Source organism: Oryza glaberrima, chromosome 4 (genome assembly GCF_000147395.1).
Source record: "Oryza glaberrima chromosome 4, OglaRS2, whole genome shotgun sequence".
NCBI classification, from domain to species: domain Eukaryota; kingdom Viridiplantae; phylum Streptophyta; class Magnoliopsida; order Poales; family Poaceae; genus Oryza; species Oryza glaberrima.
This window is the reverse complement of record NC_068329.1, coordinates 7,024,492-7,096,580: the sequence shown is the minus strand read 5'-3', so window position 1 is coordinate 7,096,580 and position 72,089 is coordinate 7,024,492. Positions and strand designations below refer to the sequence as shown.

Here is a 72,089-nt window from a genome sequence, read left to right as displayed (position 1 = left end):
TCCGTATACGCGCAGGTATACCGTGTCGGCATACAACGTATATCCAAGGATAGACGGTATACCTTATCCGTAACCCTGACAGTAGCCCCCGACATCTACTTAAATGAACTCATGTAACCGATCGCGACTTCTGATGTCAGAATCGTTGTCGTTCTCATCTGGTCAATCTCGGTGTGGGAACCGTAGAGACGAAGAGTTATCGACGACACCATACGAAGCTCAACGGTCATGAGTAAATTTAAATTCAAGTCCGAAAAACCGTTGCGTGTAACGGACCCAGAATTTTCCGGCGGCAATCTCTCTCCTTTCCTTGGAATATGCACCGTCGGTGGTGCGCTTATTTAAGGGGATTTTGGGAATCCATTTTGAAGTCCGTTTGCCAAAGAACTCTCCAGCCTTCACACGCCCCTCGTCTTCTCCGCTCCCGCAGAAAAAACCCTAGCTTGCTCATCTCAATTTGTTCTCCGGCGATCTCCGGCGACGATGGATCTCGACAAGTCCACCTCCACCACCGCGTCCCTAAAGAAACTGCAGGACGACGGCACCCTCCCTAGTCACGGGACCATGGAGAGGGAAGCAGGAGGTACTGAACTCGAACCCATCTTGGGCCGCATGGTTGCGGTTGAGGATTACATTTCTTGCGGTTTTCTTCCTCCGCCCTCCGAATTTCTTCTTCTCGTCTTGAACTTATACGGCCTTTCCTTGCTTCACCTAAACACCAATTCCATCACATTCCTCAGTATCTTCTCTTATCTTTGTGAGGCCATTCCTTGGTCTCTTCCATTTTTACTACGAGTTATGCTGGATGGAATCCAATAGGATATCTAGGTGCGTCGGATTCCGACTTTGGGATGGCCTGAAGTCGTGCTACATCCCCTTCCAGTGCCCTTCCTCTCGCAGCAAATGGCGAGCGAGATGGTTCTATCTTCAGATAGAAAACTCGAATCTTGTCCTTGTTGTCCCTGACGAACAACCAGACAAGATTCCAGAGTGGACCGCCAAACCCGCCCTGACTCCCTCCCTCCAGTCTTTCATCGATATTGTGGATGACCTCCGAGTACGAGGGTTGTCGGGGTACGAAGTCGCTACCGATTTCATTGGTAGGCGGATCCAACCGCTCCAGGCCCGTGCCCACCCGGCCATTAACTACTCTGGGCCGGAGGACGCGACCCGGGTTTCTCCTCTGGGTATTTTTCTTGTATTCCAGATTTTGTTCTGGATGTGCCTGTTTCTCCTGGCTTATCGAGTTCATGTTCTCGATCTACTGGTTTAAACAATGACACCGTGGCACGCCGCGTCGGCCAGGTGATGACCAGCGGCCCCGTGACGGCGAGCGACTCTTTGCGAGAAGGGGCCGGCTGAACGCGAAGCCGCAATCAACGTGAGTGTACTCGACGACTCCTTTACTTCTGTCTTCTAGGGATTGCGTCGTGACTTCATGTACGCAGGCTCTCCCTCTAACGGATGTCATCGGGCTACTTGCAGACCATCAGGAGGCGGCGTCGTTGAAGGAGGGCATCACCAAGGAGGCGTCCGACGTTGCTGCTGCTGCTGCTACAACGAGCGGCAGCAATGTTCCGAAGAAGGGGAGGAAATTCTCCTCCATACTCGGGACCCGTCGGAAGGCGCCTAATCGATTGGTAAGCCTCTCTTGTCTTTTAACGCGTAGTTGGAATATTTTGACCTCACACCTTGCTATCTTGCTTAGGCCTCGGATGCATCTCCCCCGCCCCAACGAAGGCAGAGGCTGGTGACACTTGGCGAGAAGTAAGTAGATGTTTTTGAAGTCTTTTTATTCACAAAACCTTGATCGCCTGATTTTATGAAATCGCGGAAACTCTTCACAAGGCGGTGCGTGCAAAGACGGCGCAAGACGGGTCTGGTGCGTCCTCCAGTGCATCCCCTGCAGCGGCCTCGATAGATGTCATGGTCGTGACTAGGCACCAGGAGGTGACACCAAGCGGCCCCGCCGGTGACCTTGTGCCCGCTCGGGGCCCGCCTGCTGATGCCCTCACCTAGGGGAAGCTCCAGGCCGAGGTGGAGCACATCCTTCAGGCTGGTGCTCGCGGCATAGGCCGCGAGATCGAGGAGGCCAGGACGGCGGCGTCGTTGGCGAACCAGCGCACCGACAAACTAGCACACGACCTGGCGGAGGCCCGCGAGGACCTCCTGAAGATGAGGGAGCTGGTGGCCGGCAATGAAAGGCAGCGGCAAGGACTCGAGCACCCGATGTCGGAGCTCGAGAACAACTTGTCGGAGATCCGTGGCTCACTGCGGGTGTCATACACCGGCCTACATCAGCTCGCCGGGAAATGCGGCGTCACGACTACCATCCCAGCGAACCCTGATCAGTTCTCGCTGACGTCCTCGCTTGCGGAGATGGCTACGGTGATGGAGGAGATCCCCTCCAAGCATGCGGCCAGGATCGGCGAGGAGACGTCCAACGGGATCTACACTGGGGTGTGCCACGTCCTCACGTGCGTGAGGTTGGCGCACTGTGATCTTGACCTTAAAAAGGTTTTGGATCAGGGGGCACTGATAACGCGTCTCGGGGCGTAATGGAGGAGGTCGGTGACCTGGGGGAATCCGTGGTCCCCCTTTTTTAATTCCCTTAACCACCAATTATGCTGTAAAACTTTCATAGGTTCAAATTGCCCTTGTGTATGCAGTTGTTTCCTTTGTTTTCTTAGAATGTTGATTCCGAGTACTTTGTTGTCATTGTAGAGATGTCGATATTGAGGATGTCCAGCAGCGCAGGCAGCCTGAGACGCCGGTAATTGTTCCGGCACTTGCGTTTGAGCCATACGTGCCGCAGGATGACGTCGATCAAAGCCTGTCCGCGGAGACGAACATGGCAATAACGTCCTTAGGTTGGTACTTTGAGCTTCACTTCCTTTGCTCTTTTGTTTGGATTGACTTAATTTGGTTTGTTCTCGGGAGAGAAGGACAGCTTGACTCAGTCCTTTCCGTGTTGGGCAGACCTCGAGAGCGCGTTGGCCGACCGAGATCGTCGAATCCAGTACTGGAGGACGAAGTTCGAGGTGGCCAAACTCGAGAGGACCACGGTGGAAGTGAAGAAAGACCGAGCCGTGGAAGCCCTCCGAGGTCGCGAGGTGTGGTTCCACTCGTACCTCAGGAGCTGTTGTACAGCAATGGTTGGAGTCTGTAGGGAGCTCCAAGTACCTCGCAGGAATCCCGAGGAGTCAGCGGCCGGATATATCTCGTGGTTGAATAGGGCCTGCACCCAACTCGAAGGCATCGGCAAGCGTATCGACGAGGCCCTGAAGCAGGAGTGTCGTTGATCGAGCCGCTATGCCGGAGGGCATGTGCTGACTTGTATCCGAGATCACCGCCCGCAGCTGCACCTCGAGTTCCTCGATAAAGGGTTCTCACATTCTCGGAGGGCTCTCGCAGAGATAGACGATCTGGCGAAGTCGATGGCGGCACTCGCCGGAAGGTCTTTTAATCCATGGATTGGCGTTGGCCGTCCTGGTAGTCTTCGTATCCTATAGAAAATATCTCGGGGAGACATGTAATATATTTTGGGATAGTTACGAATTGTAAGAGGTACTTGTAAAATAGGAAAGGAATCTATCTAGCTAAGTTCTCTTACTCTGGATATGCTGTGTATGAGTGTTTTCTCACTTTGCGACTCCGATCAGTCACTTGAGTCATACACTCTCCCTAGCCCCCAGCCTTGTCGTCGGAGAATCGTTCTTGGAGGATAAGGCTCTTGGACCCTTGACCTGCCTTGGTTGAAAAAGCACTGACACTAGCCCCCAGCCGTGAAGTTAGAAAACTCAATTTCCGATTACACGGCTTGGTTAATACGCACAACGAGAACTCTTACATGACCAGATCTTACATGGTCGTTTGTCTCTACATGATCCGACATGGCCTTATCCGCTCTGGGCATCCCCAGCCGAAGTTCCCTTAGGTTCCTCAGAGGCCTTGTCAAGATGGCGTAAAGGGACATGAGGATAGGTTTCAACGCTAGGTGTCGTCGTGGTAAGGGATCGTCGGGAAGGAACTCTTTGATCGTAGTCTTTACCTGAAATCAACTTTATTGAAGTCGCAAGACTTGCGTGGTCGTGTATGGTCCTTCCCACTTGGGTGAGAGCTTGTTATGCCCTGCTTCGCTTTGAACCCGTCGGAGGACGTAATCGCCGCTCGAAAGCATGCGTGCTATGATGTGCTTCTTGTGGTATCGGCAAAGGGACTGTTGGTAGCTGGTTGCTCTGACGGCAACTCTTTCTCGATGTTCCTCGAGTAGATTCACATCGTTGCTTCGCTGCTCCTCTTGATCCTCGTCGGAGTACTTCTGTACTCGTGGGCTTTGATGTCGTAGCTCCGTGGGGAGCATGGCTTCTAAGCCATACACGAGGAAGAAGGGTGTCTCCTTGTTGGACGTTGTCGGTGTGGTACGCACGGCCCATAGGACAGAGGGGAGTTCTTCGACCCACTTCTTGTCGTGTGACATGAGTCTGTCGTAGACACGGGTCTTGATCCCTTATAGTACTATGTCGTTTGCCCTCTCGACTTGTCCATTGCTCTGAGGGTGAGAAACTGAGGTAAAGCATATCTTTACTCCCAATCTGATGCAGTAATCTTGGAAGCCGGCACTAATGAACTGGTAGCCGTTATCTGTTATGATGCGGTGAGGCAATCCATATCTGCAGAATATCCCTTTGATAAACTCAATGGCGTTGTCAGCCTTGATTTACCCGGTGGGCATCGCTTCAATCCACTTGGTGAACTTGTCGATCGCCACGAATAGGAACCTATAGCTGCCTTGTCCTCACGGGAATGGTCCGAGTATGTCGAGCCCCCAACACTAGAATGGGTAAGAGGGATAGTCTGGAGCGCTTGCGCTGGTAGCCTTGTGTGCTTGCTGTGGAATTGACAGGCTTCACACCGCTGAACCATGTCGCAAGCGTCTTTCAGCGCGGTCGGCCAGAAAAACCCTTGTCGGAAGGCTTTTTTGACTAATGTCCGACCGGCGGCGTGTGACCCGCAGATCCCTTCATTTATGTCGAGGAGGAGATGTTTGCTGTCATCGAATGAGATGCATTTGAGAAGTACCCCGTTTGGCGCCTTCTTGTATAGATCGTTGCCGATCATACAATAAATCTTGGCTTGTCGGGTTATTTTCTCGGCTTCTGCATCGTCCTCAGGCAACTCGTCACTTCTCAGGAACTTGATGAGTGGGGTCCGCTAGTCGTCTGTGGTCTCGATGTCGGCAACGGTGCATCCTGCCTCTGTAGCCCCCAAGCTGATGTCGGGGACGACTGTGCTATCTTCGTCATTTGCCTCTTTCACCGATAGTTTTGTCAGGACGTACAGGAAGGTGCCAGGTTCGAGTGGCTCTCATCTTGACGCCTGCCATGCTAGGTCGTCTGGTTTGATGTTGTCCTTGCGGTATACGTGTCGGACCTCGATAGCATCAAACCTTTTCTTCAGCTTCCTGACTTCTGCGAGGTACTTGGATAACTCAGGGCTAGAGCACTTGTAGTCTTTGTGCACCTTGTTTGCAACTAGTTCGGAATCCCCTTTCACGATTAGTCGCTTGACTACTAGTGCGGCTGCTTCTCTTATCCCAGCGAGTAGTCCTTCGTACTCGGCTGTGTTGTTGGTCGCCCTGAAGTTGAGGTGAATTGCATGCTTGAACTGATCTCCCGAAGGAGATGTCAAGATGAACCCTGCCCCTGCTCCTTGGCTATTGAGTGCACCGTCAAATGCCATTGTCCATGTCTCGTTATCGGTCTGATTGTCTGGCCTGTTGTCGGGCATAGTTCAGTCAGCTACAAAATCGGCGAGGACTTGGGACTCGATGGCTATTCGTGACACAAAATGAACATCAAATTGGCTTAGCTCGACTACCCATTTCGCAATGCGGCCGACAACGTCTTTATTTCTCACGACTTCACCTAGAGGGAAGGAGGAAACAACTGTGACTCTGTGGGCTTGGAAGTAGTGGCGTAGCTTTCTTGATGTCATGATTACTGCATAAAGCAGTTTTTGAATCTGTGGGTATCTTGTCTTTGCGTCGTGGAGAGGTTCGCTGACGTAATAATCTGGTCTTTGCACCTTCTCGCTCTCGACAACAATGACGGTACTCACAGAATATGGTGTGGCGGCAATATAGAGGAATAATTCTTCATTAGGTTGGGGGCAACAAGCACAGGGGGATTTGACAGGTAGTGTTTGAGTGCGATGAACACATCTTCGGCTTCTTGTGTTCACAGAAATTTGTCCTGTTTCTTCAGCAGAGCAAAGAAGGGTTGTCCTCGTTCTCCCATCCTAGCGACGAATCTGCTCAATGCCGCCATGCATCCAGTTAGCTTCTGGACTTCCTTGAGTCTTGTGGGCGACTTCATGTTCTCAATTGCCTTGATCTTCTTGGGATTTGCTTCGATCCCACTTCCAGAAACGAGGAATCCGAGTAGCTTGCCCAATGGTACTCCGAACGTGCACTTCTCTGGATTGAGCATGAGGCAATATCGTCGGAGGTTGTCGAACATTTCCCGAAGATCATCGATCAATGAGTCGCTTGTCTTGGTCTTGACAACAATGTCATCGATGTAGGCCTCGACATTGTTCCCAAGTTGATCGTTAAGTGCCCCTTGGACCGTGCGTTGGAAAGTATTTCCTACGGTTATTAGTCCAAACGGCTTCTTAACGTAGCAGAATACACCGAACGGCATGATGAATGCTGTCTTTTCCTCATCCTCTTTTGCCATACTGATCTGGTGGTAGCCGGAGTAGGCATCAAGAAAGCTTAACAACTCACAACCAGCTGTGGAGTCCACCAATTGGTCTATTCGAGGGAGAGGGAAGTGATCCTTGGGACACGCCTTGTTGAGGTCGATGAAGTCAACACACATCCTCCACTTCCCGTTGGCCTTGCACACCATGACTGGATTGGCTAGCCACTCTGGATGGAGAACCTCTCTGATGAAGCCAGCTTTAAGAAGTTTGTCGAGCTCTTCTCGTATGGCTTGTTTCCGGTCTGGTGTAAATCTCCGCAGTTTTTGTTTTACTGGCTTGGCATCGGGTCGCACCATGAGTTTGTCCTCAATCACCTCCCTGGGGACCCCCGGCATGTCGGATGGCTGCCAAGCGAACACGTCTGCATTGTCGCGGAGGAAGGTGATGAGCACGAGTTCCTATTTCACGTCCAGTGATGCCCTGATCTTGACGGTATTGTTGGGGTTGGCACTAGAGAGCGGAACGATCTTGATTGCGCCGTCTGGCTTCGGCGTCTTGTTCGTTTTGCTAACTTTCTTGAGTGGCTCAGCTGTGGCGGGTGGGTTGGGGGTGTGCTCGACCATGTCGAGGCTCCGCTTGTTGCACTGTACCGCCAGCTTCGCGTTCCCTTGAATAGTGATTGTTCCCTTCGGCCCAGGCATCTTGAACACTTGATAGGCGTAGTGAGATGTGGCCATGAACTTCGCGAGTGTAGTTCTCCCGCTGATGGCATTGTATGCTATGTCAAACTCAGCAACATCAAAGGTGATCTGCTCTGTTCGGAAGTTGTTTGCTTGGCCGAAAGTCACACGAAGCGTGATCTTGCCCAATGGCTTGGATGACGACTGAGAGGTAATTCCATGGAAGGGTTGGTCCGTGGGCGTCAACTCGCTTCGTGGGATCCCCATTGCGTCCAAGGTGCTGGCGAAGAGTAGGTTGATGGAGCTACCGCCGTCGATGAGAACCCGTGCAACTTTGATATTCCGAATAGTGGGCTCAACCACGATCGGATATCGCCCTGGGGTGACAGCATTCTTGGGGTGGTCTGCCTCTAAGAATTCGATCTTTTGCTCTGACCACTTCATTTTGGGTGCAGCCCCCTGCCATGTCGAATAGACTTCGCGCTCCACTTTCTTGTACTCTCACTTTGAGGAGTACGCCGTGGAACCTCCGAAAATGTGCGAGACATGGAGGTCGGAGTCTGGGTATGCTGAGTCTGAGTCCTGAGTAGCTGCTTCAGCGGCCTTCTCGACTACACGTACTCGCTTGCCCTTCTCCAATGCCAGTTGCTTTGCGAGTGCCTTTTTGAGAGTGCTTGTTCGACTTGTGTATAGGGCACCATATTTTCTTTGTGTCGTCGCCTTGTGGGTCTGGGTGTTTGGGCAGGTCCACATATTCTGCTACAAGGACCTCCGTTTGGGCTTTCCGTTTCCCACTCCTGTGACTCTTCTTCTTGCTTGACTCAGGTGCGTCCTTGGCTAGTTTTTTCTCTCCCCCTGTCTTCGGCTTGTCGTTCTTGCGTCTCAGGGCATCGTTCTCGTGAGCGCAACAATCGACAATCTCGAATAGCTTGCGAGCAGTCGTAATTCGTCTTGTCACCAACTCCTGGGTGGTGTAGCGATCTCGGACACCGGATTTGGAAGCACGGATCACAGAAGCATCGGTGATCTCGGGGATCGTATTTCTGTACTCATTAAAGCGCCGAATATAGTCCCTCAATGATTCGTCCGGATTCTACGTCAATGCGTGTAGGTCGTCCTTAATCGTGTGGCGCTTATATGTTCCTTGGAAGTTAGCGATGAATTGCTGCCACAGATCTGCCCATGAAGAAATCGACTAGGGCGGGAGGTGAACCAGCCATGAACGTGCAAATCCTTTCAACGCCGCCGGCAAATAGTTTGCCAATGCGTTGTCGTCTGCTCCGGCTGCGTAGAGTATTGTGGAATAGACCTGAAGGAACTCCTCAGGGTCGGTGCTTCCATCGTACTTCTCTATCACTCCCGGTCAAAATCTCTCAGGCCATCGGACATCTCGTAGGGCACGACTAAAAGCCCTACACACGCCGCCAGGGGCGGTGGGTTGTCGGCGATCATATGTCCTCCGTGGATGTCTGTCCGATGACGTAGATGATGAGGATGATGACGATGACGATGAGTCACTCGGTTCTAGTGTGCGATTACGAGGATGATGCCGGGTTCTTGAGAATCTTGTCGTCGCCCACCATTGTTGTCCCGGCACTAATCTCCGTCGTCGTCATCATTACGGCGGCACCCTCGCCCAGTATCGCCAGGCATCCGCTGTTCGCGATTATCGTGTTTGTGGCGGTTGTGGCGATTATCATGGTCTTGGTTCTCGCTCAAATGTCCTCCTTGCTCTTCGTTCTCGTGACGTCGCGAAGAGACGCGATGTCGGGAACGATTTTCATTGTCTCGCGTGCGTCGTGCTTCTCGGCGGCCATTCAGATGGTCACAGAGATCACTGGTGCCGCGAGGCGGAGGGGTGGCTTGACGAGGTGATGCCCGCTGCTCAGGTAGTTCGCCATTAGCACCGCCGGTTGGTGGTTGTTCTGGCGGTACCCTGGCAGCAGCCTCCTCGAACGTGTTGCTAAGGTTGGCCACTGATTCCCGTAGTCGTTCTGTTCACTGTTCGAGATCATCGTTCAGAACGGGATCATAAGGGGTTTCCCTCAGTATTGCGTTGATGGTCCTGATGTGCTATGCCGGTGTAACCTCTTGATCCTCCGTTTCCGTGTTGCCGCCCCTAGACGTGCTAGTCCCATCGATAGCATACACGTCATGTGGTGTACTTGTCGACGACGAGGCCTGGTCTTCGAGCAAATGTAGAACAGATGGTTCGTGGGGATCGACATCGATTACCCCAATGAATCGATCTGAGATGGCTGCCGCTCCTCGTTCCTTGTCCGCATCTCTAGGAGAGATTTGTGACTGCTGGACCTTAGGAGGTGGCATCCGCATGGCGCTGCGAAGAACCTTGCAACTTGAAAGATCGTGATTCCTTGTCTTGTGGATAGGACAATAGACATCATGGGTTGGAGAAGTACGGTGAATTCCGTGCTCTCTGCAGGCACGGATTTCGGCTTGTACGTCAAGAAAAACCCACCAAGCTTGCAAGGTGTGTTTTCTGGTTTTGTGGATAGGACACCAGGACCTTGTTGCCTCAGAAGTTGTCCTCGTCGGCTCATACTCCTTGTCGGAAGGACAAGATTGGGCCGTATTAGGATCCTTATCGGGCTCAGACGTTGTCGATGTTCCGTTTTCCGCTTCTGCGGGAGGATCCTTCAACATGGAGTCTGTTGGGGTCGTAGCCACATCGCTCTCGCTTCCGACCATTACTGGGCTTTTCGAGATCGGCATCGTGGTATAGACCGGGAAGACGATTTCGCCGACTTGGGTCCACACCAGCATCGTTGAGGTTGAAGTTCCTTGGTTGATGCCGGGGTCGACGCTGTCGTCGAGAAAGTTTGAAGTCATAGTAGTAGAACCTTGAGCACCAAGTCCCCCTACCTGGCGCGCCACTGCCGACGGGGGATGCCCGTAGACCGGATAGAGAGGGTATTGGGATACGCTGGTACGAGGATCTACATAATATGACATCAAGCAAATAGAAGACAAGGATTATACTGGTTCAAGCCTCTTGATAGGTAATAGCCCTAATCCAATTGGTATGGGATTATATGATGGAAGTCACAGATTACAAAGGGAATAATGGAACTTGATGATACCGACGAGATCGTAATCGAGTTGGTTCGACTAGATCACCCGGCGACTTGGCTCCTGTAGGCTCCGGCTTCATAGGCTGTGGTGGATGTGTTGGCGGTGAGATTCGATGCCTTAGGTCATGCCTGGGGGGTCCATTTTATATCGCGGATCAGTTGATCTTCAAGTGGGACTCGGAGATATCGGGCCTCTCACAAAATGGTAACGACCCAGTCTTTTCCAAATAGGACTCCGTCCATCTGTGGACTCCGTTTCTATCTCGTAATAGATTTCCTTAATGTATACAGGAAATATCCATATACGCACAGGTATACCGTGTTGGCATACAACATATATCCAAGGATAGAGGGTATACCTTATTCGTAACCTTGACAAAACCCATGATTAAACAATGGTTAGAATATCTTAAGATGGCAGGACCAATTGAATGCATATCCTTAATTTCTCGATTGCTTTTAAAGTCTGAATGGTCCCATCACCATCATAGACATTCCCCAACCTTGCTCCATTATGAACGAGGATTATCTTGTGCAAGGGTATACTTTAAAACATGGTCCAAATGCCTCTCTTGTGTTTTTCTTCCCGAATATACAAGGGAGATTCTGTTACCTAACCCAAAATTTCAGTAGTAATAATTGTCGGGAGCTAACCATTCCTCTTGTTGCACAAGAGGGGTTCGAAGGAGCAGCGTTTCTGGCAAGACAACTCGGAGAATGGCACGGAATGTGTCACACAGAGAAATTTAGCCCAACTTTTCAGAATATTTTGTGTATAAACCCCTATCCAGGAATCAAGCAGGGTACACAAAATGACAAATTAATATACAGATCCAGACGTTAATAAAGAGTAAATACTTATAGATGAGCACTTAGTCCTCACACCGAAAAGAAAGCAACATCAGTGGAAAAATGCGATCCTAGTGGGGCTTCAGCTCCAATCCACAGGCAAAAACTCAACTGGGGTAAAAGCCTTGGTCCTCTAACATCGTATTCAGCTCAGAAGCACAACACTTCTAAAAAGGGGAATAATAGTAAGGTTGAGTACAACCACCGTACTCAGCAAGCCACACCAACGATGCAATTGTGCAAGGCGAAACAAGTGAGGTTTGTGGCTATTTGCATAAAAGCGGTTGTAAAACATTTATAGTTTAAAATAGTAAAACAGTTGATTACTTGAATATCTACTAAATATTGCTACACCACAATGAATAGGCCCAACCATACCTTCTGAACTACACTAGTTCATTACATCCAGTTAATTAAGAGAGTGGGACTAATGACGGTGAATCTGATCGTTCGCCCATAACCGTTACATGTCTATTCAAATAGTTTTAATCTGGCTAGAGGTGAACAACTATACCCACAAGATTCAACCCACTGTCTTGTTTGTTCATGGTTAATAAAGGGAAATTAGCATTTCTTACACGTATAACAATAATAAATAATGTAGTTGTAGGACACCAAGGGGTCCGATTCCTTCCAAGAAAAGGATGCTTGTTCTGTTCGTATAATCATTCAACCACGCAAGCGTCTGACGTGACAGCGAAAGATGGTGCATCCTGATGGTTCCTGAGACTGCGGATGGGTTCCGCATGTGAAGTGACAGTGGATCTAACGGTGAATGATAAAATATGTAGTTTTGTGATAACGGATGCACTAAATCTATAGTTTTGTAATAGATTGGGTAAAATACCTGTAGTTCGGTGAAATTTACTCACAAAAAATTATATATACACATATACAAAATTCGTATACAATTAACCGTCCAAATAAAAGAAAAAGAAACCACCACGTGGCCCCCTTCCCGCCGCCGCCGCCCCCACCCCCACACAACCCCTCCCCATTATCCTTATCTCCGGCGGTAAATCCGTTTTGGACGGTTTCAGAATTTCTGGTATTTGGTTTCTACCTATTCCTAAATGGAAATCTCGAATTCAAGTCGGTTCGAGAAATCTGATAAATTGCGACTAGCGAGAAATCCTGCTCAGGTTCCAGTTCGCGCCTGATACACGATGATGGCGGCGGCGGCGGAAGGTGGTGATCTATTCTCCGGACTACCCGACGAAGTTCTCGTCAAAATCATCTCCTTCCTCTCCTTCACCGGCGCCGCCCGCACTGCATCGCTCTCGCGGCGTTGGCGGCCGCTCTGGCTCTGCTCGCCCACCCTCAACCTCAACCTCGTCTGTTCAGGGATATCGTACGGTCACTGACAGCGCGTCCCCGGTTGCCCTCTCGACGAGATGCTCTACCACGACGTCACGGCGTCACTCCGAGCGCCGGGGCGGCATCCCGTCACCATGCTGTCCGTGCTCGCGACGGGGAGCGAAGAACGACGCTGCCAGGAGGTCCTGGCCGGCGGCGACCGATACAGCCACCACGAGTTCTGCGTGATTGACGGCGTGCTCTTCGAACAGGCGATGCGCCGTACCGAGGAGCTGCGCGTGCAGATCGACTGCGGCAATGACGACAGGAGCTCCCTGACCTACGTATACCGTCTCCGCCTTATTAGCTCCATCCCCGGCGACACCATCCGCATCTTGGAGCTCGCGAGCTGCCGGATCAAGCTGCCGCCGCCGGACCACGCCGCGCCATTCCCCTTCCCACGCCTTGCTGTGCTGCGGCTGGAGAGGTGCTCGTCGCCAATGCGCGATCTGGCGACCCTGATCTCCGCCGCGCCGAACCTGGCCACCCTGCACATCGCCCGCCATAGCTTCTGCTGGTACCCCGAACGCGACTTCGACGACGGCCGCTTCGTCCTCCACTGCCCAAGTCTAACGTCCCTCACGCTGGACAACGACATAACCTGCATCGAAGGCATCAGAGGTCAGAGCCATCGACCTCTACGCGCCATGTATTGTCACCTTCAGATACACAGGAACACTCGTCGATCTCGCCATGAAATCCAAAGCAACTGACCTGACGCATGTTTATCTGAACCTCCAAATATGGTACTCTCCTGGTGAGTCAGACGCCATTGCCTCTACGTTCTGGAAATTTCTTGGCAGCCTTCGCAACACGAAGTCACTCAAATTGAATGTTCCAGCAATGGGAAGCATTCCATTACTCGATAATGGCACAATATTGTGTTTGAAAATCTGAAACATCTGGAGGTGGAATGTGACCCTGAGACAGATGGCTGGCACCACAGCAAGAAAGGTTCAGCCATGTCTGTTGCAACCTTGCTCCGTTGCTGCCCTGTAATCCATGAACTGAAACTCGCATTGGAGAGTACGAGTAGCAAGTTTATGTCCTTTAGAAGTCGCCGTGCCCGTGGAAGAAAGTCGCTACTATTTACGGAATTTAATACTTCCAGGGATCTCTTCAACAATAGAAGAACTATGCTTGACGACGATGATGAATCGTCTGAATTTGAAGAAGTTGCCGACCTGCCTGGTTTGACTGGCTGCGGGTTCGACTGCTTGCAGAATCATCTGAAACGTGTGGTTTTGCAGTTTCAGATGGAGGATGTGAATTGCTTTGGGGTTCGCTTCGCCAAGTTCTTCGCCGAAACTTGCAAGGTTCTGGATGTTCTGCAAGTTGATGATGGTGTCCACAATTTTAGAAGACATATCAACAACAATGTGGACAAATGGAGAGCTAATGAATCCGAAAAACAAAAAAGGTGAACAACCTTAACAAATTTGAGGGCAAAAATACAAAGTCTGTCCGTTTATAATATATTATTAAAAGATACTCACTCCGTATTTTAATGTATGACGCCGTTGACTTTTGAAACAACGTTTGATCATTCGTATATTCTAAAAATTTATGTAATTATCATTTATTTTAGTGTGACTTGATTTATCGTCAAATGATCTTTCAGTATGACAAAAATATTTTTATATTTGCACAAAAAAAATTTAAATAAGATGAATGATCAAACGGTGGTAAAAAAAGTCAACGGCGTCATACATTAAAATACGGAGTGAGTAATTATATCATTATTTGTATTAAGAATGGTGCAATTATATCATTATTTGTATTAAGAATGGTGCATTTATTCCTGGTGCACATTATATAATTTCATACTGCAAGTCCTAGAAAATTAAGTACTACTAGTAACTTGGTTCCTTTAAGTTTGACGTCAGAAAATTTACACCATCCAATTCAACTGTGATGAAAGAAACTGGAGTTAACTCTAACTACAATTTTTTTTGTCACAAACTAGAAACAAGTGAAAAGATGTCACGATGCAGATTCAGAAGTACAGAAATGCATGGAGTTTAACTGTTTCATAGAGTTGAACATGCAGAATATAAGTCGGCACCGGTGATCCAACGTATCAGAGTCTCTACAGAATTCGATGGACGGCACACATTTCTATTAAAGTAGTAATTTACATTACTATCCTCGATATCTTGTTTTTGTGCAACCCTATTGACAGAGGCTAGTCAAATTATTACCTAAGTTTGACAAAAGATGGATATCAAATAAACATGGCACAAGCAAGCAGATAGTTAGATTCTATTCTCATATAATTAGTGAAACATGCAATTTTATATGCAAAGAGTAAAACATTTATAAAACTAGAAAAAATGCCCGTACGTTGCAACGGGTGAAGTCTATTTTAATCTTATTATTGTTATATGGTTTAGTTAAGATGAAATTCACCGTGGGAGTTCGCTTGGACATATATTTTTTTAGAAAATCATGAGGTGCAGTTAGAAGTCCGATCGTCTCAAGTTAGCATGCAAGTTTTTTAAAACAAATTTCTTACATGATCCCTTCTGTATTACCAAAAGTGACGATCTTAAAAACTGACTCAAATACGGATATGCATTTTCAAAAGCAAACGAACTTAAAAACCAACTCATACACAAATGACGTACCAAAATACCGACGAAAACATCTTTAATTTTTACTAGCAAAGAAGCCCGTGCGTTGCAACAGATCAAACAACGAATAAGTTAAGAATATAGAGATAGTTATCAATACTTAGCACAGTTAGATGTTGGCATGGAAGACTTGATAGTTTCACATGCAAGCGGAGTTTACTCTCGTAATACAAAACAAAGCCTTAACTAAAATTTCAGGCCTTAATTATGAGTTACATGCAATATATTTGGAAACACAAAGGATTTGGTGTCTCAAATAAAAATGGGAGCAAAAAAATGGCACTGATATGAGATCATCAGTGCTGGTTAAATATATCGGCACCAATGTATTTAGTATACATTTGTCTGAATACATTGGTGCCGATTTATTTAAAACTAGGTTAATTGGATCGATGCCATTGCAAATATATCGTATTAAAAAAATAACACTACTATTAATGAAATCGGATGGATGCCACTACAATCTTCTAAAATTAGAACCATACCACTATGTCACATCGTCGTCTTCATCCCCGTCCCCATCCCCTCAATTGTTGCATCCATCATCATTGGCTGCAATCTCCTCCCTCGCTGACGACCAACTCCTCCTTCCCTGTCCTTCGCGCCTCCCTCCCACTACTCCCCGACTTCTGCCGCCGCACAACCTCCTCTGTTTCCATCCCTCGAGCATCCCTCTACTTGTTCCCCACCATCTATCGCCGCTGACTTGAGTGGATAGGGGGCCTCTGGGCTAAGGCGGATTCCGCGAGTTCCGCACGTCGAGGAAAGCCGCTGTCTGCGCTGACTTGAGTCCCTATGATGGAAGCCGGCGAACACGTACATGCTGGTGCTTGGGACGAGGCACTTCTTCTCACCCTTCTAACATTGGACCAACCGACCAAGTTATAGAAGCTGGACGCGTGTGCGCAGGTGCCCTACAGGTGCTACACATCGTCAAAACTAGCACATGTATTGCTTGATCCTAGCATGGAAGATGTCGTTGAAGCTGAAGTGGTTCGTGCCTTTATGGTGTACCAGCCCTCGTTAGTGTTTGCGTTGTCCACCGACTCACCGAAGACGCCTTTGCTAAGCTACACGCATATGTTGAATCACTGGTACCGGTACCACTCATAGCAGTTGCGTAGGATGTCGTTATTGATCAGCAGTGGCAGGGGCACTACTGGAGAGGGAGAGGTGTTGGGATACGCATAGGCTACGATAGCATAAATCAAAATTTCCTATCGTGTAAACCAGGAACCATGCAAGTATTAGACCATAGATCGTTACCACTCGACGCGCTGCGCAGCGGAAGAAGGCGCTAAGAAGTCGAAGGAATTCTCGCGAAGTAGCGCGCGTCAATGTAGAGGAAGTAGTCGATCGCACCGGCTCGACCTTCTCCTCCTCGTGCATTCTCCTTGCCGTATTCCCATGCTAATCAGCACCGCAAACCAGCGGCGCCTCTACCGGTATCCACACGTACAGGGACGGAACGCGCACGCGTAGATGTGCTAGCACCCGCGCGCGGCTAGGGTTTTGCTCAGGGAGGGGAGTGACGGCTAGGGTTTCTCACGTGATGCAATACCTCCGCCGGTCACACCCCTCACGAATATATCGGATCCATCACTCGGGCCTCCAAGGCCCGTAGGACTCCTATTAGGATCCCTATCCAAATTAAGCTCATATTGGATCTCCATCCAATCCCCTTATTCCGGCCCATTAAGCGTGCGACTCTGTAGGTTCATGTACACTCGGTTGTAATCCGAAAACTCCTTTTCGGTCCACGCATCAACAGCGGCCCCTAGCAGAACGTATTGACCCACCGGGCATACATAAAAATCATATCGACTGAACCTCTAGTGTATACTTGTATGAACCCCTTTGCCTCACGATATCGATTAAGCTCAAGGCTAGATATGTGCCATCCTCTAACAGCTCAATCATTCACTCGAACCTGTTGATAGATTATATAACTTGTGATTGACTCCTCAATCACCTTTGGCATGGCCATGCACTTCCATAATCTATAACATCGAGGGCGCCAGAGATATCTCTCCATAGGAGGGGCAAACTTCATCTTGATTATTCATATCCCACTACATGTTTCATAGCATACCCGAAAACTACTTTTATAACTACCCAATTACGGAGTAGCGTTTAGCAGTCCCTAAGTAAGCTACTACACATGCTGGGAACCATGATAATCTCAGGTCTAAGGATTCAACACCAACACTAAATGAGATCACTAATGACACAACACATATGACTCTTGCAGTGTCTCATGTTGAGTCTATCCAACAACATGTTCACTAACATGTGTCCACATTATTAATTTGGTATCTCTATACCATGATCCATGAGACATGATCATCAATTAATACATGTGCTGATCATCTAAATATATTTGTTCCTCATATGATATTTGATCAGGGATCCTTTAGAAATAGCAACACACAACATAAAGAGTCTCATGAAAGAATCACATATTCATTAACAAATAATGAGTTATCTATTTCAAGGAACAAAGTCGGATAAATATGTAAACATGGTATGTGATATAATCATCTCTATGATTGCCTATAGGACATATCACTAACAAGAGGCTCCCTAGTGCCTAAAACACTATGTAACGCTAGAAAAACACGCTGCAACACTACTTCCCCAGTGGCTCACCAGGTAAACTCCACCCGGGAGTGATTCAAAATTCCCGTGCATGCATGCGGTGTGTTCTAAATGCATACACTCTGGAACATCAGAAAAGTTTAAGAGCGCAACCAAAAACTCGGTAACAACACCACCGTGGCACTGTGCCATTGAACGGGACATGAGTTAACTGTAACTGGAAACGGCAAACGGTAGCGGAACGGAGAACGGCAAGAATTACGTAGTGGCAGTGAAACACCCAGCAAGAATTACGTAGTGGCAGTGTTGCCTATACCGTGTTTCTGCATGTAACACCCCGTAAACTTTTCTTGTTAGGGAGTGCTCTTCAAAGCCCCTTGAGCAGTAAAAGAACTCGGTAAATCTTATTGTTTCTGGTTGCTTCAGCATTTTGATACGCAGGGGGTAATTCAATACCATTTTGCAAATTTATTTATATTAGGTACAGCAGAACACAACGCACATATATAATCACACGTATAGAACACAAAAGAATGGATACCAGCCAGCGATCGTTGTTTCTCACCGCTTGTCGCGGTGCATCGGCGACTTGCAGGACGGTGAATAGTAAGTAAGCGTGCGACGGTGCCCTGTCCTCGCCGCCGGCAAGGGGCCCGGCGCTCGCGGCGACGGCGCTCCCCTCGCCGTCTCCGTCAATCTCCAACCGTTTCGCCTGCTTAGCTTCTCCTCCTTCCTCTTCTCCTTCTCCCTCTTCTCCTAGTCTCGTTTTTCCTGCCTCGCCTCTTTCTTTGTCTGCAGGGTTTGCATCTCCGACAAGCCTTCGGGTTTACGAGCGATGTCAGGTCGGGCGGCGCAAAAGCTTTCTTCGCAAAAGACGTTTGACTCTAGCACCTCATCAAGCATCCAAGGTAATGGAAAACAGCGATCGTTTGTTCTCGTCGGATGAATGCTTAGCTCAAGATGCATCTCCCCTATTCTCAATGAACGATGGTTTTGAGGCCTTTGCACTCGACCAGGAGGCTGTCAGTTTCGCTCCTGCTTCGCCAGGTGAACTGCAAGAGCCTACTAAATTCCTGGTGGAGGAGCTGATCTCTGATGAGAAAGTGAATGAGGACGATGCATGCCCTCTGCGATCGTCCAAAATTTCTGGTCGGACGTGGGCTTTCCGTCTGCAGCATCACGCTGGTGGGAGAGTGATGCTTCTCGGATGGAAACTGCGAGGTCAACGACCAAAACACTAGAACAGAATGTCACCGACGATCCTGTCTCTAGACCTCTGGAAAAACCGGTGAATCGACGCAAGGGATGGGCTGTCCGGCCGTGGAAAGGGCCACTGCCTCGTCCCCGGCGATCGCCGCCGGTGATTCTTGCTGACTTTTTGCCGCATGTAATTACAGTTGTGGGATCGAGTATCTCGCCAGATTTTCCTGAAACCGCTCGGTCGCGGGGATTGCGCGTGGATTCTGAACATCGCTCTGTCATTCCTCACCTGGGCCCGGTTGGTCAGCGAAAATTCGGTAGGTCGAAGGAAAGTCTTCGGCCAAATCGGTGGGACAACAAAAACAATTGTGTCTTTCCCAATTTATCCAACTCCCTCATCCACCCAGCCGCCGCAACCAAACCTTCGTATGCAGCCATGGCGGCGCGCCATCCAGACAATCTGGATGCCCGTCAAGCTGATCGCGAGGTCCCTGGCCAGCATCAGTCGCAGCGCCCGTTCACCGCGAATCACAATGCTGCTCCACCGAACCGCTTTCCACAGCGTCCGCAGCACCGGCCGCATCAGCTCTTCAACTGACCTCATCAGCATCCTCCGTTCCCTCGGCGGCCGGTCGGTGCTGTTGGGCAAGGATCGAATCAACAATTCCCTTTGAACAAAGGGGGGCCTCGTGGTAGAGACCGAGATCAGCCACGGCCAGGATCGATCAAGGCTGAGACGCAGTCTCAACTGAACCATCGCCCACACCAGGGCGCAGGGCATCAGCAGCCACATCAGAATCCGGTCATAGCAGTGCCTGCAAAAGCGAAGAAGCCTCGACCACCTCACTGTCACCGCTGCAAGGTTTCGGGTCACACAATGCTTGAATGCAAGGCGGACCTTGACTGTTTCGTGTGTAACAAGAAAAATTCACATCGAGCAGAGAGGTGCCCAGTTCTCAAGCTACCCAAGCCGACAGGAAATCTTTTTGGTTTTGGGAAGACCGAGACTGGTTTTCTCCAAATCCCTGATTTTGATTTCAAGTTTGACACACCATCACCTGTCCCAACAGCTCTTGTCTCCATTGGGGGTGGCCATCTATCGGCGGACAACGTACAGGGAGAACTTGCACGCCTTGTCCGCGCTGATTGGAAATGGGAGGCCATTCCACATGAGCAGAATTCCTACCTAGTGACATTCCCTTCCGCTGAAGAGCTTAAAAGAATGGATGACGTCGAGTTCCGCTTGAAAAATCATGGAGTGTCACTGTCTATTTCAGATTGGAAATCATCGACGGATGTTACCCCAGCATACCAATTGGATGAAGTGTGGGTTCATATCACTGGTGTCCCTCACAAATGGCGTCATTATTTGGCGTTCTGGGCACTAGGGTGTGTAGTTGGTGTAACACAAGAAGTAGACATGCTCACCTTCCGCCAAAAGGGAATTATTCGAGTAAGGGTAGCTTTGTTGAGCAGAGCCGACCTTCCAATTACCACAGACCTTCTTTTTGGTACAATGGGTTATCCGGTGACCTTTGCCCTTGAGGAGGAGGGTTTCGAACCGGCGATACCTTTGCATGACGACCCAATGGACCATGATGATGACGGAGTGGGGGACAAGGATGACACAAATAATGGAGGGGATGACCAGATTGCTAAATGTCCGAAGAAATCGGAGGCGTCTTCCTCCTCGCAGGGACAGCAACCTATATCCGATGTTTCCTCAATGCAACTGGCTTTAACTCCTTTTGGATCATGTAGGCCACCACCAAGCAAGCTTAGTGTTGTCGACAGAAAAAGTGATAGTATAAACTTTGGTACAGCTGGTTCAGTGGCACGTCCAGAGGCTATCCAAGCAAATCCAACAGCAGCAGTGCATGGAGCGGTTGGAGTGGACACACTCACGTCAAAAGGGGCTGTTAAGCCACTTACGGGTGATTCGGCGGGGGCAGCAAGGCCTGCCCTTTCGCGGGATCAGGTGGTGCGTCGTGATAAGTCGCCGGTCTTGGAGGCAATGATGGATAGAGTGGCAAATGTGAAACAACAGCCGGTGCAGTCCGCTGTCTTAATAGCAGCTTCGGCAACAACAAGAGGTGCCAAGCGGAGGGTTCACACAGCGGCTGCAGATGTGGACCAGCAGTCGGCTCAGCCTTCTGCCTTGGTGGCTGCCTCGGTGGCAATAGAAAGCATCAAGCAACCGGTACAAGCAGCGACAACAACAGTTCGTGTTGCACGACACCAACCGTCGACCGAGCAGCTGGGGGCGATAACAGCAGGGAACATACAGATGCTGAGCCGAGCGGCTGCACCACCACCAGAAGGAGCGCAACATGTCCAGGGAGCTATCTCGGCTGACTCAAAGCGTGACCAGCAGCCAGAGCGACGCTGGAGCCGTCGATCCAACAAGGAGACGGCTCTCGGTGTCGCCTCGGCCGATGTCGACTCCCTGACGAAAGCCATATCAAGAAAGGCCGAAAAAAATTTGGAAATCCCAACCACTGCACAAGGTACCTCTAAATCCCCCTCAATTTCATCTACTACTAATTTGTGTTCGATGTTTAATCAAGTGGGGATTTCTTTGGATACTACTGCTACTGCTTTTGATCTTTCTGTTAATAATTTGAGACACATGCATATTGATCGCTCTAAAGTATATCCTAAGAAACACAATTCTACCTTGTCAAAGGAAGATTTTTCACATGATGAGATGGATCTTTTTTTGACCAGTGATAACGAGGGTGATGATTATGACAACGCCCTACTCGCTCACTTAGTCAAGGACATTTCTGAGGTCGATTTGGATGAAGTAGACCAAAGCACAGAATTATGTGACTTGTTTGTTTCTTCTCGAAAATCGAAACCGTTAAATAAAAAGAAAGGGCCCAAAGCCAAATCCGTTAAATCCAAAAAATCCAACAAAGTTTCCTAATGAAAGGCATATTCTAGAATAGCAGAGGTCTTTCGGACTTGGCTAAACATCGGTATGTGGCTGATTGCATTAGGGAACACAAATTGGATTTTGTTGCGATTTCTGAAACTAGAAAAAAGGAAATATCTAAGACAAACCTAGATCGACTAGCGGGAGGTGCAGATTTTATCTGGCATTGTCTCCCTCCTCGTGGTCAGTCTGGTGGTATTTTGCTGGGGATAAACGCATTGAAGTTGGACTTATCTCTTATTGTGGAAGGAGATTTCTATCTCAAATTCCATTTAACTAATAAGGAAGACAACTTTCAATGGATTCTTATGGCAGTTTATGGGCCAGCACAAGATGACTTTAAGACGAGTTTCCTTGCTGAACTGGTTCATACATGTCAACAAAATCACCTACCAACTTTGTTGGGTGGTGATTTCAATATCCTCAGGAGGAGTACGGAAAAAAGCAATGACCGATATAGTAGCCGATGGTCTTTTCTTTTCAATGCTGTCATCGATAGTTTTGACTTAAGAGTTGACCTAACAGGCAGACAATTTACTTGGGTGAACTCCCTTTCAAGTCCTACTTTTGAGAAGTTGGATAGGGTACTCATGTCTACGGAATGGGAGTCCAAGTACCCTCTTGTGTTGGTTCATGCTTTGGATAGAGGTCTATCAGATCATACCCCTCTCCTACTTGACACTGGTGTACAGGCATTTACGGGGAATACAAAGTAGTTCAAGCTTGAACTGGGATGGTACCTTCGTGATGACTTCCATGATAGAGTGGTTGACATTTGGAATAAGCCGGTAAAAGGGAATAATGCAGTCCAACGTTGGAATAATAAGATGAGTGCTTTACGACGTCATCTTAGAGGATGGGCAGCGCACATCAGTGGCCATTATCGTAAAGAAAAAGCGAGCTTACAACATTCAATCGATTATCTTGACATCACCGCTGAAGGTCATGCTCTAATTGATCTGGAAAGATAGTGTCTTGCTCGGTCCAGAGATTGATTAGCACAACTTCTTCGGGAGGAAGAAATAAAATGGTATCAAAGGGCTAAAACTACCGATATTCTTCTTGGTGATAATAATACAAAATATTATCACTTGATTGCTAATGGCAAACATAGGAAGAAACGGATTATTAGTCTAGATCAGGACGATGGAAAGATCGAGGGGAATGAAGCTTTAAAAATCTAGATCACAGAATTTTACAAGAAACTTTTTGGTCCTCCAGAAGTGAACTCCCTTTCTTTTGATGAATCTAGAATTGATGACATCCCCCAAGTAACTGAGGCTGAAAACGATTTCGTCACTGCGCCTTTCTCTGAGGAGGAGGTAAGGGCAGTGGTGTTCGGTATGGAGTCCAATAAGGCGCCGAGTCCAGATGGCTTTCCGGCTGAGTTTTATCAAAAGTTTTGGGAAGTCATTAAATATGATTTATTGAATTTTTTCAATGAATTTTATACTGGTGATCTCCCCTTGTTTAGCCTCAACTTTGGGGTAATCACCTTGATACCCAAAGTAAAGGAGGCTAATCGCATTCAGCAATACAGACCGATTTGCCTTCTAAATGTCAGCTTTAAAATTTTCACTAAGAATGCCACTAACAGAATTAATTCAGTGGTTGACCGAATAGTGAGACCATCTCAGACAGCTTTTATGCGAGGTCGCAACATTTTGGATGGGTTGGTTGTCCTTCATGAGACGATTCACGAATTGCATCGCAAGAAGCACAGTGGGATCATTCTCAAGATTGATTTTGAGAAAGCCTATGACAAAGTCAAATGGCCTTTCTTACTACAAACCCTCCGAATGAAAGGTTTCTCACCGAAATGGATCTCTTGGATTGAGTCCATCATTTCGGGTGGAAGTGTAGCCATCAAAGTGAATGACGATGTTGGACGTTTCTTTCAAACAAAGAAAGGTCTTCGATAGGGAGATCCTCTCTCTCCCATTCTTTTTAACCTTATAGCTGACATGCTCGCCATTATGATACAGAGAGCACAATTAGCTGGTCAGATTGATGGAATAGTGCCACATCTCATAGATGGTGGTTTGTCAATTCTGCAATATGCCGATGATACTATTCTATTCGGGAACATGATTTAGAAAAGGCACGCAATTTGAAATCATTCCTCAACGCTTTCGAACAACTGTCGGGCCTCAAAATCAATTTCCATAAAAGTGAAATTTATTATCTTGGCGAGGCAAAAGTTTTTTTGGATGTGCCACTGGTAACTTTCCTTTTCGTTACCTAGGAATCCCTATACATTATAGGAAACTCCGTAACGCAGATTGGAAGGAGGTGCTAGAACGTTTTGAGAAACGACTAGCAAGTTGGAAAGGCAAACTTCTTTCTCTTGGGGGGAGACTGACGCTCATCAATTCGGTTCTCACAAGTTTGCCAATGTATATGATGTCCTTCTTTGCTATACCTAAAGGAGTAATCAAGAAATTGGATTACTTTAGATCTAGGTTTTATTGGCAAGGAGATGGACATAAAAGAAAGTATCGGCTAGCAAAATGGGACATTTTGTGCCGACCAAAAGATCAAGGGAGTTTGGGGATACAAGACTTGGAACTTAAAAATATAGCCCTTCTGAGCAAGTGGCTTTTTAAGTTACTATCAATTGATGTAATGTGGCAAGAGATACTGTGTAATAAATACCTCGGTTCACAATCTATCACAAGTCCAGTGGAAACCTGGGGATTCGCACTTTTGGGCTAGCCTTATGAGCGTCAAACCCGATTTTTTAAAGTTTGGCTCTTTCTTTATTAAGGATGGTTCTCAAGTTCGGTTTTGGGAAGATAAATGGTTAGGTAATGCAGCTTTACGAGAACAATATCCTTGTCTTTATAACATTGTAAGACACAAACAAGCGACAATATCATATTTTCTCCAAACAACCCCATTAAATTTCACTTGGTGTAGGGATATTATTGGCTCCGAATTAGTGGCGTGGAATCATCTATTCCCACGCATCGCTAATATAGTTTTGTCACATGAGCAAGATGAGTTTAAATGGAATCTAACACCAGATGGAAGATTCTCGGTTAAATCTCATTATCTTGCTTTGGCTCATACAGGAGCTCCCAATATTAACAAAACTATTTGGAAGTTAAAAATGCCTCTTAAAGTAAAGATCTTTTTGTGGTATCTACGTCGAGGAGTTGTGTTAACAAAAGATAACCTAGCTAAGCGGAAATGGAAAGGGAGTAAGATATGTTGTTTTTGCCACAAAGAAGAAACGATAAAACACTTATTTTTTGAATGTCGGCTAGCACGGTCGGTTTGGTCTCTAATCCAGATTGCTTCAAACATTTGTTCGCCTAGGAACGTGTCACATATTTTGGGCAATGGGTTTTACGACATACCAAAGAGTTTAGACCTCTAGTCTTACTAGGGGCGGCAACAACTTGCTGGGCAATTTGGCTCTCAAGGAATCATGTGGTTTTTGATAGGAAAACTGTTTCTTCTCCTTTGCAGGTTATTTTGTTGATTACACATTGGCTCCGATCATGGGTTATTCTCCAAAAACCCAATTTGCAGGACTTTGTCACTTCGGCTTGTCTACATTTGGAGCAAATGGTCAAGGAGTTTTTTACGCCGGCATATGGGTGGCGACCTAGTCTTTGGGTTGTAGGGCCTTGATCTTGCACGCTGTTTTTTTTTCTCTTATTTTGAGTGTGTTGGAGTTTGTTGGCTATGTGCACTGTCGTGGTGCAGAGGCCGGGAGTATTGACTGAGATCAATAAAGCTTCCATTATCTAGAAAACACAAAAGAATGGTTTTCTGAATGCATTTACCATCATGTTGAATTAATCAATTTGACAACAATGTAATCTAAAACTAGCAATACCAATCTCGGGAACAGCTACAACTGAGATGACACTACAACATGCTATTTATTCTGCGACAGAATCATTTTGTCGCAGATCGTTGAAAATCCGTTGCAATTCACCATCTGTGATGGTTTCAGATTTCGTTGTTGATTGAGCGTCATTGATTAAATCGACCGACGATTCTTCAAAACCGTTGCGGATTGAAGCGATCCGTGATGGTTTTTGACCGTTGCAAACAGTCCGAGGCCCAGTCAGCCCAGTCCAAAGCCCAGTTTTAGCGACGAAAATAAACGTCGCGGATTCCTGCTGACATGGATAGTGATGTGGCTGCCAACGTGGACGATGACGTGGCTGCCTACGTGCACGATGACGTGGCTGCTAACATGGGCCATTTATTAATGGGCCGATTTTACAAGTGTACCACTTTTGGCCCAAAATTTTGGCCCGTAAACATTTCAACCCACAATGATTCCTTCTCGAGTAATTTCAGCCCACAATAATTCCTACTCATAGTGATTTCAGCCCATAAACATTTCAGCCCACAATAATTTCAGCCCACAACAATTTCAGCCAAACTATTATCACAACAGAAGCAACCAGACCATTTCAAAGCAGCCCAATATCCATACAAAAGCAATACAAACAATCTCAAGTTTCATCTTTCCATTAGAAGCATGCAAATCATGAGTCTAAGAGACGCAGCTCATCTTGCAACACCAGGAGCACAAGCTCAACACAAGAACAATAAGTCTAAAGGACAAAGAACAATAAGATAGCTCAACCATGAGCATGTTGAATCAAAACAGCTCAACCAGGAGCATCTTGCATCAGAACATCAGCTCCAGGTTGGTGGTAGAAATTCTGGATGTAGTCCCACCAGTTCATGCCATCCTCTAGTTGCTTGCAAGATGAAAAACCAAGAATGTAAGGGAGTGAACTAGTAGTGCAAATAAGCCTCTAGCAGCGTGAATAAACGAAGAACAACAAACTCTAGCAGTGAACTAGCAATGCACATACCATTAATTCAATCAACTGGTCGATGTTGACCAAGCATAAGCTCAAGTTTCGCTTCCAAGTCAGCCTGCTTCTTCTGCATCTCCTCCATGTCCCTTAACCTTGCTTGTTCTGTTTCATAAGCTTTCCTTTCCAAATCATCCACTTTTGCACGAAGCTCAACATTTGCCATCTTCTCCACTTCAAGTTGTGCTTGGACATTTTGTACACTGGACCTCGGTCTCACAGTCTGGATCCCCACGTTCTGAAGGAACATATTCTTCTTGGTGCTGTCGTCTAGCACATCAGCTACAACTTCAGTCGCCGACTTGGGTTCTTTACCTTCTTCTGGTGGTGCAGCCAATTGTTGTTCCATTTGATTCTAGCATGAAAGCAGCAAAAGAATGTTCATGACCATGAAACCGTCTAACAAAGGGAAAGAACGTCATAAGAGCCGAATTTTTTTATCTAAACACATGCAAACCACTAATTATAAATGTGAGCACACAACAATTACATTTAATTATTTAGGCAAGATGCTTATATGCAGCGATATGTTTCCCTAAATCAGTAGCCTAACAAACTGGCCGCTGAACTGTTCACGTTAGCCTAACAACCCACCTCTAAAATTGGTTAGTTGCATCATTACGGGGAGTTTTCTCCATTGTTCAAATCTAATTCATACGGTAGTACATGAAAATCATAGGGTTTAATTAGGGTTGCATACGGCGAGTTTCTTTCATTGTTCAAATCCCAAAGAAAATACAAACAGCACGGTATTATACTACTAAATTTTCAATACTAGCGATTCATACACACACCATCTTCGTGTCGAGGCTACCGTCATGGCACTGAGCCAAAGCTAACAGGATAAGAAATGAGGAGCCCATATCATGGACAGTACAGCACCAGGTCAACCGGATTGGTGACGTGGGCAGGTTGTTTAGAAGTAGAATTCCAACTTTTGCGTGCTCACATTTGTAATTAGTGGTTTGCATGTTTTGTGATAAAAAAAATCAGCCATAAGAGAGTTGACTTACGATAGCCAATTGTACATTAGGCGTGTAGCCTTGTTTTTTCTTGCTGAAGTGGCACTTCTTGAACAAATCAAGCGCGTCAGGTTCCTTATCCTCAAACTCACCTCCCTAAGAACAATGTTTATATGGAGCAAGATTACTTGATTGGTCACGACACATTATAGCAAAAATTTAAAGAAACAACAAGTTCACATAAACAGCCAGTTCATTTAAGACCCAACAAGTTCACTTAAGAAACAACAAGTTCACATTTAACATCTATATTAACTACCAGAACAACAAGTTCACTTGAACAAAATTGAACAACAAGTTCACTTGAAAAAAATTGAACATTTATATTAACTACCAGAATAGACCTTGTACACCTATGAATGAAACTAGAAACATTTGTATTAACTACCAAAACAGAACAAAATTGATATGTAAGCAAGTGACATTTACTATTGACATGGCTAACTTACCAAATTTTCTACAAAAACTGGGTAGCTACATGAGCCAGTTGTAGCAGGGAACTTGACCTGGGCCCGGTTCACCTTGTTCTTTTGGCATGCCTCCTACATCATATACACAATACAAGTTATTACACAAGTGCCAAAGTATCATGTACATCGCAAGAGTTGGTTTTCATACCATTTTTTTGGGAGTCTTCCATGCTTCCACAAGTTTAAGCCAATCTTCATCACTTGTCGATTTCACAAGTGAAGTTTTGGTAACAAGATGCAGTGGAAAAGGATCAAAATAATCTTCCTTCAACCGGTGTCGTTGTTGGCGAATTGCACTCTTCATCATTTCAATACAACCATTGTGAACTGTAGGATCATCTGTGTTGATGTTGAACTTTGCCTATTCAGATGGAAAAACATATGTATAAGAAATAGAATATCTGAGATGGAAATTACAGTAGCACATGTTATAAAAGAGAGGAAACAAGCTGAGCAGCTGCTATGCTGCTAGAAATCAATGGAAATAACAAAAACTATACCTAGCTACACATGCAAAAATCAAGAGATGAACAACCTGAGAGAAGTTGTATGTACAAGTGCATTTGTTTATACTTCCACATAAAAGTAATAGACAAAAGCTGCAGATAAGTAATAGACAAAATGATTTCCATTTCAGCAACTTAACATAACAGTAAGCTTGAAGACATGTCTAGGCAAGGTTGCACTAGCCACACATAGTATGCGCAGTTCAATAATGCAAAAAAAATAGGCACAAATAGATTTGAAACTGGAGACACAAATGGGGGTAAGGCCTTGAGAATGTACTTACACGAAGGCATCCCAAAAATTTTTGAATAACCGCAGGTCTACTCTTGTAATCCTTCTAGTGTATGAACATAGGCACATGACCCCTTACTGCAATATTGCATTCAGTTGCAAACTTTGCAGCAATAATAGGTGTAAGAGGCCTGATATGCCCTTCAGGTATGATAATTGGCAGCTTCCCACGACGAGCTCTGTTTATCCTCTGGAGGCCACGTCCCATATTAGGTCCTCGGTTCCATGGCCCCTCTGCTCTTGGTTGTAAATGATCATTGAAATTGCAATTAGCATTCAGCAATAAAACTAGTCAGGTGATATGCAAATAATGAGCAAACAATCACCTTCATGGGTCATCTGGTAGTCACCGTCATCCATGGTAGTGTTGTCCTCATGCTGGTGAAAACCATCTAGAATGGCAGGAAGTAAGAATGCATTCATCATGCAACCACCAAAGTAGCAAAAAGTAACAGTGATACATAACACTCACCTTCATTGACCATATGGCTGTGACCATGACCATCAGACTGGGGATTGGCATCATCTCCATCATCTAAAAAGAAGCAGCATGTTAGATTGCATTCATCATGTAATCAAAGGTTATAGAATTACAACAAGAAATATGGTACTAGAAAGCTCCACCTTTGTTGGCCATATGGATGTGACCATTAGACTGGGCAATGGCATCACCTCCATTATCTAGAAAGAAGCAGCAAGTTAGATTGCAGCAATCATGTAATCAAATATTCTAGAATGACAGCAAGAAAAATGGTACTAGAACTCACCTTCAGCAGCAGGTTGTGTGTGCTCTGCAAAGTTGACAACAGTTTCAATTGTAGGTGGTGGGGGTGGCACAGGAATGTTGTCACTTGCTGGCAGACTTGCATCAGGTTGTGCAGTGCTTTTCTTTGACCTTGTACATCTAGTAGGTGGTTGATCTGCATAAACCCTCTTACGAGGCCGAAACTTGACTCCACAAGGAGCATCTGAAGCATTGTTGGTTTTGCTGCAACCCTTCCTCTTAGAGCCCTGCTAGAAATAGAAGCATGGATTACTGAATAGAGTATGCAAAGAATTATTCTGCATTAGTAAACACTTTATAATTGAAGCCCTGGGAATATGGAAGAACTATCACCGTTGCAGTGCCATCTGATATGTCTCCAGCAGTATCATCTTGTAAAGGATCATACTCAGATCCCGAGTCTTGATCTCTTGTTCTTTCATATCTCTTGTTCTTTTCTTGAGAAGTGGCAGATGTGTTTGGATACTCCGAAGGAGTAGAAAGCCCAAGCTGTTGCAGCCTTGCACTGTTCTGCATACACTGTTTAAGGCGCACCTGTTCATATGGATGAAGTGGAGGTGGAGTTTCTAAGTGAAAAGAGAAAACAATAACAGATTAGTTGACCTTATTAGCAAGGTATAACGTAACCAGAGATCACTAATGATTACACATCACATTCTCATGTACAGTAGAAGCACACATGCTAGCTGCAGTACATATACAGTAAAGTGGGCATCCACTACATCTAGTTAAGCACAACCAGTGAATGAATCTAAAAACAAAACCAAAGAATGTAATAGCAAAGACATGGTCAAGTGATTTGCACTCGTATTGGTTTAGTTCATATTTCAGGAAAGAAACAACAAGCCTACAGTGCTAGAACTTTCTACTGTTTGCCCCTAATGACATAGAACTTCTATTGAAAACTACCTACTGACAATCTAAGTACTCTGCAATCTAAATAGCACCTCACCCATGATACATGACCAACAATTAAACACAAACAACTACTGATATATCAAGAATCTGATGCACTAACAACTACTGGCATATCAAGAATCTCAAGCACTAACAACTACTGACATATTAAGCATATCAAGTACTCATCCAGATTAACAATCTCATGCACTAACAGACTGAACATGAGCATCTAATTAGATGAGTCCAGAGTGAACATGAGCACAAACCTGTCATCCGAGGCCCTTGAAGTGGCTTCTTTTGTCCATCCTTCGCTGGCATGGTCCTTGGCGGTGGAGGGGCCCTTGCAGTGGCGACGGGTGCGGTGGCGCTGGGATTCTTACGAGTCGACGACATGGTGGTGGTGGAGAAGGTGTCCTTGAAGCGACGATGGGCTTGCGAGTCTTCAAGCCGTCGCCGTCCGCGTTGCCGTCGTCCGCCTCGCCGCGGTGGATGACCGGCCACCGCGCCCTTGCCGTCCTTGAAGCGGGGCACTGCTGCCGGGGCTCCTCGCCGATGGCGGTGGCAGATCTGGAGGATATGGGGTGCGGCGGCGGAGGCAGCGGTGGCAGATGTGGAGGATTTGGTTGGAGAGAGTGGCTAGGGTTTGACTGGTTGCTGCTAGAAAATGACGAGGTGGAGGGGGAGCTAGTGGGGAAATTACTGGTGTACCCTTGAACTGATGACTGGTGGAAGTGGAAATCCATGGGTATTATAGTCAATTTAGGTGGGAATTTTTGGTCTGGCGCGATTCGTGATTTGGCCGATGGCGCCCGCGCGGTTGCGGATTTTGGGAAGCTTCTAGAAGGCCAATGATGCTGACGCGTGGGCCCAGCACCATTTTTTTGAAATGAAACTTGCATCCCTCAAATTTATACCTAAGCTACACGAGTCCAAAAATTCAAAAAAAATATGAAAAATTCATCATTTGACGTCTAGTATTTGAATAAAATAACATCAGTCGCAATTGTTTAACGAAAATTGAACTTACATCACAAGATGACGAATGTTGTATACATAAAAATGCATGAACTTCAGTGAATGTTGATGCAATGATGATCAATTATGCCCAAATGATGCTTATGATGCTCATATGTTCCATTCAAACTCATGTCTTGGAGATAGTTGAAAATTTTGAAAGTTTAATAGGGATAATTCAAACTTATATCTCAAAATTATGATATAATAATTCTAGTAACATCTTAGTATGGTCTAAACATTCTACAAATTGACATGGCAACATAATTTGGGACCCTAAACTTGTCATAAAAATTTCAAATGGTTTCGATAAAGGAATAATATACATTGTTTACAAATGGCTACATCTCTCACATAGTTTCATAGAATGTTATAGTTGAACATTGAAGTTTTTCATACTTTACAACAAGTTTGAACTCATATGCCTTTCAAATTTGAACATAACCTTGTTTTTACCTTAATATTACGAAATACGAAGTTTCATTACTAATGGTTATGGAAAACAAATATTTTTTTCTTTTTTTTTCATAGCAGCACTGCATTACTAATTGCTTGAATAAGATGTCTGAAATTCACTGCTGCTAATTGCTTGAACAAGATGTCGTCATCCCATCACATGTAGTCAAATAATATGTAATTGCTGCTTGCCTGTTGTATAGTTTTGCAATTTGAAAAGTATTTTTTTCGACGACTTTTTTCCTCAAGAATTTTGACGACTTTTTTTCCTCAGGAATTAAATCCTTCAAAATTCCTCTAGTTTTGTATGGCATGAACTAATCATCATCCGTTTTTTTACTTTCTCCTGCATTAGCAGCGGCATGCACATACTGATCACCTTTCACTTTCTTTGTACTGTTAGCATTTGTTATTGACAGTGCCATTATCCTGTTGCATATGCATGACAACAGTTACTAGATCATCTAGAAAACAGGACATGTGGTTGAGTAGTTCACTCATGCATAGCTAGCAAGTACTAGCAATCTATCATGCAAGTATGCTAGCCACCCAAGCCGGTCTCACAACAAGAACATGTCCACAAGCATGACAGGACATGTCTTACACAGTGATTGATCAACAAAAAAAAATGTATACACCAAGCATGATAGAGTATGACACAAAAACACAATGATACAAATTGGAGTTGTTATTCATCATCACTGTCGACGTCAATTTCAGCACCACCTTCATCATCGCTGTAGTACTCCAACAGTGTGTCATCCTCATCGTCTTCCCCGTCTTCGCCGTCACTGACTTGTGCTTGTTGTTTTCTTTCTTTCACGAGGCGAGCAATATCAGCAGCTTCAAACATAATGCCTTGTTCATCATCTCTATTTAGAGGCTTGTCATATGTAATGTTTGAAACTGCTTGTCTTCTACCATCCTTCTCACATGACTCATCCTCTTGATATGCAGGAGCATTGTAGTGTACATGCTCAATTTCCCTTACATTGTAAAGATGCCTATGGTCAAAAGTCTGGATAACTTGCCAATTTTCTCCCCACTTGGTGTCTGGCAAATAAAAAATCTTTCTAGCCTGAGTGGCCAAGATAAAACAATCATTCTTGTACCATAGGCTTCCAATATTGATGCTTTTGAAAAAGCCATCATCTTTTAGTCCATTCTTCTTCCCATCCAATTTAAACCAGTCACATTTAAACAAAACTGCCGACCTATCGTCCTCTAGATATTCTAAATGGACTATCTCTTTCAAGGTTCCAAAAAAATCAGTGGGCTGACCATTATGTGCCCCTTGTGCCCATTATGTGCCCCTTATGCCATTACTCCACTGTTTTGTGTCTTCCTATTCTTGTCATGATCAATAGTGTTGAACCGCACACCATTTACAATGCATGAGGAGTATTTCTTAACTCTGAAATCAGGACCACATGCCAAGGCAAAGAGATCATCATCCACCTCTTCTTGATCAAGATTCCTCAACCTCATGACCTGTCAATGTGCAACAGACATATATTAGAATCTATAGTAAAAATATGGCTAAAATAGTGTGAATGTGAACTTACATGGTTCCTGAACCAAGTCTGGAATCCTAGCCGGAGCAATTTTTCATTGTTAGATGCCCCTTCTCTCTCTAGTTCTTCTCTAAACATTCTGAAAAAAAAACATAAGTTAGCATATGCACAAAACATAAGTTAGGATATGCATTATAGAATTTCTGGAACTTACTCAATATATTTCTCAGCTTGACTACAATTGTTCAGCACATACCACACCATTTGATCAAAGCCACTTTCATCATAAACATATTGAGGCGCCGAAGTAAAATGTACTCCATGACCAAAGACGTCAACATTATAGGCCCCTTCATCGGAAAAACCTACATTTCTTGGTTCCCGATTAAATCTTGTTTCAACACCATCCATGTACTTAGAGCAAAATGTCAAGCATTCATCAGCAATATATGCCTCGGCAATGGAACCTTCAGGTCGTGCCCTGTTCCTCACATAGCGCTTCAAAGTATACAACCGCCTCTCAATTGGGTACATCCACCCATATTGCACAGGTCCTCTCAGCAAAGCTTCATCAGGTAAATGTACAGCAAGGTGCATCATCACATCAAAGAAGGCAGGAGGGAAAATTTTCTCAAGCTTCACCAAAATTACAGGGATCTCTTGCTTCAATTCAGCCAACACATCCTTGTGAAGGGTTTTGCTGCACAGTTCCCTAAAAAATCTCCCTAACTCTGCTATTACTTCATAGATATCCTTGTCCAAAATTCCTCTCATGGCAGCTGGTAAGATTCTTTGCAAAAGAATATGACAGTCATGAGTTCTTAGCCCTTGTACCTTGGTCCCATCAGTATTTAGACATCTTGAGATGTTGGAAGCAAATCCATCCGGAAATTTTAGCTCTCGTAGAAATTCACAAAAGTCCTTCTTTTGATCATTGGTCAAGGTATATCGCGCACGAGGCATCTCACATGAATCTCCATCCTCTCTAAATTGTAGCTCCTTTTTAATTCCCAAATCTTTGAGATCAAGCCTAGCTTTAGCTGTGTCCTTTGTCTTCCCAACTATATTGAGAATTGTGGCAATCAGGCTCTCGCATATGTTTTTCTCAATGTGCATGACATCGAGATTGTGTCTTAGCTTCAATTTATGCCAATATGGCAACTTCCATAAACTAACCATCCAGCTCCAAATTTTCACACGGCCACGTTCCAGTTCAGAACGCTTCCTCTTCCCTGGTCTAACATGTTTAACTTTCTCCAATTCAGCCAGCAGCTCTTCTGTAGAGAATTCACTTGGTGGATTATTGCTTTCATGAAGTCCAGCAAATTCATTGTTTCTCCGCAAGGGATTTCCCTCTGGAAGGAAACGGAAGTGTCCAAAGTACCCAATTTTGCTCCTCAGGCCGTAGGAAAGAGGGTGCTCGTCACAATGAGTACATGCAAAATACCCTCTTGTGGTACGCCCTGAAAGAGTGCTCAAAGCAGGATAATCATGGATGCACCACAAAATTGCAGCACGAAGCTTAAACATTCTGCGAGTAAGAGCATCATAAGCACGCACACCGGTCCAAAGCTCAAGCAAATCTTCCACAAGAGGCTCCAAAAATACATCAAAATCCTTCCCAGGGCATTTAGGACGTGGAATAAGCAAAGCCATCATGAAATTCGACTCCTCTATACATGCCCAAGGTGGGAGGTTGTATGGCACCACAAACACAGGCCACATGCTGTATTTTGTGTTCTTTTCTGAAAATGGATAGAACCCATCAGTAGCAAGGCCCAGCCTAAGGTTTCTTGCATCATCTGCAAAATCTGGAAATTCTCTGTCAAAATCTTGCCACGCCTCACCATCAGCTGGGTGGGTCATTTCCTTCTCACTAGGCTGCCGCTTCAACTTGTGCCATTGTGCTTGTTCTGATGCTTCTTTTGTCGCAAACATCCTCTTTAGCCTAGGTACCAATGGAAAATGCCGCAACACCTTCTGTGGAATCTTCTTTCTTTCTTCATCTTTCCATCTTGACAGACCACAAACGGGGCATTTGTCAAGGTGGGCATATCCCTTTCTGAACAACACGCAATTATTGTAGCACACATGTATTGATTCATATCCAAGACCTAATTCCTTTAAAAGATTTTTTGCTTCATTATATGATTTGGGGAGTGTATTGTGTTCTGGGAATGCTTCAGCCAATAGCTTTAGTATTGCAGAAAAGGTAGAATTGCTTATCCTATATAGTGACTTCATATGAAGAAGCTTTACCACAAAGGCGAACTTGGAAAACTTGGTACATCCAGGATAAAGCTGACGTTTTGCCTCTTTCATGACTATTTTGAAAAATGACTCTTTGTCATGAGGTTCTGCATCAGCATCCTCATTTTCTCCATCTCGTCTTGCTTCTTCTTCTGCTGCAGCATGTAGGTCCCCTAAAAACCCTTCCAAACGATCAGCATTGTCATCCTCTCTCACATTTTCCCCATGGCTGGAACCAACAAGATCAGTACTGCCATCCTCTCTCACATTTGCCCCATGGCTGGAACCAGCAAGATCAGCATTGTCATGGACATCAATAGGGTGCTTAACTACATCAAAATTGAAGCTCTCTCCATGATAAATCCACCGAGTATAACTACTGTCCATGCCATTCATCAAAATGTGCTTCTTCACAAGGGACTGACAAAGATACTTCTGATTCAGGCATCTAGCACACGGGCACAAAATTTCAACGTTCTCACTGAATTTTCCTTGAATGAAGCTCATAAACTCTTTGACACCATCAATGTGTTCAGTGGAAAACAATCTGCCATGAACCCAACTCTGATCCATCTAAGAAAGCATCATAGAAAAACACACAAATCAACAACTTTACACTAAATCAAATCTATACATACAACAAATTCCAAAAAATTTCGTACCCTTGAACGCCTAGGATGCTTCAGCCACTGCAGCCACCACCACTGGCACCAGTGACCCACCGCAGCGGCCAGCAGCAATGGCTCGTGCTAGAGCCTGTCGCTGGACGACGAGACGCTCGGCGTCACGCCACACCGGCGCCACGCTTGGCGGCAATGGCGGGCAAGCCTGTGATGCCGTTGATGTTGTGGCGGCGAGATGTGGTGGGCGGTGACAACAGTGTGGCGGGGACCATCGCCGGGATGGCGTGCTAATGGTGGCAACGGCGGCACGGGCACGGACAGTGGGGTAATAGTGCCAACGGCGAACGGCGGCGGCAATGGCGGGCAGCGCCGTCACGCACCGGAATAGATCTGAATCGGGGCAATGCCTGAATGTTGTTGTTTAACCAGCGAGATTTTCAAGTATATAAAACTTAAAATTCGGAGTACCAGCACAACCGTATTTGTAGCTCAGTGGTAACGCAGCCGCCTCTTAACATTCAGGTCGTGTGTTCGAGACCTGTCCGCCTTTTTTATTTTTGCGCGTCAGATTAAATCCCGGGCGCGGTTGACCAGCTGTTCACTGGGCGTGGCCGGGGAGCTGGCGCAGGTGACGTGGCCGGGGGAGCTGGGTTTATTTTTTTTCAGTAAATAAATGATTTACTATAAAATAATTTTTTTCACTACACACTACCACACCCTAACGCATTGTGTAGTGGTAGGTCACTTTATTGATGGAACTCAAGATCGGGGTTCAAACCCCCCATGTTGCAACTTTTTTTTTTGGGAACATGATAATTTTTAATTTATGTTCGTGACGGATTTGTGTAAACATTACAGTGTTTTGGGCCGAATCGTGACAGAATTGATAAAACGTTACGGTTTTTTGGGCTTAATATCCATGAAGCAAGTTGCTAACGTTTTCTGAAACCGTCGCTAAAATTCTGTCACGGAATAAATAGTATGTTGTAGTGTGAATCTGAACAATACTTCCTACATATGATTACATCCTTGGGCAACCAAGAGGCCATGCAACTAGAAAAATGTTGACAAATGGCGTCGTAGGTCATTTGACAGCACCTCGGATGATTACCAGTAGCCGGTTAATTTTGATACCCTGAGATTGCATAGAAGAGGTAAGAATTATTTAGGTAGGTTCTCACAAAGCCATTGAACAAGATAAATAAATGATCTCGGCAAATCGACAACAATAAGGTAATCTGAACTTGTGCATGATTTCTTCATTATTGCCTAGATTTGTTACAAAATTCATGTATAGCTACGATGATTAAAAAACTATGCCAAGAGGATGAAAAACACTAGCAGGACTCAGATACAACTCAATTGGATAATTGATCTGGCCAAAAGATCATTACTGATCTGCAGTACAGATGACACATTTAAATGCCTAAAATAACGGTGTCAATTTAATCATGTATGCAATGCTGAAGCATGAATACCTGGTCATTCTTTACAAGGGTGTTTGATACTAAAGAAAAAAATAGGCTCAGCAAAAGAAATGGACTCATTACTATGTATGATTCAGGTACCTATAAGTAAATGTAGGTGAAGTGAAACTAATTCTTACAAAGACTAGCACAACAATATTCATGCATAAGGGAGAAATTGGACATAGCCTCGGGTATATGAATTTACTAAGATAACCTTATATTCAACAATACAATAATCATTTGACAAGGGCTCCACAAATTTTCAAAAAACAAAAGCCGGTTGATAGGGAAATTTTATACATAAATGTTAATCTAACTACCTCTGTTCTGAACATGATACGGGAAGAGCTAAAAAGGTTGTATAAAGAGATGTATCTTACTGTTAGAATAGCATTGCTCAATCAGCATTTGTCAACGAGTGAAATAACAAAATTTAGGTATCAGCTAATGTTCAATCAGCACTTATGCAAAATCATAACCAAAACATAGTACTGACATGGAGAGTAGTCATACTAGGTACATTGCATAGAAGATGTGTATTAACTAGGTAGATTCTCACAAAGCAGTTGAGCAAGATATAATCTATGGAAGTCGAAAGCAATTTTCTCTTCATGATTGTCTAGGTTTGATACAAAATTCATATTAGCTACATTGATTAAATAACTACGCCAAGAGGATGAAAAACACTACTAGGACATTACTAATTGTACAGCACAGTTGGATAATTGACCATGCCAAGATCATAGTATTACTAATTAGATACTATGTGGTAGTAGTAGGTCAGTAGTTGAACTAAATGCTTTATTATTATGTTGTATGCAGTACATGACACATTTAAATGCATATAATAGGGGTGTCAATTTAATCATATACGCAGTACTGAAGCATGGATAGAGTCATTCTTTACAAGGGTTGTTTTTTTAGCAGCAAAAACAGGGTAGTAAAGTGAAGGTGGCTAGGCAAGTGCACATGATACAGGGGATAAGATAAGAGTCTGATACCGAGTAAAGAAAAAGAATGTTCAGCAAAAGAAAAGGAATTGATACTAACCATGAACCAGGTATATTTCCGTCATTGTAAGATCACTGTAGCACTCAAAAATAACATGCCACTATTTGCTACCAGCCATGGTGTTAAAACTTCTGCTTGGACCTTTAGCTGTACTCTGCTTCCTTATTTTCCATGGGATTGGGAAAATAGCTTAGCTAGCGAAGTAGAGCTTGAAGCCAACCATAAGAGGTAAATGATCTGTAGATTTGAAAAAAAAAATCAAAATCAAATGGAAAAAATATGCATCGATAGATACTTTGTTATGGTATTTAGAGAGTACTATATAGTGACAAACACTTAGTTCTGGTATGTATTTATAGCTGTTACCTATGCCATAAGCTAGAACTAAAGTAGTGTAGGTCAAATTAACTCTTGCGAAGACTAAACTGATAGTATTCATGCATAAGGGTGAAATTGGACATAGCGCTAGGAAATGAATATACAAAGGCAACCTTTATAACATATGTGCAGCGATGAAGAATGCATGGGACAAAAGTGATGCTAGCTAGCTTACTCCTGTGGCGACCGAGGAGCTCCATGGTATGAAGCAGCCGTGAAGCGTGGTGGTCGAATGCGTCCACGGCGCGTGGACACTCCTCATCGAGCGTCACATGCAACGGCGTCCCAACCCCCACCCTCAGGTCCTGGGGGGCTGGGGATCGAGCATGCTTCCGCCGCCACGACGGCTGGAGAAGAAAATAGCGGGTCTTGACTGGATCTGGCGGCCCTCTCCCTCTTGCCGCCTCCACTACGTCGCATTGGGGCTGGATCCGGTGGCACCGAGCACAAGGGCGCCGGATCTGTCCGTCTCGAGCTCAAGGGCACCGGATCTGGCCGTCACAAGCTTGCGCTGGCCTGGTCAAGGGAGAGAAGAGTGAGGTGGATGACGACAGGGTAGTGGCACTTGCCCGGCGAGAGGGAGGGGAAGGGGTGTGAGGAACAGAAGGATTGGATGAGAGGGAGGTGGAGGCGGTGCGCCGGTGCCTCGCTGGAGAAGGTGAAGGGGAAGGGGAAGAGAGGCTGTGAGGGGTGGCAGGGAAGGGGACTGCCGGACTGGACTAGAGATTGAGATGGAGTGTTGAATATACTAGACGCGGTTCGCGCAGCGTGACGCCGCGCGATTAGAAATGTCAATGAAAGATTATGCTATTTTTTTATATTTATTTATCGTACATACTTCCTCTATCCTTAAAAAAGACAAACCCTAAGTTTTCGTGTCCAATTTTAACTGTCTGTCTTACATGAAAATTTTTTATAATTCGTATTTTCATTGTTGTTAGATGAGAAAACATGATTAATATTTTATGCGTGACTTGTCTTTTTAATTTTTTTCATAATTTTTTCAAATAAGACGGACGGTCAAACGTTAGGCACGGAAATCAGGGTTTGTCTTTTTTTTTTTTTGACGGAGGGAGTATGCAATAGTTTGTTACTTCGTAGACTGAGACCAATACACCGTAATTTTTTTCTCCAAATATGGATGTGTATGTGTATTAATTTCCATCCATAATTTAAAACTAATCCACAGAACCATCTACATACACAGGAAGAAATTAATCGATAGTTGAATCACCATGAAGCTCTACGCGTGTGAGAATATGTATAGCTCAGAACAGAACAGATACACATGCATACATATCTACCGATTCTTTTAGGAATCCTAAGCTTAACCATATTATTATGAGAATAAGCATTCAAATAATTCAGACACTATCACCTTGCTACAACCACTTATCTTTTCATTTGATGAGCTCTGCCGTATTATTTTAAATCTTTCTTAAAAGGACATATAGTCTAGTGGTTGTAGTGACCTAAGTAGCACCCCAAGATCCTGAGTTCAAATCTTCATAGAAGCGAAGTGCTGATTAAGTTATTTGAAGACTAAGTTCCTAGTTTGATAGGCTAAGATTCTAATATAAAATGCTGCATATATCCAGTTGTATGTAGAGGCCGAGTAAAATATACCGTTCTCTAAAAAAAAAAAAGTATTATTTTAGTTCAAATGACGGAGAAAAGTTTTGCAGGGTTCTCTGTTTTCTTTAATAATGGTTTGCAGCGTTTCTTTTTGGAGCGCTAATCTTCGTTCGTTCGTTCCTTCGTTGGAGTCTTCCATTATTAAATAGGCTACTTGATCTTCTCTAGCTCGTACTCCATTAGGAAATACTCACTTGTCTCTATCCAGCCGAAATTAAACTGAATCAAAGCTAGTCAGACAAGTATATAGAACCGTGCAAACATTTGGCTAAGATACTTAAAGAAAGTTCTCCGAGAGGTTGCCACCAAAAAAACAAGAATACATGGCATGCTAAATCAATGGTCACTATCTCTACACAGAAAAGAAAGAGAGGAGATACTGCCGATGATATGGAAAGCTAGGTAGAAAATGCGGCATCGATGCTTGATCAGGGAGGGGGCGTACCTACGCGCCTTGCAAAGTTGGAATTCGGCGGTGTTGGCGGCATGGGAAGGCATCAGGGACTAAATGGAGGGTGGAATCCTCATCGTCGAGTACGTGTTTGGAGTGGGCGGGCTTGGCGCACCACCAATACTGCAAGCTTCGATCCCGATTGTGCGACCACATGCATGTGGAGCTTAGGTTCTATACTGCTGTGCCAGCGCCACACCTTTCTCCCAAGAGAGGACCCATGATCAGCCGTCACCGACCCGTCATCATGGAGGCCAAAGACGCGGCGGACGTCGACATCGATGCCGACGACTGCCACACATGCACCGATCGAGCGCCTCCGGTGCTACAACCGCGAGCTCATCGCCCGCGGCCATGACACCCATGCGTCGCGTCGTACTCCCGGCTCGCCAATGTCAACCTCCGCACCAACACGCTACCGTCCTCCTTGAGTTATCGACTTGTAGCAGCTCGCCACTACTCATCCTGCTATTCTACGTGTCGACGCTGCCAGTCTCAGACACGACACAGAATACACACCACAAAGCAAGAACTATGACGTCCATAGAAGAAGCTAGATCCAAAGCACATATAGCTAAATAACTACAGACTAAAGAAAGAATGGAAGTTTGATTTAAAGGAGGGACGATAAAACAACAAGAGAGTCTGGCTTAAATAGAGAAAGATAATGGAATTAAAGCGAGATCGAAATATAAGCACTAGGGTGTGTTCGGCAGCTAGGTTGCCAACACTAACTTTGCGCACGAAAAACGGAGCGGTCTATTAGCGCGTGATTAATTAAGTATTTGCTATTTTTTTAAAAATAGATTAATTGATTTTTTTAAGCAACTTTCGTATAAAAACATTTTGCAAAAAATACACCACCATTTAGTAGTTTGAAAAGCGTGCGCGTGAAAAAAGAGGAAGGGGTTAGGAAAATAGGGGGCCAAACACACCCAACCCAGAAGAAAAATACTAAGTATGAGAAACAGAAATATCGAGGGCAGCAACAAAACACATTGGTATATATTCAGTAACACCGTGTTTAGTTCCAAAGTTATTCTTCAAACTTCTAACTTCCCATTACATCACAACTTTCCTACACACAAACTTCCAACTTATCCGTCCAGTGGTGAAGCTAGAGCAAAATGGAGGGGGTTCGAGATTTTGCCACAAGTATATCAATATATATAACTTCAAGCTACATTTTCGATAGAACCATTGATTAATATTTTTTTACATCAACAGTAGAGACAGACATGCATCAATAAAATAAAAAAAGTGACAAACATTGTTTTTCAAAATTAAGAAATCCACTAATAACATTGATAATTGAGAATTGGTTACTAACCCATGAGCAAAAGATGATCTGCATATGCAAACATAAGCAAACACCGTTCTATTTCATTATCTCAACATCCTCGACGATGATTTGATAACCTAAAACAAGTTAACATCAAAATCAGTTCTCATTTTTCAAATAAAAAGTAGAATCCAGCGCACTTAGATACAATCATTACCTATCATCATCAAATCTGTGTCCTTGCATTTTCATGAAGCGACGAACAACGGCCTCATTGGTGACTTTCTTCATTTCTTCTTTCTCCACATAACAAATAAGGCTATCACTTAAGTACTCATCACCAATTTTATTGCGCAAATATGTTTTCACATTCTTCATAGCTGAAAAGCACCTCTCAACTGTGGCAGTAGCGACGGGCAATACAAGTACAAGTTTTAAAAGTTGATAAACCAATGGATAACAAAGATGTTTTCTTGTCTCCTCCATTATTTAAGAAAGCTCGGCAATAGTTTGTATGTTGAAGAATCTACCATCATCCCTCACATCAGCGATGTAGATACCAAGTTGGTGGCTAAGGTCCCTCAAATTTCCAGAATTAAAATCACTAGGATACAATTTTGCTAAACTCATGAAATTCTCTATATTGAAATCATGAAATGAGTCTCTTGGACTAAAAGCCGATGAGCAAATAAGCAATTGAGAGCTTGTCTCACTGAAGCGATTGTCAAGCTCTTGAAGTATCCAATCAATAACATCATTAAAACAATCCACTTGATAGTAATGCTTGTTTGTAATTCCAGATTTGTGCCTACGCTTCTTGGGATCAATATATGTATCTTCCATTTCTAATTTGACAATATCATACTTGTCACAAAAGTCAGAGACTTCATCTAGAACTTTCTCCCACTTTTCTCTTCTAAGCTCATCCAAATTGAGCCTAGTTGACTTTACACATTTCATAGCATTCACTATGTCTTGATCCTTCCGTTGCAATGCTAGTGACAAGCTGTTTGTGATTGTTAATATAGTCAACATGAGGTGCAAATAGAAGACAAAATCAAAATATTGGAAGTACTCCCAAAGATTCGATGCTTGATCTCTAATTTTCTAATCATTTTTGTCTTTTTCCACAATTTCTAGCAGTTTGACTATTGTAGCAAACATGCCAACTAAACTTTTGAGAGTTTTATAGTGCGAACTCCATCGAGTATCCCCAGGTCTCTGAAGACATTGCTCTTGATTCAACCCGGTTCCAGTTTAAAGTTGCCCACAACCCAATGCCTTACTCATTTCTTTAACATTAATATCTCTAATCAAATCCCTTCTCTTAGATGATCCACCCACCACATTCAGTAAGATGGAAATCTTAGTAAAAAAATCACTAACGCCTTTATGTTTTCTCACAATAGCCACAGGAACCAATTGGAGTTGGTGATCAAAACAGTGAACATAATAAGCTGAACTATTTTCCCTCATGATCAATGATTGCAAACCATTGAACTCACTTCGCATATTGCTAGCACCGTCATATCCTTGCCCTCTAACTTGCTTTAGAGTTAGCTTCAGTTCTGCAAATAGAGCATCAATAGAAGACTTGAGATAGGCAGAAGTTGTTTCAGTCACATGGACAAGACCAACAAATCTCTCTCACACAATTTCATATTTTTCAGCATATCTCAAGACCACTACCATTTGTTCTTTGCAAGAAACATCTCTTGATTCATCAACTAGCAAGCAAAAAACATCATGCCCAATTTCTTCTAGAATAGCATGTAGCACTTCCTTTGCAAAACATTTCACAATATCCCTCTGTATTTCAGGAGCAACCAAAAGACTGTTATCTGATTTTTTTTTTGTACCTATTGCCTTTCTTAAGGATGGATTTTGCTCCGCTGTGTAATCACGAAATTCCCTGAAGTTGCCTCTGTTGTTGGACTCCTTTGACTCATCGTGACCTCGGAAAGGCAATCCTAGCTTTACTAGCATCCTAGCAACATCAATGGATCCATTCAACCGAGTAAGATAGTCCCTCTTACCAGTTTCTCTCACACTATGAAAAGCTACATCAATGTGCTGTCTTTTTTTAATAAATCATCACACTTCTTCATTGCTTGATAGTGTGAACCACCGACATCACCTACATGCAATTTCAACCTTTCTTTTCTATGAAAACCATTCCAACCATTTTTAACAAATGCTTCATATCCAACATCCTTCTTTTCTCTAAACAAGAAACAGAAAAAACAATATGCTCGATTTTTGGACTCACTATATTCAAGCCAACTTCCAAACTCATCAAACCATTCCGGAACAAACCTTCTTGAACTTGTCATAGGAAAAGCAAATGTGCGAGGTTGACAAGGGCCATTCTCCAAGTATTTCCTTCTCACCCTCTCTCTGAGATTAGGATGGTACTCATCAATTTGTTTTCTTAATCCTGGATCATATTTAATCTCATCTTCCCAGTTTATATCATCCAAACATGAATTACATGCATTGTTAGCACTATTCGGCTCTGGCACTTTCCTTTTGTAAAATCGTTCCATCAATTAACCTATCATTAGATGATTCAGGAGGATGTAAATATATACTGATTTTATCATTCATTCAAGTACAGAAGTAGAATGAAAATTGATATGACTTACATCCAAATAGCACCTTCAACTCAATTCTCAAATTTTCCCCCAATCTGCAATTTTATTCCAATTATGAAGGATTCCAAATTGAACCCTACTGGCCTCCTAATTCTACAATGTAAAAAAAACAACCAATAAAAATTTTAGGCCTTTTGTATCTAATAAATCAAATTCATTAAAAAAGAAATAGATGAAGCATGCTTTCATACCTTGTCTCTACTAACGCACAATGTGGCTGATTGCAGAGCAGCGGCATGGAAGCCAAACAGACGTGAGGCGGAGTCGTCAAGATTGGCGGCGACGGGACGCGGCATACGAGAAGTCGAGAAGAGAAAAGATTGATCTGGATTCGACTCTCCTCATGGGCTTACAACGTTAATAACTGTTGTTTGGGCTGTGGGTGCACTATATTGGGCCGAGGGGGGTGCATATAGGGCCGAGATATGGGGGTAATAACTAAAATTTTTTTTTAAGAGGGGTTTATCTGCACCTACGGGTCTCTATTGGGCTTCGCCCCCGTTATCTGTCACATCGTTTCAATTTTAATCAAACTTTTTTAATTTTAGTGTGAACTAAGCACAGCCTTAAGTCACGTAAAAAAAACCTACAGAGAGACACGTGAGTGTGCGTGGGAGCACGTGGAATACGCATGCAGCCTTGAGGCAGCGCATGCCAGCACAAGGCAAGCATATAGCTGTGCACGCATGCTCACACGCTAGCTTGCTCACAAGTCACAACTGGGCACGCTTGCTCACAGCAGCGATCACAAAAAAAAAGGACGAACCAAAAACACAAACTACGAATCAGAAAACAACATGTGTAGATGGAACCGGCTGAGCAGAAAACAATACAAACAAACGAAAGAAATCACTGGCACGTACGCGGAGAGCGTCCATGAGGCATAATCACCGGATACGTCGCCTGAATTAAGAAACCAACCGGTCACCCAACAAAAATAAAATCTCAGAGATAATCAGCAGAACACGTGGCAAGCAGCAGAATGGTCAGAAAAAAAATTCAAAAAACTGGAAAAATCAGAACCTGATTGGTGACTACTAGGTAAGTATATCGTTCCAGTTACCAGATCTGAGCCATTTGATTTGGATCCAATGGAGCTAAGTATTACAGGTAGTTCTTTCACCATCTAGATTCATATTACAAACCCTTTTGTTTTACAACCATACTAAAAAAATGTTTTACATGATTAAATATTCAATTATACTCCATCACTAATAAAATGTTAAAAAATATATGTTGTTTCAGTTTTCTCCAAAGTTAAAAATTCTCAAATTTGACGAAATTTACAGGAAGTGCACCAATATCTACAACATCAAATCAAATTAGTTTCATTAACATCATTGAAGGAAAAAAATGTTTCGATAGTTTATTTATTTGGCATTATAGATGTTAATTATTTTTTATAAAGTTAGTCAAAGTAGGGGGACTTTGAATTAGGATAAAACTGAAACACAATGGTGTGACAACGTCGACAAGGTAAGCGTCAAGTTCAGGTGACAAGTGGCTTGAGTCATTTGTTCCATTTTGCATTTTTTTCTACTCTCTCCGTTTCACAATGTAAGTCATTCTATCATTTCTCATATTTATATTGATGCTAATAAATCTAGATATGAATCTAGACATGATTCATTAGCATCAATATGAATATAGAAAATGTTAGAATGATTTATATTGTGAAATGGAGGAAGTAGTATTTTATAACATTCTATATCCGATCATGACAATGGATTTTAATGCTTCTAGACCCGTGAACGAGATAACTAATGGAGTAACAATACTAGTTGGAACCGCCACAAGTATGGTTCGTAATAGGGGTAGTATCACCGAACGTCCTTGTTATGAATCACCGCTAGTATACTGTTAGTAATGATTCTGTGGTGGTTTGTGCCTATAACCAACAATGATATTCTTTATATTACATTATTAAGTTTTCTAATAAGTAATCGTGCAATTAGGAATTAAATAATTAAATAAAATAAGCAACAATTAAAAAGGTTGATAACAAGGTACGATTAAGTGCAAGAACTTACAAATTGAATTGAATATTCCAGTATAACAACTTGGCTAGCTAGTTGCATCCTAGTCCAAAAAGTTACCACATAAGAAAGTTTGGCATGACTACCTCCGAAAAATATTTGAAAATATACTTTATTTTTAGCGTTTTTACAGTTATATACATGCTTTTGAAAAATTTGCAAAAATATATGTGTCGTGCTGTTTGGCGCAAAGTGAATGTGTGGGACCATTAGCACATACAATCCCGCATTATGGACGAATCGTACCGCATCGTTCCCACGGCTTGGCCGTGCAGCACCGTGTGATATCGCATCGCCATCTCAGGGAATTGTGCGGCGCCGCACAACCAGCCTGTGGTCGTCGGTCCCACGTTTTTGCATCGCGCCAAACACTCAGTTCCGCGTTTTTGCTTTTCACCCTCACGATACGGGTATATTTTTGTATTTCTTTTGAAATCATGTATATAATTAGAAAAAGTTAGAAATAATGTATATTTTCAAAAAAAAAAATCGACAACCTCCCGCCTAGCTGGTGTGGAACTCTCGGCTAGCTAGGTGGACGGCTGATGTATCAAAATTTAATGGGTGGCAACATTTTAGACTACAAATGCACTCACCTATGTACCAATATGTGTTGAATTTTCAGGTTTCAGCCAAGTTCTTGGATCACTGTCCCAATTACTCTAATTAATTAATGCTAAAAATTGTACACTGTATGGAAACCCAATAATAAATATTCATATGGTCTCAGGGGTGGATCTACAGTATAATGACCGGTGTCAGACGACACCGAGGACTTTTGGCAAAACCTATAGCGAAACTATTTATCCATATATTATAACACTATGATCTAAGTATAATTAGCATACTATGACACTAATAGACACGTTATGACACCAACAAATCAATCTGGATCCGCCACAGTTGGTCTAATTAATTAATCCTAACTGATTTGTTGTTTGGGGAGTCTTATTTTTATTTTTTATGAAACAGTTTTTAAATTAACAGTTAGCATATATAAAGTTATACTTTGAAGCCTCGATTTTGGTTTTCAAAATTTAATGATTGTAAAATTTTCACGATTTTGGTTCTCAAAATTTAATGATTGTAAAATTTTCAAGGGAGGGAACCATGGACGGCTGGAACTGCGAATTTTGAGCTCAAGATTAACTAACTGGTGGGCCAACGACGTGTTGGTCAGTTAGGATTACCGGGTGTTACACGATATACAACACGGCAATCATAACGTGCCGTTACACCTTTCGCTATATTCCCGTTCCCGCCCCTGCTGAACCGTTCCCGCCTCCCACCAAATATTGTTCACGCCAACGAAATCAGTTTTTTGGACGGATGGCGCCTGAAATTCCGTAGCTTGATGGCAGAACACTCCGTAATCCTTTTATAATTGCGTAGTGTCCTACTGTGACAAATGAACGCCCGGTAACGTTTTCAGTTACCTGGTGTTCCTTTCATACACTACGTAACTTACCCAGTGCTAATTAAAACACCCAGTAAAGTTTTGGTGCACCCGGGAGAGACTCCCATCCTGGTAGTGAGGTCGTGGATGTACCCCTTGCAAGCTCCGCATCTACGGCGGCTTATGCTACGACCGTCATTTTGACATCGTATGCAGACGGATGCCTTCTAAGCTGCTAGGAAAAGGTAAGTGTTCTCGTCGTCGGATGAGTGGTTAGTGCGGCAAGCTGATCGGAGGCGCGTTGTTGAACTATCACGGAGACGGAGACGACGATGTGATGGAGATATCAGAAATAATGACGGAGTGCCATATCTATTATATACTAAAAGTCCATTAACCTTTCTAAAATCGCTCTCAAGCTGACATGTGGCATCCTAAAAGCGCTCTCAAGCTGCCACGTGGTGCGAGGAGAGGAGATGAGGACCCACAAAAAACGAAATCCTCTCCCACAACGTCCGCATATACGCATGCATGTGGATGCTTTCCTTCCATGCTTAGCGGCAGGATTACCAAGTAATCAGGGTTTTACATTAATAAGGTTTTTTTTTCTGTTATTTGGATCAGTATGTAGGAGTCCATGTTGGGCTTTAGTCCGTTCAGCTGGCTAGGCCTTTGTGCCACCTATATATGCCATGTTCCTTGTATTAGGAGATTGGTTTTTAGTTTTCCTTTGTGTTGTGCCGCCGCCACCGCCTAGGTCAGGAAGGATATGGCAATTCCATACGTTTTGCCACCATCGTTGCTGCGTTGGTTAATTTGGTTCTAGGCATGTTCTGATTTCTGACGAAGTCTTCTTGCTCTGATCGGCTATCATTCTTGCTGCATGGGTGGAGTTTATGTACAGGTTTCGCTAGTTTATTCATTATAAACTGAATCATCTATCTATCTGTTTAAATTTGATGCTACTGGACCTATTCAATTCAATTTATCTGGAGTAAACGATCTTATGTGTGCGACCCTATATACTTTGCTGGACGAGATCTATATCTTAATATTGATGCTGCTCTTGATTCAACTAGAGATTAGGGTGTATATATATATATTCTCGCTGCATTAGAAAGGACACATTTATCCCATACCAAGTTGTACACTCAACATAGTTATGTTTACATCCCAATTTTAAGAGATCAAAAGCATTTCAAGAACAATTGATAGAACGTAGACCTCCAATATAACCAAAGAAACAGAAAGGATGGCTGGAGTTCAGACAAAATTTGGGCTAAATTTAAACAAATTTTGTTGAATCCAAAGCCCAATATAAATTGAAGAAATCATCTGAATTTTTTTTTGCTTAAAGTTCAATAACTATTCTTAAGAACACGAATTTCTTAAAGTTTAGAACTCTAAAACGAAGATTTGATATGTATTAAAAATGACAGTTCATAGGAACCAACTTTATTTTTGCGACATAATACTTTCCTATAATTAAAGATTTCATGTTTGTAAGTAATTTTAGTTTAGAATTTATGTGTTGCAAGGATAATTAGCATTCAAAATATTCACAAACAAAATATTGACAAAAAAACAGGTTGCCAATAGAATCAGGAACAATCACGCATATACAAACATTATATTCACATGTGTAGAGTAATATTTCAAGCACATTAAATTAGATACCCGCGCATATGCGCGGGCTTCCTTTCTAGTTGTTCTAATTTTAGAAAAACTGTAGCGGCATCCATCCGATTTCATGAATAGTAATATTATTTTTGCAATGCGTTGTATTTGCAGTGGCATTGATCCAATTAATTTTTTTATTACCTATCATTGATTAATTAATTAATTAATTACCTATATTGATTAATTAATTAATTAACATACTTTTTTAAGAAAACAACGAATTAATTAACTGAGCCGACCCTATCCAATCCACCCGGCTGTTTTGCTCCGGCTCCAATGTCAAGCGAGCCGAATTAAAAAAAGAAAAAAAAGAACAAAAAAGAACAGACGCTGATCCTATATCCATCCGCCCTCTCGCTCTCTGGTCCGCCTCGACCGCGCGGGCGCCTCGATTCTTCCGCCTCATCTTATCTCCCCTCCTCCGTTTGCATTTCCACCCCCTCACCCTCCTTTTCACACTCGCCAGCGTCACCCTCCATCCTCAGCTCCTCCCCTCCCCCACAAAACTCTCACTCTCCCCACCTCTCCTTCGATCTGCCCCGTCTCGCCTCCCTCGCCGGCAGTGGCTCCCTCCATCCCATCTCGCCTCCCTCGCCCCCTCCTCCTCTCCCTCTCGCCTCCCTCCCATGGTGGATACGGCTGCGGTGGTGGCGGGTTGGCGGCAGCCGCCAGCGGATCCGGCAGTGGTGGCGGCGGGTAGATCGGGCGGCGGATCCCTCCCGCGCCAGATCCGGCGGCGGCGGCTCCCTCCGCCCCTCTTGTCTCCCTCCTGTGGCAGATCCAGCAGCGTCAGCCACAGCCGCGAGTAGATCCAGCGGCGGCGGCCGCGGGTGGATTGGGCGACGGTGGCAGCTGCTGAGGGCAGATCCGGTGGCAGTCCGCGGCACGGGTGGATCTGGCGGCGCCAGTGGCAGCCGCGGGCGGATCTAGCGGCAGCGGCTCCCTCCACCCCATCCCGCCTTCCTCCTGTGGCTGATCCAGTGGCGGTGGCGGCGTCGGCGTCGTCCGCGTGTGGATCTGTTAACTATGGCAGCAACCGTGGGCGGATCCAGCAACGGCGGCTCCCTCCTCCGCCTCTCTTCTCTCTGGTGGCGGTGGTAGCGTCGGCGGTGGCTACGGATGGATGGCGGTGGCCGCGGATGGATGGCGGTGGCGACGGCCGAGGGCGGATCCGGCGGCAGGCGAGTGAAGTTTTGTGATGTAATATATTGTTATTTTTCTTGGATGTTTATTTTGTGATCTTGTGATTGTGGTTGATTTTTTGGGGACAGTGATTTGTTGTGCCGATTTTGGGAAGATTCCATGTATCCGATTATGAGAGTGATTGGGATTCGGGGGTAGGGGCTGCGAAGGCGGACCGCTGACGGATGAAGGCCGCCTTCGTTCGTCTTGTGACGAACGGAAAAATACGAATCTTTTAATTAGTTAAGATAACAGTAGAGAAGAGATATAGATTAAAACCAAAATATAAAATTAAAACCGACTCAAATACGGATGACGAACCGCAAAAACATCTTCAATTTTTATAACCGACCCAAACACGGATGACGGTCCGCGGAAACATCTTCAGTTTTTATAATAGTAACATAAAATTAAAATCGACTCAAACACGGATGACGAACCGCGGAAACATCTTCAATTTTTATAACCGACTCAAACACGGATGACGGACCGTGGAAACATCTTCAATTTTTACAATAGTAGAGATTGAGTTCAACATGCTCAAGGGTGAATGTTTAACTTGCCTTTCTTTTTCAAACAATCTCCCGAACTCTTTTCCTCACGATAGCGATCTTCCGAAATAGCGGAATCTACAACATGGCACACAAAACGAGGAAAAACACCAAAAAAAATCAAATAAACAGTACATAAAAAGTAAAAAAACATCTAGGGCTCAATTTTAGATTAATTTTGTAGGTTGAACGGCTCAATTTGGAGTTTGTATGAATTAGTTATGAATTTTAAAAGTATTGAGCCATTTAAATCAATTTCTGGAATTAAAATCGATTTTCTAAAGGGAAAAGGAAAGTGCTGACGTCATGAAAGGGGCGACCAGTGCTCACACGGGGGCCCCACATGTCAGCGGGTCAATGGGAGGGCGGTTTGTCATGGCGGAGCGTCTGATACTAAAAAGGTCTAATACTGCAATTATCCCATCAACTGAGCTAGTGGTAATTAAGCATGGCTAAGCATATAGTTCTAAATGGGTCACATAAGTAACACGAGCTAGTCGATTTATTACCCAAGGTTGACAAAGGGCCGATATCAAGTAAACATGGCACAAGCGAGTAGATAGGTAATACCCGGATCCCATGTAATTAGCAAAACAATGCATGTTTATTTGTAAACGATAAAACATTTGTAAATTAGGATCAAAATGTTCAAGGGGATTGTGTGACTTGCCTTGCTTCTTCACTTGTATCTTCTGAACTCTTATCCTTGCGACCGCGGACTTCCGAAACAACGGATTCTACACGCTGGCACGCAAGACGAGAAAAAACTCTAATAAACAACAAGAAAACAGTACATAAAAAGTAAACAAACATATAGAGCTCAATTTTAGATGAATTTTGCAAGTTAAATGGCTCAATTTGGAGTTTGTATGAATTAGATATGAATTTTAGAAGTTTTGAGCCATTTAAATGAATTTCTATAATTAATATCGATTTATTGCGCAATTTAAACGAATTATGACGTCGTCGAGGGGAGTTGGTGGCGCCGGCAAGTGGGCTCCACCTGTCGGTGGCTCAAAGGGCGGGCGCACGGTGGACCGAGTCCATGCGCGCGCTGCCCGCGGGCACACCACGTGGCAGCCACGTGACGGCCACGGCGAACAACGGGCTGTGGTGGCAAAGGCGTGGCGCCGAGGTGGCGCTGATGCGGGACTACACTAGGGCGGCCACATGGACGGCCTGGATTCATCCACGTGCATGAGCGGGCGGCCCGGGGCACGGGCGTGACTCAAGCCGACTCGGCCGAGCCATGGCGCGGCGGCGGCACGCGACCGGACGACCGCCGGCGATGGCGGCGTGACGCGGCAGCGAACACGGGAAGTGGCAGAGGGGGAAAAAGGAGGGGTAGGGAGTCCTCACTGAGCGCCAAAAGGGCGAGGGACGATGGGCGGCGGTGGCGCCCTTGCAGGTTGGCGGTGACAGCGACGGTCCGGTGGCAGCCGGCAAACGTGGAGCTGCGGACACGGATGGCCACAACCTGGGGATGGCGGCGATGAGGTTAGGAGAACACGAGGTGGCAGAGAACAGCGGGGAAGGGCGGCCAGAGGAGGAAGAAGAGAGAGTGAGCTCACCTTGCGCGGGGAGAATGGAGTCTCGGTAGCGATTGGCGAGGGTGGGGGGGCGGCCGGGCATCATCACGGCCCTGCGAAGCTGGAGGTGGAGATGTGCTGGCCAGACGCGGCGTCCATTGCCGGCAGCGAGCGGCTCGGAGTGACAAAGGCGAAGGTTGCTCGGTTTTGCGGTGGAGGCAAGGTTTCGGTGGTGGAAGGGGGAAATGGGGTGGAGGCCGGGCTTGGCCTCGAGACGACGAGGCCGATGGAGGTGGTCGCGTGGCACGGTGATGGCTAGGACGACGGCGAGGTACGGCTGGAGGCAGCAAATGGCAGTGATAGCTCAGGTGCACGGTGGAAGAGGAGTTCCGGCGGTGGTTTGTGGAAACGGAGTGGTGGCCGGTGTACGACGCGAAGCGGCGAAGCTGATGGTGGTGGCAGCTCGGTGCAGAGACGGCTAGGGCGGTGGTGGTGGCCGGCTGGACAGCGCCGGCGAGCGGTGGAGCTCGAGCACGCGTGGGGAGCACGGGAGAGGGCGCGAGGAGCTCAGGAGGAAGGGGAAAACGGAAGAGGAGAGCACGGGGAGGCTTTTTATAGCGCGAGGGAGCAACGGGGAGGCCAAGTAGTGGCGAATTTGGAGCGGCAACGGCCGGTGGCGTGGAGCTCAACGTGGGCAGAGTGGGGGCTCGATTTGGTGCCAAAAATTGGGGAAAAGTGGGGGATTTGGTGGAGGAGGTGGAGGGGAACCGATCCCACGTGTTTGGGCGCGAGGGCGCGAGCGGGAGAGACCGGAATTGGGGGCGACGTGGGGGCAGCAAAGGCGCCGCATGGCGCAGTTGGGGGTGGCTGGAGGTAGGAGATGGCCCCGATATGTGGGGCCTACCTGTCGGCGGCTCGAGGAGAGGAGGGAGGAGGGGGAGGCGAGCTGGGCCGGCGGCCTAAGAAAGGAGAGGGGAGGAGGCGGAAGGGCCAGGAAGGGAAAGGGGAGGCTTGGGCTGAGCCCAAGATGGAGGGGAGGGGATTTTAAATTGTTTTCTTTTTATTTAAATTGATTAAATGAACTTTGTATTATTAAAATTATTTCTTGAGCTCCGAAAATTCACGGGAAATTTTAGAGAGTTCATTAGGGCGCAAAGAACATTACAAAATATTCTCGGCCATGATTTTTAAGTGAAAATTTTAATTCTCCCAATATTTCACTTGATTAAATTGCTTTAACTTTTATTTAATTTCTAGAAAATGATTTATTTAATGATTTTTAATCCCAAACAAAAATCGGGGCGTTACACCTACCTCTACAGTTCCGTGGCATATTGCACCACTTAATGATATTCAATAATCTAAACATCGTGCTTACATTACTAAATATTACTAGAAGCAATCATACGAATGAACATTAAGCCAATACCATTGCATATCTCTGGTAAGCTAGCCATATAATGAATACGAGACAAGTATAAACCAAAGTTGGTACTCGTATAGTTATGCAAATAAAGTAAAGGACCACAACAATATAAAGAATAATATTTCATTATAGAATAAAGTCTTGTAGGAGGGATATAAATTATTAGAACCATACCTGAATTCTCCGGAAGACTTGAAGAACTAGGAAACTATTCAAATTCTAACTTCACTAGCACTAGAACAAAGTAAATAAACTATGGAGAGCTTCTTCTCGATTCCTTCTTGGTGTGTGTTGGAGGAGAGGATGAGAGGGCTACTTATAGGCCAAGTGATGTCTTAGGAATGTGGAGATGCTAAGCATCAAAAGAGTATCTTCACTCTTGAGCTGCCAAGTGTCCTCTACGGTGGTTTATTCCAATAGAAACGGTTGCAACCGCCTTGGATAGTCGGTAACTACCGACATGTGAAATTTGAGGGTCAGATTGGCCAGGCCTGGGTTGGCCGACCCAACCCCTGGCTAGCCCCACTGGCCCAATCCTTCATCTTGGGTTCTGCTTGGTGGGTACTTGGTCCAGTGGTGTGTCGGTTGGGCCCATTTGCAGTGCTTCCATTAGGTTTGTGGGCCCTTCCATACGTTCATTTGCCACTTGTCTACCTTTGAAAGATTGAACGAGTGTTTTCTACCATTTCTCCTCCATTTATATGGTGATCTTCTGTAAGCAAATACAATGCCAAGTACGACAAAGTGGAAATAGGTTATTTCTAACTAAGTATGCATGCAAGCATTGCTAGTTCTCAATTAGTTTTGGAAGTATTGATGATCGAAATCTATTTATAATGACCATCAACACCCACACCACCTCCCACGTTGCGAGCTAAAGCTCTACTGCCCACCGCCGATCTCCGGCCAACCACCGTCATCGTTCTAGACCAGCCGCACTACGCCTAGGCCGCCTCCGGCTTCGCCTCATCGCTCCACACCTCAGCCGCCACTTCCCCGCCACCAGGAGCAACCAAAAAATTCATGTCCTCGTCACCCGGTGAGCCCCTCCGTGATCTCCATCTCCGGCAACCTCTTCCCGCCGCTTCGTGCCACTCCTCCCTCTCCTAAGCATTCTCTCATCTTTCCCAGGTTGTGCCGCTCCTCGGGCGCCCCTCTGCTGACGTCGCTCGCCACCGGAGCTCCGTCCACGGCATCAACCCATGAGGCGCCGCCACCAAATCCTCGCCACCGCCACCTTCCCAGCGCGCCTCTTTTCCGGGTGTGCCCAGTAAGCTCCCCCTCTCTCTCTCTCCCTCGCCTTGTCTGCTCCTTTCTGTTATTTCCTGTGCCTGTGGGCCTAGACATACAAAGGTAATTATGTCTTTCAAGGCCCCAGGAATCGGAGGACCACTTCTCTAAGTTCGATCTACCCAACAGTTAGCCATGGTGTGCATATACATATTACATTGGGATTGGTATTTATGATCCTAGAAATTAATCAAGTACATCTTTCTTTTGTTCTTTGTTTACTTTGTATACTTAGTTATACTGACAAGCATGCCTATATATCTCTCTAAAGAGATATCCTCATGTGTTATTTTCTGTCCTAAATAAGGAAAAAGTACGAATTACACCCCTTAACTATCGTGGTCGACCGAATTACCCTCCTAAACTCGAAAACCAGACATCACTCACCCTAAACTTTCGATACCGGATGAATTACCCCCCTCAACCCAATCCAGAGCGGTTTTATCTTACGTGGTGTACACGTGGCACTCCAGTCAGCATTTTCTTATTTTTTTAATGGTGGGGCCCACCTGTCATGTACTCTCTCACCTCCTCCTCTTCCCTCTCTCTTGGCGTTCTCGCCTTCTCAGCAAAGCAGCGCGCGGCGGCGGACGATGGGCGGCGCCGTGGGATGCGGAGGCGGCGGCGGCGTGGGATGCGGAGCCGGCGGCTGCGTCGCTTTCTCCTCTTCCCCTCTCTCTCTGTCTATCTCTCGGGCATCGTTGGGCGCGGGTGGCGGGTGCGGCTGGGCGAGCGACGATGGGCTGCGGGAGCGGCTGGGCGAGCGGAGGCAGCTGCGGGTTCCCCGGACGCCGCAGCAGCTTCAGGAGATCAGCGACGACGCACCGCGCATTCTTGGTGATCGGCGTAGAGAATGCCCTGCACCTGACGCCCGACGCGGCAAAGACGAAGCATGTCGCTGCAGAAGCAGGAGCAGGCATGGTTGCCATCGATCTCGCCGAACCATTCGGAGCTGTGTCGAGCAAAGCAAGTGATCGATAATAGATGGCTACCAAAAGGTAGAAAGCAGTTAAGCAGAAGATTGCTCAAATGCTGTTCACGGCTTGAGCATAACACACGGGCAGTAGGTATTAGTAGCTAGTCGTGTGTCCCTCGGCTCGGTCTTCGTTTTTTCTCGTTTGATCATAGCCATGATTTTTTAGGCGGTGGCGCGTGTTGGTATGCATGCCAGTTCAGTGAACCTCCCTCCATTGTATGCAGAAAAGACACGAGATAGAGGTTTCGTCTAGCAAGCAGCCACAAATGATACATGCGAAAACAGAATCGGCAGATCTCGAACGGTAGAACACACCAAACACGTAAATTTCTCACAATTTTTTCAGCTTCTAAATGAGTATACAAGCCGGCCATCTTATTGTACGTGTTTGCTTTGTTCTGAAATGTGTAGAAACTACTCCATCTTGCAGGGAACGCGCGGCGCGCTCGTCGGCGCGTGTGGTTCTACACGAACGCCGCCCTGACACGAGCTTACGTTGGCTAGCTCAAACGCTGGACTTGCCCAGCCGCGCCCGACAGCCGCGCCCGAGAGAGAGAGAGAGAGTGAGTGAGAGGGGAGGAGGAGAAAGCCACGCTGCCGCCGGCTCCGCGTCCCACGTCGCCGCCGCGCGCTGCTTTGCTGAGAAGGCAAGAACGCCGAGAGAGAGGGGGGGGGGGGAGGAGGAGGTGAAAGAGTATATATGACAGGTGGGCCCTACCATTAAAAAAAAGAAGAAAATGCTGACTGGAATACCACGTGTACGCCACGCAAGACAAAACCGTCCTGGATTGGGTTGAGGGGGTCCGGTATTGAAAGTTTAGGGTGAGCTATGTCTGGTTTTCGAGTTTAGGGGGATAATTCGGTCGACCGCGATAGTTCGGAAGTGTAATTCGTACTTTTTCCATAAATATGTGGTCTTTCAACAACACTTTTGCAAATATATGTGTTGAAATACATAGTTTCCACATACCACGGCTCACAAGATCACAAAAAAATATATTGTTTGAATACAACAAGAGCAACAGATAAAACAAGAAAAAAAAAACAACTACTCATCATCGCTGTCAACTTCAAGTAGAGCATCTCCATCTTCCTCGCTGCAGTACTCTTCCAATGTGTCATCGAAAACTTCATCTCCATCTTCACATTCACTTTGACATACAAGGGTTGGCCTTTCTTTCCTCAAACGAGAAATCTCAGAAGCATCTCAGTTGTTGGTTCATCAACTACTGTTCGGATAATACCCTCCTCTTGATCATCACAGCAATATTCCTCTTGATATGCAGGACCATTAAATGGTACAGAAGTTTTCACTGACATTGTATAGATGTCTATGGTCAAATGTTTGGACAACTTGCCAATTGTTACCGAATCTTGTATCTGGCAAATAAAACACCTTTCTAGCCTGAGTAGCTAGAATTAAAGAATCATCTTTGTACCATAGACTTCCCACATTGATGCTTTTATAGAACCCATCATCTTTCAGAGCATTCCTCCCATCCAGTTTATACCAATCACATTTGAACAACACAACTGACCTATCATCACCATTATAATCTATCTGGATGATCTCTTTTATGTTTCCATAAAACTCAATGAGCTCGGAGTTATGTGTGCCTAGTGACATTACTCCACTATTCTGAGTCTTCTTATTCTTATCACGGTCCAAAGTGTTAAACCGCACCCCATTAACTATACATGACTTGTATTTCTTGATTCTTAAATCAGGACCACATGCCAAGGAAAAGATGTCATCATCTACCATTTCCTCATCTGTATTCTTTCTCAGCATCTGGCATACCACATAGAACAATAAACATTATTAGAATTCATAGCACAATGTGTATGATAATTTGTAAAAGATGCTTAATGAAATCTAACCAGGTTCCTAAACCATGTCTGGAATCCTTGTTGAATTGTTTTTTCAATGTTAGACACCTCTTCCCTTTCTAATTCATCCCTGAACATTCTGTAAAAACAAAAAAGTGTCAAAAAAATGGCCCATATGAACAAGAGGAAGGGAGCATATAACACACTACATAACTGAAAACATACTTGATATATTCCTCAACTTGACTACAGTTGTTCAGCACATACCACACCATTTGATCTAATCCACCATCATCATATACTAATTCTGCTGCTGAAGTAAATCTCACTCCATGCCCGAACACATCTGCACCATAGGCTTCTTCATTAGAAAACCCAACATTTCTCGCTTCTCTATTAAATCTTGTTTCAACATCGTCCATGTACTTGGAGCAAAATGTTAGGCATTCATCTGCAATATATGCCTCTGCAATGGAACCTTCTGGTCTTGCCCTATTCCTCACATAACGCTTTAAAGTGTACAGCCGCCTTTCAATAGGGTACATCCACCCATACTGCACAGGACCTCGGAGCAGCGCCTCCTCAACCAAATGTACAGGAAGGTGCATCATCACATCAAAAAGAGCCGGGGGAAAATTTTTCTCAAGCTTGCACAATAATACAATAATTTCTTCATTCATTTGAACTAACACATCCTTGTTCAGAGTTTTGCTACACAATCGCTTAAAAAAGTTTCCCAACTCAGCTACTGCTTCATATATATCCTTGTCAACAAAGCCTCGTAAAGCAGCAGGTAAGATTGTTTGCAAAAGAATATGACAATCATGTGTTTTCAGGCCTTGTACCTTGCTTCCATCAGCATTAAGACATCTTGATATGTTCGAAGCGTAGCCATCTGGAAACTTGACCTCCCGTAAAAAATTACAAAAGGCAACCTTTTGTTCTTTAGACAAAGTGTATCTAGCTCGAGGCATCTCAGAAGTATCTCCTTCATCTCTGAACTGCAAGTTTTCTTTAATTCTTAAGTCACTCAGGTCAAGCCTAGCATTAACTGTGTCCTTTGTCTTCCCATGTATATCGAGAATAGTGCCAACCAAGCTCTCACATATGTTCTTCTCAATGTGCATGACATCAAGATTATGTCTAACCTTTAAATTTTTCCAGTACTCCAAATCCCACAGACAAACTCTCCTACTCCAAATTTTCACATTTGCAGTTTTGTCACTATCCAAGGCAGAACGCTTCCTTTTCCTGCTCTCCTTTTGCTTGATCCCAGGTTTGACATGTCTAACCTTCTCTAATTCTGCTAGTAGCTCAGCTTTTGTAAATTTACCTGGTGGATCATTGGTTCCATGAAGGCCACTGTATTCATTGTTCCTCCTCAAACGATGTCCCCTTGACAGGAAACGGTAGTGTCCAATATATGCAATTTTATTCCTTAGTGCATAAGACAGAGGATTTTTGTCACAGTGAATACAAGCAAAATAACCTTTTGTGGTACGCCCAGACAAAGTAGCCAGAGCTGGGTAATCATGAATGCACCATAACACTGCTGCACGAAGTTTGAACTCTTTGTCAATAATGGCATCATAAGTATGCACACCCTTCCAAAGCTCAATCAATTCTTCAACAAGAGGCTGTAGAAATAAATCAAAGTCTTTCCCAGGTGAACATGGACCTGGAATCAACAGAGCCATCATTAGATTGGATTGATCCATGCATGCCCAAGGTGGAAGGTTGTATGGCACAACAAATACAGGCCACATGCTGTACTTCGTGTTAAAATTGCCAAAGGGATTGAATCCATCAGTAGCTAGCCCAAGTCTGAGGTTTCTAGCTTCTTTAGCAAAATCTGGATATTCCCTGTCAAAATCTTGCCAAGCCTCACCATCAACTGGATGACTCATTTCCTTCTCACTAGGCTGCCTCTTTAACTTGTGCCATTGTGCTTGTTCTGAACCCTTCTTGGTTACAAATAGCCTCTGTAGCCTAGGCACCAATGGAAAATGCCGCAAAACTTTCTGCGGAATCTTCTTCCTCTGTGGGTCTTTCCATCTTGACAAACCACAAACTGGGCAATTATCAAGATCAGAATAATCCTTTCGAAACAAAATGCAGTTGTTGTAGCAAACATGGATCGATTCATATCCAAGTCCTAATTCCTTATATCATTTTCTTTGCTTCATCGTATGATGTTGGTAGTGTATTAAACTCTGGCAATGCTTCAGCTAGTATCTTCAAGATTGCAGAAAATGCAGTGTTGGTAATCCTATAAAATGACTTCATATGAAGTATCTTTACCACAAAGGAGAACTTTGAAAATTTGGCACACCCAGGATAAAGCTGACGCTTAGCCTCCTTCACCAGAAGTTTAAGAAAAGAGGTTTGACTGTTTCCATCATTGTTCCCATTTTCAGGTTCAGAGTCATGACTACCATGTCCTCTTGCAGTTTGAAGGTCACTAAGCAAACTATCTAACCGATCACCAACATTGTTGTCATTCTGAGCCATACCAATGGAACCCTCATCAGTGTCAAAAACAGAAACAGAAGCAGGGACTTCATTAACATGTACACTAATGTCCTCTCCATGATGTACCCACCGAGTATATGTACAGTCCATACCATTCATCAAAATGTGTTTCTTCACAGTGGGCTGATGCAGGTACTTCTGATTAAGGCATCTAGTACATGGGCATAGGATCTCATCATCCTCAGCATATTTTTCTTTAATGAAATCCATAAATTCATTGACACCATTGACATATTGAGTAGAAAATAGTGTGCTGTGCACCCAACTTCTATCCATCTGAACATGCATTGGGGAAACACACAATTTAATTAATAAACGTGCACAGTACAAGAAAATCAGAGAGAAGATGGTGAGGCAGCCGGCGGCGGGAAGGGAAGTCACCTTGCAGCAAGGAAGCAGGCTGCGAGGGACGGTGGAAAGCGATTGTTGCAGCTGCCTTCCTCTGTCAGTGGCCCGCCGCGCAACCCGCCGTCACCGTCGGCGTGGGCTGGGAACGCCCACGCGGCAACCCGCCGTCACCGTCGGCGTCAGCGTGGGCTGGGAACGCCCACGCTCCTGGCCGCGGCGTGTGATTCACCGTCGTTGGCCTTTGGACGACCTCTCGTCGCAAAGGCGTGGGGTCTGCTGTAGGAGCGACATGGCGAGGTGGATTGGGGCGGCGGCACGGTGAGGTGCGTGGGAGCAGAGCGGCGAGGTAAGGGATTCAGGAATTACATTGCTAGGGTTTTCATGATTACCAACCATGATGATATGATGAATAAATTGTAAATTCTAGCACAACATAGTGGCGTAGTGCAGTGGTAAAGCGCGCCACTTGTGACGTGGAGTTCTTAGGTTCGACTCTCAAGCGCTGCATTATTTTTTTGAATCAGACATTTATCAAAGAAATGGCTCATGGCCACGTCAGCATGCCACGCTGGCACCCAATATGGCAATGGCACATCATGACGAAACTAAAAACGTCACGGATTTGGTTCAGCTGCGCAATTGTGACGGGTTCTTGAATTTCGTCACAGAACCTAGGCCCAATTTTGGGCTTCAAGAGACCCATGTCTGGTTTAGGTAATCCGTGACAAAAAAAAATCTATCACTAAAAACTGTCACAGATCAACCAAATTCTTGTAGTGGATGGATAGGGGCCACATCCCAGTTGGTTTTTTCTTTTTTTTTTGCTGCTTGTATATATTATCCCACCCAAATCCACACTAATCATCCACAATAAAATTATCCACAAATCATGCACAACAAAATTATCCGCAATACATACACATCCACAATCCACAAATCAATCACAAAATCATCCCCAAATCAACAAAAAAAATCTCCAACAAAATATACAAATCATTCACTACAAATAATTCAAAAAATAAAAAAAATACACAGTCGCTAGCAGCCGCCGCCCGGCCGTAGGACGACGGTCGCCTTCCGCCCGACCGCCGCCTGGCCGTGCGCCACCTTGCGGCTAGCCATCGCCGCCGGGGGCGGCCCTCCACGCACGATGGCCGCCGCCCTCCGTGCTGGCCTCCACCGCTGCCGCCCGGCCGCCTCCCCTCCCGAATCTGGCGAAAGGGAGGCCGCCACCACCGCCCGGTCGCCTATCGCCGCCGAATGCCGGGAGGTGCGGCCCGCCGGAGGGGAGGAGAGGGGTGAGAGGAGGAGAGCTAAGAAATGAGAGGTGAGAAGGAGGAGAAGAGAGAAGAGATAAGGTTGGGGACCGCGCTTGGGCAATGTTTTTTTTTCCCGGTTGTTAATTAGGACTAATGGACTAGTGGAGAACTAGACTAAAAACCGGTTTAAACGGGGATTATTGTGTATTTTGGGCAACGAACCAAAAGATGATTTCTCAAGCAAGGGCGGGCTGCCTTCCTATTTAAGGTTGAATTGGCGAGGTGGGATTATTCTAGCTACAGTACCACGATGGTATTGTAGGGCTGCTGCTGCTTTGCGCGCTCTCTCTCGCTGCTCTGCTTGCTGCACTGCTGCTTGCATGCTTGGCTGGTTTTTGCTATTGGGCCGGCTAGCTACTGGGCTGCATAGGCTGGGCTGCATAGCTAGCTTTGCTCTTTTTTTTTTCTCTCTTTCTTCTTTCTCTTTTTCTTTTTCTCTAATTATTACGGCGCGTTACAGTTACCAACACCATCTACCGAACACACCCTTAGTCGAGTTGGCATTGCAGTTGGTCGAGATGCTCGTCGAGCAGGAAGCCGCACGTGGCGGTGAGGTTGCCATTGGGTGGAGCTCATCCTTCGGTCCCATTTAGCGCGCCTCATGATTCGGGTTCTAAGGGATTTGGGTAGCTAATCTCGTACTTATGTCATCACCGGTGTACGGGGATTTTCTTCCTTTATATGTGTGTGTGCTAAAAGGATGAGGGGCGAGTCCATAGCGTGGACAGCAAGTCCGATCATTGCGTGTAGGAAAGGATCGTGAGTGTGGCCAGTCTCATAGTACTATGGAAAGTATCATTGGTGTCAGTTGAGAATCCCATATAGGGCCAGATTTTCCAACCGACAGCAGCCAGATGGCACTAAGGACTAAGGAGGTACCTAACTAGTGCCGGTTTTATAACCAGCACCACCTATAGGGTGCAACCTTTTCATTTTTACAGACTTGAAAAAATCCGAAAAAATATTTATTATTTTACTGGGCATCTATACACAGTTCCACTTTGGATTAAATTTTGGATACTCGTGGCACACTTTTCAAACTGCCAAACGGTGCGTTTCGTACGAAAACTTTCTATATGAAAGTTGTTCTAAAATATCGGATTAATCTATTTTTCAAGTTTGGAATAATTAAAACTCAATTAATCACACATTATTACGACATCGTTTTGCGTGAAACACTTAATCTTCATCTTCATCTTCATCTTTAGGACATTGAAACACCACCTTTGTTTCCAACAGCTCCCAAGATAAAATATTTGCTATTTTACTAGCATCTATACACAGCCCCACTTTGTTTCCAACAACTCACAAGATGTTTGCACCATTTTCACAAGAATATGAGTTGAAGCTAGGGTTCAAACCCGCAACCTCTCTTCAGCCGAAGTCTGCTTACCTTGTCACCTAAAAATTATTTTCTTTAAAGCAAATACTTTTCTTTTGTTACTACTCTTATCCAAAACTTATAATCCATATTTAACGTCATAGATAAGCCCAAATAAATTTTTTGTTAATAACAAAGTTATAAATACAACTTTCATATACATTTTGTTCACATCCGAGATAGTTTAGAAATTTTAAAAATTCACTTCTCCAAATAGATCTGAGAAGTTATAACATATTTTTAGACATCCAAATAACCTCAAATCAAAACGTGATCAACTACAAGGTTGTAGATATCGTCAAGTTCTACAAATTTAATATAAGTTTATTTTCGTATGACTTCATATGAAAAAAGTTATATACAAAACACATATATGAGTAGTGTCATCATTGGTGCCGTTTTTATTCCAATTTTTATTGAGAACCGGCACATGTGAAAACTAGATATGTCGTTTTAGATAAAAAATCATTTACTATTGTGCCACACTCATAGGTGCCGGTTTATTACAAGAACCAGAACCTATATGATGTCCATTGGTGCAGCTTTATTATAAGAATCGGCAACTGTAACTATTGGTGCTGGTTTTTTATGGACCTACACAAATGAGTGGTTTTGGGTGTCAGTTTTTATTTATAGATGTATGGAAAGGTGAGGAAAGTCTCATATCTATCGGTTTTTTACTTTATTTCTACGTAGCAGCACCTATGATGCTGTCTCCTTTCAGGGTTTCTTGAGTAGTTTCGTCGATAAGTGCGCATTGGCATGGGGTGGGCCAAGCTCATGTGTGTTTGTCTGGTTCAGCGGCCAGAGATCAATCTAACACATGTTTCTCCTATCTCCTCTTTCAAATAGATAATCAGTTATTCTTTGTCCTAATTATGTTATGTAGTGTGTATTTCAAAGGAATAGGGGTGAATGTGTGTTTATGTGTGCCTACATTTATACTATGTTTCCAAATGAAATTTTATTGTGGACTAGAAAATTCAAATACAAGTTTTGAAATTTACTATCTAGGTTTCAAACTTTACAATGTAAATTAATGTAACCGTATTCCTTTTATTTTAATGAGAAATATTACACCACAAATATAACTAGCTAGTACAGTAGGCGAAGGCAGTTATTGGATATGACAACCAACTTTTAGGCTTTATTAGTACTTTTCTAATACTCCCACTATCTTAAGGCATATTTCATTTTTTTAATTTTCCAAATGAAATAGGCATATTTATCTTAATATTCCTTGGTTGCATACGTGCATGCATATAATGGATGAGTTAATTGTTCCTTGATCTTGGTAACAAAAGAAAAATATGTCTCAGATTTTTAAGATGAAGAGAGTAATGCACTTACCTAATCTAAAAATAATTTAGATTGGGGAAAGTCCAAAACACCCCTGAACTATTGGGTGAGTATGAAATACTCCTTCAGACGCGAAAAACAAGATATCTTTCATCATCAACAATCAATACTGGATGAACCCCCCTCCCCAGCAGCTTTGCAAGTGGTTTTGATCTTATGTGGCAGTCCAGTCAAGAATAATTTTATTAAAAAAACTGATGGAGCTCACCTGCCATATCTCTCTCCTCCCTATCTATTTCCCATCTCACACCTGTCACTCTCGCGTGCGCGCATCAAATGCCGAGGAGGAGCCCCGCACGGTGGCGGTGGCATCGGCGGTTGAGTTGTGCCCCAAGAGGAAGCAGCAGCAATTCACATCGTCATGGCACACTGCGTAGTAGCTCTAGTTGGAGGCGATAGCCAGCGCGGGGAATTTGGCAGCAATGTATGGGGCAGTGATGTTCATCATGAGCTCCACGCCGGCGAGAGGTAGCACGCAGCAGCAGGCTGACCTGTGCTTCGGGTTCTCGCCGACATCATCCGCGCTCACCGCTGTCTCCCCGGTGCACATGTCCACCACCGCGCTGCTGTAGAAGGCACTCGGATGGGCGTGACGCAGAGCTGCCTCCGTCATCCCTGCCCGCCGCCGCCACTTCGAGTTGCCTCTCCCATCCCCGCCCGTCGCTGTCGTCCTCGGCTCCCCCTCCATCGTCCCCACACTGCCTCCGTCGTCCCTGCCCACCACCACCACTCCGAGTTGCCTCCCTTGTCCCCGCTCGCCGTCGCCGTCCTCGGTTCCCCCTCCACCATCCCGCCTGTCACCGCCGCTCCAAGCCACCTCCCCCGCCGCTGCCCGCTGCCGCCGTCCTCGGCTCCCTCTCCGTCGTCGCCGCTACGAGTTGCCTCACCCGCTGCTGCCCGCCGCCGCCGTCCTCGACTATCCCTCTGTCGTCCCTGCCACCACCGCCGCTCCGAGTCGTGTCTCCCGCTGCCACCATCCTCGACAACCTTTCTGTCGGTTGCTCGGTGTAGAGAGAGAGGGGGGAGCCGAGAAGAGAAGAGATATATGATTGGGAAAGAGACAGAGATAGAAAGGTGAGGGGAAAGAGATATAGAGGATGAGACTGATGGGTAGAACCCATTGATTTAAAAAGAAGAATTGCTGACTAGACTGTCACGTAGGACCAAAACCACTCCAGTTTGAGTCGGTGGGGTTTTTCATCTAGTATTGATAATTGAAGGTGAAAGATATATGCTTTTCGGGTCTGAGGGGTAATTTGTACATACCCAATAGAGGAAAGAGATATAGAGGATGAGACTGAGGGGAAAGAGATATAGAGGATGAGACTAATGGGTGGAACCCATCGATTTAAAAAGAAGAATTGCTGACTGGACTATCACGTAGGACCAAAACCACTCCGGTTTGAGTCGGTGGGGTTTTTCATCTGGTATTGATAGTTGAAGGTGAAAGATATATGCTTTTCGGGTCTGAGGGGGTAATTTGTACTTCCCCAATAGTTCAGCGGTGTAATGCGGACTTTTCCTTTTTAGATTAGGTGAAACTCTACAAGTTGAGAAACGAGGAATGCAATTTTCTTAATAATCTGTCACTATAAGTATATCTAATAAATTCGTGATGCTCTAGAACATTTAATAAAATTAATTCGAAGTGCAATAATTACTTCTACTAAGCCTATGATCATTCGGTGATTTTCTGAAAGGGAAAGCATTTAAACCCGTTTTCTGTCTGTGGGTCTGTAACATCCTGAAAATTCCCAGTAATAAAAATCACTAAAATCTTGAACTTTTTAAAACTTTTGCATCATGTTGGTTGATTGCTATTGCTTGCCAAACCGTAAATGATCACAAAGAAAGTAAAGAAAAGATCTAAAATTTAAGCAATAGATATAATTTACGAGAATATGTTATTTGTTACTAACCCTGCAAATATTAGTACACAAGAAAGCAAGCCAAATCAAGCATAAGTCAAATATTAATTTCTATTATAAATCATAGATCAAATATTAAATATTCGAACCATGCGGATGGCTTGATGCCATGATTAGCTAAAAGAAATAGTAAAATCAAATCTAATTCATTTGAATCCAATCTCACATGAAATATAAGAACACATGAAATGATGATCACCACTATAATGATCGTGTCTATAAATAAGTAATTCACCAGGATATATAGATTGATACTTAGAACATTTCGCCGAGTTCCTCGTGACATGAAAATCACTCATATAAAATAATGGTCATATAAATAAATTAAGCTTTATAGGAATATGTGAGTGTTTAATTAAACAATTAGATTAGTATTGTGCCGAGTCTCAATTTACTATTTATAGAATAAATAGATTAAACCCCTCCATACAAAATAAATTAACATCTAAATAAGTTGAGCTAATGTGCTACTATGTTAATGATGGTCTCATTAGGAAATTATAGAATCTTTAATAAGTCGTAAATATTGGACAATATTAATTTTGGACAAATTCACACTTGGATACATAATAGGAGCACTCAAATGCACTAGTGAAAATACAAATTTAATTTGCAACTGTTCTCAATTTATAAATCAATCAAAGCCCTAAACATAGGAAAATAGGAAAAATTAGAAAAAAATATATAATATAAATAAAATATGAGTAATATTAATCTAGGGTGAATTCATTAGTGGAGATAACACAAATATTGAGTAAAATGCATATATGAAAAAATTAGGAATTGTGGAATCAAATTTATATGGGAAATACACTAAAATCGGGATAAATAGGAAAAGTCACTGTTCATTGCCTCCTAAGTGTTCGATCACGTCCCCTAGCCCTAGACGCCCGTCTGTCGCGTCGCCGCTGTCGCGCCGTCGCCGTCGGCCGTCCCGTCGCCGCTCGCCTGTCGCCATCGCCCCGCTCCGCCGCTGCCGCCGCGCGCCGTCGCGCCGCCTCGCGCCCCGTGCCCGCGCGCGCCGCTCGCCCGTCCCCTCGTCGAGCCACGCCGAGCCCCTGCCGCGCCGCTCGCCGTCCCATTGCCACTGCCGCGCCGCGCGCCGTCCCGTCGCCTCGCGCCGTGTGCCTGCCGCCTCGTGCCGCGCGCCGCTGCCACGCCGCGTCGCCGTCGCGTCACCCGTCGCCCCGCGTCGCGCCCCGTGCCGCGCCGCCTCGCGCCGCCGCGCCACCGACACTCCACCCCTTCCCCCCCTCCTTCTCTCCCTTTTCCCCCTCTCTCCCCTATAAAAACCCCGGCCCCTTCCCCCTCCTCCACCCCACACCACTCCTCCATTCCCCTCCCTCTCCACCGCGCCGCCGTCGTCGTGCCGCCGCGCCGCCACCTTCGGAGCCGCCACGTCGCCGCCGCGAAGTCGCCGCGCCGCCGCCGCGAAGCCGACGCGCCGCCGCGCCGTGCCGCGACTGCACCGCCGTCGCCGTCGTCGCCGCCACCGCCGCCGCCGGTGAGCCGTCTTTTCCCCCCCTCCACCTCGCGCCCACCGCCGTCACCGCCCGAGGGAGAGGCCGAGGGAGAGAAAGAAGGAAGGAGGAGAGAAACCGGAAGGGAGAAAGAGAGAAAGAAAAAAAAAGAAAGAAAAGAGAGAGAGAAAGAAAAAGAAAAGAAAAAGAAAGGAAGGAAAAAGAAGAAGAGAGGGAGAAAAAGAAAAGGGAAATAAATAGGAAATTAGAGGGAGATTAGGGGAGTTTAGAAAATTTAAAATAATTAGAATTTAGTTATAGATCAATTATAGTCGTAGAATTGTGAAATTTAATATAAATTATGGATTATTCTTGATAATTTCTACAAGAAACCAATCCGCGGTAGTAATTTAGATGTAATTAACAACTAAACAATTAGATGAATTTTTATAGACTATTATAGATTATTTTTGGGTAATCTCTATAAGTAATTGATTCACGGTAGAAATTCGGATTTAATCACTAGGAATTTTAGACGTATATTATATTTAATCGTTTATTCATAGACTAAACTAAATCGTATAACATTATAAGATAATTTTAATATTCCGTCCGATATTTAGTTCGTGATAGAAATTTCTAACCTATTATATGGATATAATGCTCGGGTAGATTAAATTAAAAACTTATGATAATAAAATATATTTATAAATATTAAATAATTAATATCAAGATGATGCATAATAGTTAACTTAAAAAGGTGCCAATAAATAAAAATGGATAATGTACAGTAGAATAATTACCTTTAATAGGTTTTGTCAGTGTAGCAACCATAAATTAATTATAATCACTGTTTGAAATTAATGGATATATAGGAAAATATTAGCACCATTTATTAAACTATGTCCAAATATAATTAAAACCCATGACTTATTAGTTATTTAAATAAAGTTAGCCTTATAATTATTAGGTAAGTAAAATATGGATACACATAGATCGGTCCTAAGCTTGTTTATGGCAAATAATAACAGAGCTGGTGTGATTAAATCACCTATATGAAATTAATCAACGACATATCCCATATAATAGCATATAGTAGGAGAGGTGAGCAACCCTTAGTTAACCAAGCAGTAAATAGCAACTATTCAAATAAATGATTCAATATATATTAAGGTATTGTGCACACACATATATGGTACATCCCATTATAGATATATGGTATCGTATTAATTTGCTTGTTGCATATATTAATTTAGAGGGAGTATATGACAAACATGAATATTAGATAAAATACTAGTTATACATCTTGTCCTCGTATAATTACAGATCAACTGTAAATTTGGAATATTCATTGTAAAATTATGTGATGGGATAATCTGTAACCATAATATGATTAACCTAAACAATTCTAACATATAAAGCATGGGTAATTGTTAACCTTTTATAATTTATTTTGACAAGTAAAATATGTACATAATTAAAATAAAGCCTCCATTAATAAAATAATAATACAAATGATTCACAGTAATTATTTGACCGATCCAAAATCCATCCGGCAACAGAATCTCTAGTGTATAACCGTTCTATTTAGATAGATGCATGTGTAACCATAATCCTTCCTTAGCCATTAGCTAGACTGAACCACCATGACAACAGAAAGACTAAGAAACCTTAGCTCTTAGCTTGATTAGAGTCCATTAGCAAGCGTGAATAATATGAACAACCTTAGGTTCGACCTCAACAAATATATTCTGTTTGTGCATATTTGATTGTTGCTTGAATATTGGTTTTTCTCGCGTATTCTAGACTGTGTATCAGTTAGTCGTGAGGCAACGTATGCAGCTTCCAGGAGGTGAAGGTTGATCAAGATTATATTAAGAATAAGGACTACTCTGAGCAAGGCAAGTCATCACTATTCCGTGGACATATTGATCCCAATTGCGAAATTGTTTTGTTTACAAATAAAATTGCATGCAATGATGAACATCCTACTTGTGATTATGCCATGCCTTGATTATTGTTTACCCTTAAATCTTTGTAACCATGATTATGTATGAGTCCCTAGTCAACTATGACCATTGCTTAGAAATGCTATTCTAGAATCATGCATACTCATATTTATCAAATGCTATATGCTTGGGCAATTACCTTTGGGAAAGTAATTGAGATGCGGCATGTGGAGACATGAGCGCCACATTGCCATGATATTGATGACATGATTTATGAAAGGAAAATAAAGTGAAACAACTGT

General features: G+C 44.4%; 3 protein-coding genes, 1 long non-coding RNA gene and 1 pseudogene across 4 annotated transcripts; all 5 read right to left on the bottom strand.

The window, feature by feature from the left end:
* Positions 1-26,908: 26,908 nt before the first annotated feature.
* Positions 26,909-31,621, bottom strand: LOC127770275 (uncharacterized; annotated as a pseudogene).
* Positions 31,622-33,094: 1,473 nt separating this feature from the next.
* On the bottom strand, positions 33,095-34,305 carry LOC127772296 (uncharacterized). The gene is made up of 3 exons (XM_052298324.1): positions 34,077-34,305; positions 33,914-34,001; positions 33,095-33,839 (listed from the first exon to the last, which is right to left on the bottom strand). Exons 1-3 carry the CDS (start codon positions 34,271-34,273, stop codon positions 33,663-33,665), a joined length of 462 nt encoding a protein of 153 aa, XP_052154284.1. The 5' UTR covers positions 34,274-34,305; the 3' UTR covers positions 33,095-33,662.
* Positions 34,306-34,419: 114 nt separating this feature from the next.
* Positions 34,420-41,667, bottom strand: LOC127770274 (uncharacterized). Its single transcript, XM_052295937.1, has 5 exons — positions 39,769-41,667; positions 39,255-39,452; positions 36,775-37,870; positions 34,514-36,685; positions 34,420-34,428 (listed from the first exon to the last, which is right to left on the bottom strand). The coding sequence occupies exons 4-5, from the start codon at positions 36,683-36,685 to the stop codon at positions 34,420-34,422; spliced, it is 2,181 nt and encodes a 726-aa protein (XP_052151897.1). The 5' UTR covers positions 36,775-37,870; positions 39,255-39,452; positions 39,769-41,667.
* Positions 41,668-43,284: 1,617 nt separating this feature from the next.
* On the bottom strand, positions 43,285-45,983 carry LOC127771763 (uncharacterized). The gene is made up of 3 exons (XR_008017201.1): positions 45,807-45,983; positions 45,607-45,708; positions 43,285-45,515 (listed from the first exon to the last, which is right to left on the bottom strand). It is a non-coding gene; the product is annotated as an uncharacterized LOC127771763 (long non-coding RNA).
* A 12,379-nt stretch (positions 45,984-58,362) lies between these two features.
* On the bottom strand, positions 58,363-62,714 carry LOC127769747 (uncharacterized). Its single transcript, XM_052295374.1, has 4 exons — positions 62,425-62,714; positions 59,737-62,319; positions 59,563-59,650; positions 58,363-59,473 (listed from the first exon to the last, which is right to left on the bottom strand). The coding sequence occupies exons 2-4, from the start codon at positions 61,416-61,418 to the stop codon at positions 58,973-58,975; spliced, it is 2,271 nt and encodes a 756-aa protein (XP_052151334.1). The 5' UTR covers positions 61,419-62,319; positions 62,425-62,714; the 3' UTR covers positions 58,363-58,972.
* Positions 62,715-72,089: the final 9,375 nt, after the last annotated feature.

What these genes read in the sequence shown, in the direction of transcription:
- LOC127770274 (XM_052295937.1), bottom strand. Translation starts at nt 36,685, where the DNA reads ATGGATCAGAGTTGGGTTCATGGCAGATTGTTTTCCACTGAACACATT.
- LOC127769747 (XM_052295374.1), bottom strand. Translation starts at nt 61,418, where the DNA reads ATGAGTCATCCAGTTGATGGTGAGGCTTGGCAAGATTTTGACAGGGAA. An exon ending in CAAGTTGAGGAATATATCAA is followed by an intron (nt 59,651 to 59,736) that starts GTATGTTTTCAG and finishes TTGTTTTTACAG; the next exon opens with AATGTTCAGGGATGAATTAG. An exon ending in AGACATGGTTTAGGAACCTG is followed by an intron (nt 59,474 to 59,562) that starts GTTAGATTTCAT and finishes GTGGTATGCCAG; the next exon opens with ATGCTGAGAAAGAATACAGA.
- LOC127772296 (XM_052298324.1), bottom strand. Translation starts at nt 34,273, where the DNA reads ATGGATGGTGTTGAAACAAGATTTAATCGGGAACCAAGAAATGTAGGT. An exon ending in CAAGCTGAGAAATATATTGA is followed by an intron (nt 34,002 to 34,076) that starts GTAAGTTCCAGA and finishes TTTTTTTTTCAG; the next exon opens with AATGTTTAGAGAAGAACTAG. An exon ending in AGACTTGGTTCAGGAACCAT is followed by an intron (nt 33,840 to 33,913) that starts GTAAGTTCACAT and finishes GCACATTGACAG; the next exon opens with GTCATGAGGTTGAGGAATCT.